General features: G+C 44.2%; 1 protein-coding gene across 3 annotated transcripts; it reads left to right on the top strand.

The window, feature by feature from the left end:
• Nucleotides 1-14,465: 14,465 nt before the first annotated feature.
• LOC140453707 (probable G-protein coupled receptor 139) lies at nt 14,466-54,459 on the top strand. Of its 3 annotated transcripts, XM_072548663.1 has the most exons (4): nt 39,082-39,229; nt 45,623-45,694; nt 46,049-46,088; nt 53,374-54,459. In XM_072548663.1, the coding sequence occupies exons 1-4, from the start codon at nt 39,209-39,211 to the stop codon at nt 54,276-54,278; spliced, it is 1,038 nt and encodes a 345-aa protein (XP_072404764.1). In that variant the 5' UTR covers nt 39,082-39,208; the 3' UTR covers nt 54,279-54,459. The 3 variants fall into 3 exon arrangements, 1 of the variants encoding a protein (XP_072404764.1); XR_011952457.1 differs by lacking the exons at nt 39,082-39,229; nt 45,623-45,694; nt 46,049-46,088 and adding exons at nt 14,466-14,959; nt 36,786-36,947; XR_011952458.1 differs by lacking the exons at nt 39,082-39,229; nt 45,623-45,694; nt 46,049-46,088; nt 53,374-54,459 and adding exons at nt 14,466-14,959; nt 16,090-17,076.
• The last annotated feature ends 17,630 nt before the right edge of the window (nt 54,460-72,089 follow it).

Here is a 72,089-nt window from a genome sequence, read left to right as displayed (position 1 = left end):
TGAACACTATGGGCAATTTAGCATGGCCAATGCACCGAACTTGCACATCTTTGGATTGTGGGAGGAAACTGGAGCACCCAGAGGAATCCCACACAGACATAGGGAGATTGTGCAAACTCCATACAGACAGTCATCCAAGGCTGGAATTGAACCCAGCAGCAGTGCTAACCACTGAGCCACCTTGCCTCCACACCACCTCTACCCCAGTCTCATACTATCTAAGAACTTCTGCACTGCCTCTCTGTGATGTGGACCATTTTCAAAACATAAATATTTATTTTGCTGAATTCTGCAACCTCCATTCTCCAACTCATCCATGAGGACCTGGTTTCCCAAACTGAACGAATCTCATTTGCTTCCAATTGGTCCCAATCCCTCTAAACATTTTCAATTCGTTAGCACTGCTGCCTCACAGCGCCAGAGACCCGGGTTCAATTCCTGCCTCAGGCGACTGACTGTGTGGAGTTTGCACATTCTCCCCGTGTCTGCGTGGGTTTCCTCCGGGTGCTCCGGTTTCCTCCCACTATCCAAAAGATGTGCAGGTCAGGTGAATTGGCCATGCTAAATTCTCTGTAGTGTAGCTAAGGGGTAGGGGTAGGGGTACGGGTGGGTTGCGCTTCGGCGAGGCAGTGTGGACTTGTTGGGCCGAAGGGCCTGTTTCCACACTGTAAGTAATCTAATTCATATGCCTATCTGAATGTGTTTTAAATATTGTAACTGTAACTGTACTTGCATCTACCACTTCCTCTGGCAGTTCATTCCACATACAAACCAACTTCTGTCTGAAAAGGTTGCCCCAGTTCCCCGTTAAATCTTGGTCCTTTCACCTCTAATTTTGAACTCCATTATCTAAGAGAAAATACCTTTGCTGTTAACTTTACCTATACCCCTTATGATTTTATAGACCTTCATAAAGTTTATATAGATAGAATTACATAGAAAAGTACAGCACAGAACAGGCCCTTTGGCCCACGATGTTGTGCCGAGGTTTAATCCTAATGTAAAATATAATAACTTAACCTACGCACCCTTCAACTCACTGCTGTCTATGTGTATGTCCAGCAGTCGCTTAAATATCCCCAATGACTCTGCTTCCACCACCACCGCTGGCAACGCATTCCATGTATTCACAACTCTCTGCATAAAGAACCTACCTCTGACGTCTCTGCTATACCTTTCTCCGAATATTTTATATCTATGACCCCTTGTACCCATCAATCCTACCCTGAGGAAAGGTCTCTGGCTATTGACTCTAACTCTTCCACTCATTATCTTGTATACCTCGATCAGGTCTCCTCTTTTCCTCCTTCTCTCCAGAGAGAAAAGTCCAAGCATTTTCAACCTTTCTTCATAAGGCAAGCCCTCCAGTCCAGACAGCATCCTGGTAAACCTTCCTTGCACCCTCTCTAAAGCCTCTGTATCTTTCCTAAAGTAGGGCGAACAGAACTGGACACAATATTCCAAGTGTGGTCTCACCAGGGACTTGTAGAGCTGCAGCAAAACCTCGCAGCTCTGAAACTCGATCTCCCTGTTAATGAAAGCTAAAACACCATATACTTTCTGAACAACCCTATCCACTTGTGTGGCAACTTTGAGGGATCTATGTACTTGCACATCCAGATCCCAATGTTCCTCCACACTGCCAAGAATCCTGTATTTAATCTTATATTCAGCATTCGAGTTCGCCTTCCAAAATGCATCATTTTGCATTTATTCAGGTTGAACTCCATCTGCCATTTCTCAGCCCAGCTCTGCATCCTGTTTATGTCGCGCTGCAGCCTGCTGTAGCCCTCTATACTATCAACGACACCTCCAACCTTTGTGTCATCTGCAAATTTACTAACCCACCCCTCAACCTCCTCATCTAAGTCATTAATAAAAAAATACAAAGAGCAGATGCCCAAGAACAGAGCTATGTGGGACCCCACTCAACACTGACCTCCAGGTAGAATACTTTTCATCTACAAGCACTCTCTGCCTTCTGTCAGCCAACCAATTCTGAATCCAGACAGTCAAATCTCCCTGTATCCTATACCTCCTGACTTTATGAATGAGCCTACCATGGGGAACCTTATCAAATGCCTTGCTGAAATCCATATATACCACATCCATTGCTCGACCTTCGTCGACCTGTCTTGACGCCTCCTCAAAGAACTCAATAAAATTTGTGAGGCATGACCTGCCCCTCACAAAGCCATGCTGACTGCCTTTAATCACACTATGCTTTGCCAAATAGACATAAATCCTATCCCTCAGAATTCTTTCCAAAACTTTGCTGACCACAGACATAAGACTGATTGGTCTGTAATTGCCAGGGATTTCCCTATTACCCTCCTTGAAAAGAGGAACAACACTCATCTCCTTGCAATCCTCTGGTACAACACCCGTGGAGAGTGAGGAAGCAAATATTTTCACCAACGGCTTCGCAATCGCCTTTCTCTCTTCACGGAGCAGCCTAGGATAAATCTGGTATGGCCCTGGGGACTTAATCATAATGTTTTCCAAACTTTCTGGCACATCAACTTCATCAATCTTGATCTAGTCAAGACCGTAAGCCAAGACTGGCTCCTCAAAGTTTTCATTCACAACAAAGGCCCTTTCCTTGGGGAAAACCGAAGTAAAAAATTCATTTAGAGCTCGCCCTATTGGCCTTGATTTTTGTGTCCTCTTTGTCTACAGGAGTAGTGCCAGAGGACTGGAGGCTAGCAAACGTGGTTCCCTTGTTCAAGAAGGGGAGTAGGGATAATCCTAGTAACTATAGGCCAGTGAGTCTCACTTCTGTTGTGGGCAAAGTCTTAGAGAGAATTGTAAGGGATAGGATTTATGCACATCTGGATAAGAATAATGTGATCAAGGATAGTCAGCATGGTTTTGTGAAGGGCAGGTCGTGCCTCACAAACCTTATTGAATTCTTTGAGAAGGTGACTAAGGAGGTAGATGAGGGGAAAGCGGTAGATGTGGTATATATGGATTTTAGTAAGGCGTTTGATAAGGTCCCCCATGGTAGGCTACTGCAGAAAATACAGAGATATGGCATTGAGGGTGAGTTGGAGGTTTGGATTAGGAATTGGCTGGCTGGAAGAAGACAGAGGGTAGTAGTTGATGGCAAAGGTTCATCTTGGAGTGCCGTCACTAGCGGTGTTCCGCAAGGATCTGTTTTGGGGCCATTGCTGTTTGTCATTTTTATAAATGACCTGGAGGAAGGGTTAGAAGGTTGGGTGAGCAAGTTTGCAGATGATACGAAAGTCGGAGGAGTTGTAGACAGTGAGGAAGGATGTGGCAGGTTACAGCGGGATATAGAGAAGCTGCAGAGCTGGGCAGAAAGGTGGCAAATGGAGTTCAATGTAGCTAAGTGTGAGGTGATTCACTTTGGTAAGAGTAATAAAAAGATGGGGTACTGGGCTAATGGTCGGATACTTGGTAGTGTGGAAGAGCAGAGGGATCTTGGTGTCCATGTACACAGATCTCTGAAAGTTGCCACCCAGGTAAATAGTGTAGTGAAGAAGGCATATGGCGTACTGGCTTTTATTGGTAGAGGAATTGAGTTCCGGAGTCCTGAGGTCATGCTGCAGTTGTATAAGACTCTGGTGCGGCCGCATCTGGAATATTGTGTGCAGATTTGGTCGCCATACTATAGGAAGGATGTGGAGGCACTGGAACGGGTGCAGAGGAAGTTTACCAGGATGTTGCCTGGTATGGTAGAAAGATCCTATGAGGAAAGGCTGAGGCACTTGGGGTTGTTTTCATTGGAGAAAAGAAGGTTTAGGGGTGACTTGATAGAGGTGTACAAGATGATTAGGGGGTTAGATAGGGTTGACAGTGAGAACCTTTTTCCACGTATGGAGTCAGCTATTACAAGGGGGCATAACTTTAAATTAAGGGGGGGTAGATATAGGACTGATGTTAGGGGTAGGTTCTTCACTCAGCGAGTCGTAAGTTCATGGAATGCCCTGCCAGTAGCAGTGGTGGACTCTCCCTCTTTATGGGTATTTAAGCGGGCATTGGATAGGTATATGGAGGATAGTGGGTTAGTGTAGGTTAGGTGGGCTTTGATCGGCGCTACATCGAGGGCCGAAGGGCCTGTACTGCGCTGTATTCTTCTATGTTCTATATTCTATGTTCTATGTTCTATCTGCTCAGACTCCACGCACAAGTTCCCTCCACTAGCCCTTCTCTCTGATCATTCTCATATTCCTCATATATGAATAAAATACCTTTGGGTTCTCCCTAATCCTTCTTGCCAAGCCTTTTTCGTGCCCCCTCCTGGCTTTCCTCAGTCCATTTCTGAGCTCCTTTCTAACAAGCCTGTAATCCTCTAAAACTGTGCTAGATCCTTGCTTCCTCCACCTCACGGAAGTTGCCTTCTTCCTTTTGACGAGAAGCTCCTCTGTTTCTGTCATCCAAGGTTCCTTAATCCTATCCCTACTTATCTGTCTCAGAGGAACAAATTCGTGCATCACTCGCAACAGCTGCTCATTAAACGGTCTCCACATGTCTGCTGTGCCCTTTCTGTGGAACAATTGCTCCCAGTCTGTACTTCCCAATTCCTGTCTGATAGCGTCATAATTTCCTTTTCCCCAATTAAATATCTTCCCCCGGTAACTGCTCTTTTCCCTCTCAAAGGCTAGGGTAAATGTTAGGCAGTTGTGATCACTGTCACCAAAGTGTTCTCCCACCGCGAGATCTGACACCTGCCCGGCTCAATACTGAGCACCAAATCCAAAATAACATCTCCACTCATTGGTCTGTCTACATACGAAGTAAGGAAACCCTCCTGAACACACCTGACAAAAACAGCTCCATCCAAACCATCTGCACTTTGGAGGTTCCAGTCGATGTTGGGAAAGTTGAAATCACCCATAACAACAACCCTGCTACATCTGCATTTTTCCAGAATCTGTCCGCCTATGAGATTAGGTGGTCTGTAGAAAACCCCAAATGGAGGTGGCTATTCCCTTGCTGTTCCTAACTTCTATCCATACTGAAAAACCTTCCTAAATAACCTTTACTTCTGTAGCTGTGATGCACTCTCTGATTAGCAATGCTGCACCCCCCTCCTCTTTTTCCACCCTCCCTGTTCTTTTTAAACATACTAAACCCTGGAACATCAAGCAACCATTCCTGCACCTGTGAAACCCACGTCTCCGTTATGGCCACAACATCGTAGTCCCAAGTACTGATCCAAGCTCTAAGTGCATCATTCTTATTTCTGACACTCCTCAACCTCCTATACGCCAGCAAAAAAAGGTCCTAACCTATCCAGCTTCTCCATATATCTCAAATTGTCCTGTCCTGGTAACATAAAGACTCGAAGTGTAGAGCGAAACCACACAGAATAGAAAGTCAATCCATCCACGAGAAATTTCGTTGGCCCTTGGTCAATAGTTTGGTAACAGGAATGTCCAGCTTCATAAATGAACAGTGAACATTTGGGTAGCTTTCTCCACAGTAAAAACTGACATGACTATTAATGGGTGGCAGGGTGGCACAGTGGTCACAGATCTGAGTTCAATTCCCGCCTCAGGCAACTGTCTTTGTGGCATTTGCACATCCTCCCCATGTCTGCGTGGGTTTTCTCCGGGTGCTCCGGTTTCCTCCCACAGTCCAAAAATGTGCAGGTTAGGTGAATTGGCCATGCTAAATTGCCCGTAGTGTTAGGGGTATGGGTGGGTTGCTCTTCGGAGGGTCAGTGTAGACTTGTTGGACTGAAGGGCCTGTTTCCACACTGTAAAGTAATCTAATCTCTCTTTTTTCCTGAGTTTCAACAAAAAGATGACCTCCTTGCTCTTCAAGGTGCCGAACTCTTTCTCTAGTTGCTCTTTTGCTCTATATGTACTTGTAGAATCAATTTACATTATCCTTAGCATTGGCAGATAAGGTCATCTCATTCCCTCGTTGACTTCCTGATTGCCCTCTTAAGCAAGCCACTACACCCTTTATACCGTTCAAGAAATTCATTTGAACCCAATTGTTTGTTTCTAATATATAATTCTTTTTCATTCCTGACTTGAGCCTCTGTATGTACCCATTGTTCTATAATCATACCACCCTTACCTTTCACACTAACAGGAACATCATAGAACCTAATGACTCTGAACTCTTGTTATTACACTCTTGAAAGCCTCCCATTTATCAGACGTCTGTTCACCTGTGAACAGTCTACTCCAACCAACTTTTGAAAGTTCTTGTCTCTTATAATTAATATTTGTCTTACTTCAGTTAAAAAGTTTATTTTTTATGGAAAGCTTATCCTTTTTCTTAACTATTTTTAAACTGTTATAATGATGATCACGAGACCCAAAGTGTTACCCTGCTATCATTTCAGTCACTTACCCTGCCTTCTTATCGAACAGAAGCTCTGGTTTTGCGCCTTCTATAGTATGAACATTTACAAAGTGTCATAGAGATGTATAGTATGGAAACAGACCCATCGGTCTAACTTGTCCATACTGACCAGATATTGCAACCCAATGTACTCCCACCTGCTAGGACCCAACCCATATCCCTCCAAATCCTTCCTATTCACATACCCATCCAGATGCCTTGTAAATGTTGCAATTGTACCAGCCTCCACCACTTCCTCTAGCAGCTCATTCCACACATGCACCACCCTCTGCGTGAACAAGTTGCCCTTTAGGTCTCTTTTATATCTTTCCCCTCTCACCTTAAACCTGTATACTCTAGTTGTGGATTTCCCCACCCCAAGGAAAAGGCTTTGTCTATTTATCCTATCTATGCACCTCATGATTTTATAAACTTCTATGAGGTCACCCCTCAGCCTCCAACGCTCCAGCAAAAACAGCCCTAGCCTATTCAACATCTCCCGATAGCTCAAATCATCCAACCCTGGCAATATCCTTGTAAATCTTTTCTGAACCCTTTCAAGTTTCATAGCATCCTTCTGATAGGATGATTCAGGAGAAGAGTGAAAGTAGCAGGGTGGTTGTTATGGGGGATTTTAACTTCCCAGATATTGACTGGGAAAGCTATAGCTCGAGTTCGTTAGATGGGTCGGTGTTTGTCCAATGTGTGCAGGAGGGTTTCCTGACACAATATGTAGACAGGCCAGAACCAGGCCAGGTGTTAGACTTGGAGGTAGGTGAGCACTTCGGGGACAGTGACCACAACTCGGTGACTTTTACTCTAGTGATGGAGAGGGATAAGTGTGCACTGCAGGGCAGGAGTTATAGCTGGGGGCAGGGAAATTATGATGCGGTGAGGCATGACTTAGGATGTGTGGATTGGAAAAATAGGCTTCAAGGGAAGAACACAAATGATATGCGGAGATTGTTCAAGGAACAGCTAATGGGTGTCCTTGATAAGTATGTACCAGTCAGGCAGGGAGTAAAGGGTCTTGTGAGGGAGCCGTGGTTTAATAAGGAATTGGAATCCCTTGTAAAAGGGAAGAGGGCGGCCTATGTAAAGATGAGGCGTGAAGGTTCAGTTGGGGCGATTGAGAGTTATAAGGTAGCCAGGAAGGATCTAAAGAGAGAGCTAAGAGCAGCGAGAAGGGGACATGAAAAGTCCTTAGTTGGTAGGATTAGGGAAAACCCAAAGGCTTTCTATAGGTATGTCAGGAATAAAAGGATGACTAGGATAGGTATCAGTCCAGTCAAGGATAGTAGTGGGAAGTTGTGTGTGGAGGTGGAGGAGATTGGTGAGACACTAAATCAATACATTTCGTCAGTATTCACTCAGGAACAGGACACTGTTGCTGATGTGAATATTGAGTCACAAGTGATTAGAATGGATGGCCTTGAGGTACGTAAGGAAGAGGTCTGGGGAATACTGGAAAGGATGAAAATAGATAAGTACCCTGGGCCTGATGGCATTTATCCTAGGATCCTCTGGGAAGCTAGGGAGGAGATAGCGGAGCCATTGGCCTTGATTTTTATGTCGTCGTTGTCTACGGGAATAGTGCCAGAAGACTGGAGGATAGCGAATGTGGTCCCCTTGTTCAAGAAGGGGAGCAGGGATAGCCCGAGTAACTGTAGGCCAGTGAGTCTCACTTCTGTTGTGGGCAAAGTCTTAGAGAGAATTGTAAGGGATAGGATTTATTAACATCTGGATAGGAATAATGTGATCAAGGATAGTCAGCATGGTTTTGTGAAGGGCAGGTCGTGCCTCACAAACCTTATTGAATTCTTTGAGAAGGTGACCAAGGAAGTGGACGAGGGTAAAGCAGTAGATGTTGTGTATATGGATTTTAGCAAGGCGTTCGATAAGGTACCCCTTGGTAGGCTACTGCAAAACGTACGGAGGTATGGCATTGAGGGTGCATTAGAGGTTTGGATTAGGAATTGGCTGGCTGGAAGGAGACAGAGGTTAGTAGTTGATGGTATAGGTTCATCTTGGAGCGCAGTTACTAGTGGTGTTCCACAAGGATCTGTTTTGGGACCATTGCTGTTTGTCATTTTTATAAATGACCTGGAGGAGGGACTTGAAGTCTGGGTGAGCAAGTTTGCGGATGACACAAAAGTCGGTGGAGTTGTGGACAGCGAAGAAGGATGTGGCAGGTTACAGCGTGATATAGATAAGTTGCAGAGCTGGGCCGTAAGGTGGCAAATGGAATTCAATATAGCTAAGTGTGAAGTCATTCACTTTGGTAGGAGTAACAAGAAGATGGATTACTGGGCTAATGATAGACTACTTGGTAGTGTGGATGAGCAGAGGGATCTTGGTGTCCATGTACACAGATCTTTGAAAGTTGCCACCCAGGTAAATAGTGCTGTGAAGAAGGCATATGGTGTACTGGGCTTTATTGGTAGAGGAATTGAGTTCTGGAGTCCTGAGGTCATGTTGCAGTTGTATAAGACTCTGGTGCGGCCTTATCTGGAGTATTGTGTACAGTTTTGGTCGCCATGCTTTCGGAAGGATGTGGAGACACTGGAACGGGTGCAGAGGAGGTTTACCAGGATGTTGCCTGGCATGGTAGGAAGATCGTATGAGGAAAGGCTGAGGCACTTGGGGCTGTTCTCATTGGAGAAAAGAAGGTTTAGGGGAGATTTGATAGAGGTGTACAAGATGATTAGGGGTTTAGATAGGGTTGACAGTGAGAACCTTTTTCCACATATGGAGTCAACTGTTACTAGGGGACACAGCTTTAAATTAAGAGGTGGTAGGAATAGGACAGATGTTAGGGGTAGATTTTTTACTCAGCGGGTTGTGAGTTCATGGAATTCCCTGCCAGTAGCAGTGGTGGACTCTCCCTCTTTATGGTCATTTAAACGGGCATTGGACAAGCATATGGAGGTTATTGGGCTAGTGTAGGTTAGGTAGGCTTCGGTCGGCGCAACATCGAGGGCCGAAGGGCCTGTACTGCGTTGTATTTTTCTCTGTTCTATGTTCTATGTAGCCCAGACGCAATATTCCAAAAGTGGCCTAACCAATATCCTGTACAGCTGCAACATGACGTCCCAGCTCCTGTACTCAATACTCTAACTAATAAAGGAAAGCATACCAAACACCTTCTTCCTATCCTGCAACAGTACTTTCAAGGAGCTATGAACTTGCACTCCAATGTCTCTTTGTTCAGCAACACTCCTTAGGACCTTACCATTAAGTGTATAAATCCTGCTAAGATTTACTTTCCCAAGATGCTAAGATTAGTTTTGGGGCGGCATAGTGGTTAGCACTGCTGCCTCATAGCACCAGAGACCCAGGTTCAATTCCAGCCTTGGGCAACTGTCTGTGTGGAGTTTGCACATTCTCCCTGTGTCTGAGTGGGTTTCCTCTGGGTGCTCTAGTTTGTTCCCACAGTCCAAAGATGTGCAGGTCAGGTGAATTGGCCATGCTACATTTCCCAGCACTGATCTTTGTAGCACTCCAACCTGCAAACTGTGGGTAGAAAATAAAGTCAAAGAGTAAGTTTGCGGGGATTTACATATGAAAAGCTCCAAAGTGATTTCATCCACAGCTCCAAAGCCGTCACGCAGTCCAACAAGAGCTGCAGCTAGACACACTTCATGCACTTGAAGGAGTCAGGGATATCAGCCTGAGCTCCCACATTGAGGAAGAGGAACATAACATGGGTATTGGTTCTCCTGCCATTTTTGCTGTTAAGCTTCACTTATATCTATAATATCAAATAATAGATAAATGAAAAGACAGAAAAAGAACAAAAGAAACGTTTTTACAAATCACATGATAAAAATATTTAGACAAACCTTATCTTATGAATACAGCAAAAGTCTATTTTTGTTAGAGGAGGAAGGCGGGTGAGAGACACTAGACATGGAGTGTATCAGATTCAGCTGCTTTTCCAATGCACAATTTGATTGCTCCCACTGTGCTACAGAAATGAAAACAAATTTACCTTCCTGCTCCAGCTGCTGCTGAAAATAGAGGGCACTGACTCTTGAAGTAAGTCTTTTTAGAGGGAAACTTATCTTCTGGCAGCTGCCTTGGTCCTTGTTCTCACCACTCCCACTGCTGCTGCTGAAAATGGAGGAAATGTCCTTTCAACAAGACTTATCACTTTAAAAAGTTATGTTCATTTATAACAATTTTGACAGACCTCAAATAGTAATTTAAATTATTTTCCCGGTAGTATTCTTTACAAATACTCAATTTCAGTGAAGTATCAATGTGATTCTGTTGTAAATTTATTCCTGAGTGTGGGTGTGGGTGTGGCTGACCCAGTCAACATTTATTGCCCATCTTGATTGTCCAGGAGAAGTGTCGTCTGGAAGGTGCTGTCAAAGGAATCTTTGTGTGTTGCTAAAATGCTTCGTGTAGCTACTACACGACTCTGACTGTGTCACTGATGAGGGTGTCGATGTTAAGGCATCGATCCAGCAGGATTTACCACATTTTATACCATTTGATTTTTCGTATCTAAGCAACTTTTACAGTCTAAGTTAATGTGTTCTTTGAGCTTCTGGGATTTATCGCTTGTTTATATAACCAGTTTTTTTTGGTGATCCCAGTACTTTGACTTATCACTTTTTCTTGCAAACATATAAACAACATCCTTTGGTCTTATGCAAGATTTATTGTTTTGTCAGCTACAGTTAATTGACATTTTCTGCTTTGTATTTCTGTCTTATGGGAATACATATTTTATTTAGATGATTAAATATTTTCTATTACCTGTCTACCTTTACATCATTTTACATATTTTGCCAATCTACCATAAACAATTTGCCATTCCCACCCTTATAGTTTCCAATATTCAGATTTCAGACCATAATTCCAGAATAGACCACTTTACTTCCAAACTTGATGAAAAGTTTTACAATATTATGATCATTATTTCCCAAAGATTCCTGATCAACAAAATTATTGATTAGGAAAAAGTGAGGACTGCAGATGCTGGAGATCAGAGTCAAGATTAGAGTAGTGCTGGAAAAGCACATCCAAGGGGCAGGAAAATCGAAGTTTCAGGCCAAAGCCCTTCATCAGAAATGAGGCAGGAGGCCAGGACACTGAAAAATTATTCATTACCCATTCTATTTACATAATACTAAATATGAAACAACATGATTCATAATTGGTCCTTTGAAGTTTTGCTTAATAATTTAATCTCATACTCGCAACAGAAATTTATCTTCCACAAAATTCATGCTGATTAGGTTCATCCAGTCTCTGTGGGAATTGAAGCCACCCATTATTACTGTGTTACTCACATTACATGCACATCCAGTTTTCTGATTTATATTCAAAAAGAAGTGTGATGGATACTGAATAGATTTAGCTGACAGTGTGTTTAACAGTAAGACCACATATTTATCTTAACACATTTTATTAGCACATTAAGCTGAGCTAGGATTTTTCATCATCAGTTGTTGAACACACCACTGATCATCCTTGTGATCTGGATATGATTAGCAGGTAAACACAGCTCCTGAAATCACTTGTGAACTAGTTGCTGTTTCTGCAGGTATGCCATGATGTGGAATTTCTGAGTGAAGTCTTGCCCACATTGAGTGCAGATGAATGGCCTCTCTCCAGTGTGAACTCGCTGACATACTGTGAGCTTGAGTTGATCACCTGAATCCAGCCCCACAGTGGGTACACACCTGAATGATCTCTCATGGGTGTGAATATTTTGATGGTATGTCAATTCCCCACAGCCTTTAAGGCACTGAGCGTTTCAAAGACCTGTCATCAGAGTGAACACATTGATGGTGTATCAGGTCCCCGAACATATAAAGTACTTCCCACCATCTGTATATTGAGAAGGTCTCTCCCTGGTGTGAACTCTCTGGTATGTCATCAGGTGGATCTTTGGAGTAAATCCCTTCCCACGCTTGGGTGCAGCCAAACGAGTCTCTCTCTGGTGTGAGTGAGCTGGCATACATTGAGACGAGATGAAAATTGGAATCTAGACCCACAGTGAGAACAACTGAATGATTTATCATCAGTGGGAACATGTTGGTGTAACGTAAGCTCCCCAGAGCTTTTATAATATTTCCCACAGTTTGGATATTTCGAAGATCTCTCCTCAGTGTGAGTTCACTAGTGTGCCTTGAATCGGAAAACTCAATGAATGAGGTAAAAAAACAATGACTACAGATGCTAGAAACCAGAGTCTAGATTAGAGTGGTGCTGGAAAAGCATAGCAGGTCAGGCAGCATCCGAGGAGCAGGAAAATTGATGTTTCGGGCAAAAGCCCTTCATCAGGAATACAGGCAAAGTGCCTGCAGGGTGGAGAGATAAATGAGAGGAGGGTGGGGGTGGGGAGGGTAGCAAAGAGTACAATGGATGAATGGGGGTGGGTATGAAGATGATAGGTCAGAGAAGAGGGTGGAGTGGATAGGTGGAAAGATAGTCTGGTACGATAGGCCATGGGGACGGTGCTGAGCTGGAAGTTTGGAACTGGGGTGAGGTGGGGGAAGTGGGAATGAGGAAACTGGTGAAGTCCACATTGATGCCCTGGGGTTGAGGTGTTCCGAGACGGAAGATGAGGTATTCTTCCTCCAGACGTCAGGTGGTGAGGGAGCGGCGGTGAAGGAGGCCCAGGACCTCCATTTCCTCGGCTGAGTGGGAGGGGGAGTTGAAATGTTGGGCCACAGGGCAGTGTGGTTGATTGGTGTGGGTTTCCCAGAGATGTTCCCTAAAGTGCTCTGCTAGGAGGCATCCAGTCTCCCCATTGTAGAGAAGACCGCATGGGGAGCAACAGTGGATGTGCAGATAAAACTTTAATGGATGTGGAAGGCTCCTTTGGAGTCTTGGATGGAAGTGAGAGAGGAGGTGTGGGCTCAGGTTTTGCAATTCCTGCGGTGGAAGGGGAAAGTGCGTGGATGGGAAGGTGGGTTGCTGGGGAGCGTGGACCTGACCAGGTAGTCACGGAAGGAATGCTCTCAATGAATCCTTTCCCACACTTAGTGCGTTCGAATGGCCACATCCCAGTGTGAACTTGCTGGTGTAACATAGGATGGAGAACTGAATTAATCCCAACCCACATTCCAAGCACATAAGTGGTCTCTCCCCAGTGTGAACATGCTGGTGTATGGTGAATTGTGATGATCTCCTGAACAGTCTCTCCTCAGTGTTATTGCATTGATGGGACTGCAGAAGGCTGGAACTTTTATAGCATTTCCTGAACCTTTGGCATTTAGATGGTCTCTCCTCAGTATGAACCTGCTGGTGTGATTTGGGGTGAGAGGTTTGAGGAATCCAATTCCATATTTAGAGCAGGTGAATGGCCTCTCCCCAGTGTGAATGCACTGGTGTACAGTGAGAGGACATGACCACTTGAAGACAGTCCCGCAGTCAGGGAACCTGATCCCTCTCTCCTCTGTGTGAACGCAGCAATGGGACATCAATTCACTGGATATTTTAAAGCATTTCCCATGATCTGGATACTTAAAAGGTCTCTTCTCAAGTCAGAACTCACAGGTGTGTGTTCACAGTGAATAACTAAGTGAATCCCTTATCTTAACAGGGAGCAGGTGAATGGCCGTTATCTGGTGTGAACAAGTTGGTGAAAGTTTAGCACAGTGTTGTTTAAATCCTTTCTCACAGTCCCCACGTTTCCACTGTTTCTCCCCAGTTTGACTACAGTTATGCTTCTTGAGGCCAGATGGTTGGCTGATGCCTTTTCTACAACAGGACATGAGTATCCATTCTCCATACAGTGAACAGTGCTGCCTCCTTTCATGGTTAAAAGCTCTCTGTATTCTAGTTGCGGTAAATTGGGTGACTCAATCTGATTATTATGCGATATTTGGTTTCAGTTTCATGCCTGCAACTCCTCCTTTTCTCATACCCTGCAAAACAGACATCAAACAGAAAAGAGAATGAGAGAGAAGCCGCAAGCACGTAAAGACAAGTTGTGAAACTATGTTGGCTGAACCTGGTGATTTGTGGGGCAGGTATTTGGGGGCAGTGACCGTGACAGCAGCTGAATTGTCCTCCAGCCGCTCCTCCTCTTCTTGCTATTGGCCCACAGCAGCTGCTAACCCCCGTAGGTTCAGCACGCACAGTACCGATGCCGAATCGGTTGTGTCACGTGTGAAAGGGATATCGTCCAAGGGTGGGTTCAGAGGCTTCAGAAACATTCCCCGTGTCTACCGCAAGCCCCGGTGGTTGAATCAGTGGAAAGGGCTCGAGTTTTCTGCAGATCTGTTTACAGGATGTGAGGAGGGAAGGATTTACAGAAACACAGCTCTAACCAAACTTAATGGGATTTACACTTTAGGACTTGGATAGCACGGGGATGAAAGGAAAAATCTTTCTCTGCTCTGAATGTGGGAAATTATTTCATCTGTAAAAACACCAAGACACACACAAAAGTGTGACAGTGCTCTGGTTATGGAAAAGCTTTAATCCTTTCTAATACCTGAAAGACATCACACCAGGGAAAAACTGTACATGTGGAGCCTGTGTGGAACACTTTCCCTGAGCAGGAGCAGTACTCCGGAAGCTTGTTATTTCAAATAATCCTGTGGACAATAGCTTGGTGTCATGTGACTTCTGACCATGTATGGAGCAGCCTTCAGCTAATAACATACTGGTGAGTAGCCATATTATGGGGAAAATTTGAGGTCTGTGGGAGAGTGTGAAACGCCCATCTTAATTGGAAACACATTGCTGCAGTCGCAGTGGGGAGAAGCCATTCACTTGTTCAGAGTGTGGAAAGGGATTCATTCAGTCACCACACCTGCTGATACACCACTGAGTTCATAAAGAAACCTGTTAAATGTCTAAACTGCAGGAAGGTCTACAAAAGCTCTGGTGAACTGTTGATACAACAACATGTTCATTCTGATGATAGACCATTCTCATGTTCTCACTGTGGGACTGGGTTTAAGTGATCTTCTGACCTCACTGTAAACAAGCGAGTTCACACTAGGGAGAGGCCATTCTCTAGCTCTGAGTGTGGCAAGAGATTCACAACCTTATCCAACCTGCTGAAACACCAGTGACTTCACTCTATGAACAGACCCCCATTCACCTGCCCTGAGTGTCGTCAAGGATTCGCTGTTTTTGCTGTTTTGTCCATCCTGCCGACACCTTAGCTGGATCACAATGAGGAGAGACCATTTACCTGTTCCAAACTTGATTATCCCACTTGCTGAGTAACTAGCGAGTTCACAAACAACTACAGTGATTGTTGTTTTCTGTTAATCACAGCCAAGACTGATCCATGTTCATCAGGATCTGCTGCAGATGTTACTAACTTTAGCCCAATTATTCTGCATATCTGGCTGCATCTGGGGAAAGAAACCAAAAAAGTGAGAGCCAGCTGAATCCTTCTGTAATCAATGGGAACTGACTTCAACAAATAGTTAATACCCTCTGGGTTTCAGTGTTACAACAAGAACATGATTTAACAGAGATTTAAGTTAAAAGAAATCCATAATCAAATCCTAGAAAACTGAAAAGAACAAACATGGAAATTAGTTATACATTATTAGAAAGTGGTAAATTAATGGTGACAGTTTCAGATGAGCTTCCAGCAGAATGAACACTGTCCAGCACAGCACCAAACCATAATTTATTCCTCCTTGACCAATCGATGTATGGTTAATTTAACATGAATTTTAATATTTGGTCACCCTCCCCCATGGTCACACTCGTGGTGAAGTATAATTTCTAGCTCAGTTTGAATTGCTAAACACTGTTTTATCTTTACTAATGCAGGGGAAACTTAAACCAGCAGGTTCACTTCAAGCCAAGAACAGATCACAGTTTTTCACCTAATCTCTGATTGGAAGCACATTTCCAGCATTCACCATTGTTCTCCCTCTGACTGTAATCCAGTTGTAAATGAGATTCTGTTCTGTGTCCAGAAGCTTTGACCATAGAAGACAGTGGTTGGGATACATTTCTTACACACACACCGGGGTTTCGCTGTCAGGGAAGAGAGACAAGAAACATCAAACTGACATTTGTTCCCTCAGTGTCACCCTGAAGTATGTGTCCAGATTGGAGTTCTGTTGCTGCCATATGATTCTCCCCTGAGATTGTCCTTTCTGAACTCCAGCTGATGTGAAACACTCAGCAGAAATACAACAATCTATAGAGACTTTTTTGAAGGAGAGCTCATTTATTTTACATTTCTGTACAATGTTAAACTCCAGTCCTATTTAAGAGGTTATAAACATAATCAAAAACAAACTCCAAAGGTCAGAATAAAGATATCTGAAAGTTAGAGCACACAGAGAGACTACTTGATGCATCATGTTTCTGTTGCTGAAGTAGAACCATCCACACTGATCCCATTTTGCTGATGTTAGCACATAGGCCTGTACCTTCTGCATTTCAAGTGTATCCATGTCCTTTTATTTACTGTGATGAAGGTTTATGCCTCTACCACCCAACAGACAGTGAGTACCAGCTCCCCTCCATCTCTGGGTTAAATGATTTCTCCCTTTTCCTGTTCCCTGTAAATTACTTTCAATCTAAAACCTCCAGTTAGTGTCTTATCTGTTAATAAATAGCTCCTTTCGATCAACTCTATGTGAATTCCTAATTTTCTTCTCAATTCAATTAAGTCACATCTCATTCTGCTCTGTTCCACAGAAAACATCCTCAGCCTATCCAATCTTTCCCCAAAGCTAAAATTCTCCAAACATGGAAACATTTGCATCAATTTCCTAGGTGACCTCCAACTGGTAATTCATGTGCTACCCATAACACTTCATGTCTGTATGTTACCAGCACTTCTATCCATTTCTCCTCTGCACTAACCTGCCGTGTGTCCATTTTCATCTTAGAATTGTATCTTTAAGATGATAACTCTCAGGAATATTCTCTGACTCCTTTCTGAGTATGTATCAACATATATATCTTCTATTGTCTCTTCTTTCTGTTGCAAGTCCATTAGCCCTTCAGGACTAAACGGATCTTCTGCCTATTCAGATTTTTCCTGCACCATTACATCAAACAGGGTGTCAGTTAACTGAACCTCAACTCCTTCATCTTTCTCTTTAGCTTTTGCTTTGTGCTGTGACTTATGATGGTGGGATTTGTTACTACACAGTCTGGGAAAATTCCCGGGTATTTCTCTTTTAACTCCTCAGTTCCCTGATCTTACTGTAGCTTTTCCACAACAAAGATCCTGCTAAATTGCTGCCAAGAACAAACGGTATTCCTGGAACTAACACTCTGTCAATCATTCCCATTGTTACTTCTCCAGTCTTGAACTGGCACCCCAACCTGATTTTACATAGGGGTCTGCTATATTCCTGTCCATCTATCCCACAAATCTCTCTTGGGCAACAGGTCAGAAAGAGTGGAGCAAAATTGATCTCTTACCATAAGAGACTGGTTAAACCCTGTATCTCTCAAAATTATAAATTCTTTCCCATCTCCCCCCGTTCTCTCTGAGTAAACTTTACCCAAAGAGATGAGTTCTTAATAGCGATCAGGCACTAACTCCATATTCAGCCCCTACCTAGGCTGTGTACTGTCCTGCAGCTCCTCGACTTTTCTTGGGGTTTCCTTTAAACTTTCAGTAATTCCACTGGCTTAGCTTCTTTTACCACATCTTTTCCCACAGTGCCTTTCTTTAATGACCAGCACGTGACTTTACATGTCCCACTTTACCACAGTGGAAACACCTAAGACCTTTCACTACCTTTCAACGGTCTTGGGACTCTTGGGGCAGTACATTGGTTCAGTGGTTCGCACTGCTGCCTCACAGTTCCAGAAACCCAGGTTCGATTCCAGTCTGTGTGGAGTTTGCATGTTCTCCCTGTGTTTCCTCCAGGTGTTCCGGTTTCCTCCCACAATTCAAAGACGTGCAGGTTAAGTGAATTGGCTATGCTAAATTGCCCATATAGTTCAGAGGTGTGTAGGTTAGTTGCAATAGTCAGGGGTAAATGTAGAGTAATAAGATAGGGGAATGGTTTTGGATGGGATAATCATTGGAGGGTCGGTGTGGACATTTTGGGCCAAAGGGCCTGTTTCCACACTGTAGGGATTCATGAACTTTTTAGCCTGTGGTAAACAATTACCAGTGTGGTCTACTCTTTGTTTTGTAGTGCAGGATCTCCCCTTCTCCCAATTTCTATCCCTCTCAGGATAAAATTCTTACTGGAAGCTAAGTTTTGCCTTATGCACCAATGTATAATCATCTGCCATTCTCTGCTGCTCTTCTCACTTCTTGAGCTTTCTGTTCATCCATGTGAATTCTTATCATCACTGGAAGTGAATTTTTAATCTCCTCCAGCAGAATAATCTCTCTTAGAGCCTTATAGGTCTTACCTATTTTTAAGGCCCTCACCCATCTATCAAAATTACTCTGCTTAAATCTCTCAAACTCAACATAAGTCTGACTTGGTTCCTTCTTTATGTTTCTGAAATTCTGTCCATATGCTTCTGGTACAAATTCATAAACACTTAAAATAGCCTGTTTAACCTCTTCATAATCTCTTGACCCCTCATCTGACAGCGCTGTAAACACTTCACGAGCTCTGCCTACCAGCTTAGTCTGAATTAGGATTACCCTCAAGTCCTCCTACTACTCCATCTGCCTAACAAATTTTTCAAATGAAATAAAGAAAGCTTCTTTCTCATCAAAATGTGGCAGCGTTTTAATATATTTGTATATATCACTACATTCTATCTTCATCTCCATCCTGTTAACTTGACTTTCCTAACTAAGTCACAACTTCTGAAGTTCAAATTCTCTCTCCTTCGCTCTTGTTTCTCTCCTCTTCTCTCTCTCTTTCTCTTTCTTCGCTGTATCTTTGCTCAGCTAAGAACCTTCTCTCTTTTTCCTCTCTCTCTTTCTCCTCTCTTTCTTGTCTCTTTCTTTCTCTTTCTCTCTCCCTTTCTTTTTCCTTTCTCTCTTTTTTTATTCTTCTACCTCCATTTTTCTCAAATGTCATTTAGGTTTTTCTAACTCTACTGCACTTGTCTGCTCCTCTGACACATCTAAGTGCTTGACAAACTCTCTTACAATTTCAGCTTTACTTTTGTCCTTGGTTAAACGCAAATCTACCTCTTTGCTAATTTGAATAGTATGGCCTTTTTTTCTGTCCTTCTAAACTTCCTCGGCAAATTTGGGAATCACGTTCAAACCCCTGAACCTCTTTAGCAATCTTAAGAGCCATTTCTCGCACTTTTAGTTTAACCCACCACAAATAACCGAAATTAAACAAATTGTCTTACCTACGTTTTGTTTAAAGGTTTAGGACACTAATCAGCAAGTGTTTAAATCTGCTGGGATCTTTCATAACCCAGATCTGTTCAAACCTTTCCAAACCTCAGACTGGATCTGTCTAAACCTTTCCAAATCATGGACCTGAGCCCCCAAACAGTTACAACACGGTGGTGTACTCTTCTGCTAATTAAACCAGACACCCAGAAAAGCTCACCTAATTTGTTAAAGAATGAGTGACAGAGAACTCCCAAATTCCACAATTTAAAGAAAAAAAGATCAATTTATTCTCTATCTCTAAAAGTCAACATTAAACAACAACAATTTACAACTCTTTCTCCTAACTGCTGGTTAGACACCTCCAACTCTATAACACTAACTGTTCCAATAAATGTCCTTATTAAAATTACATCAACTTAATTTTCAAAACCCTACAGTGGCTGTCATCTCCAGTGTCTTCCCTCCTCTGACTGTAGATCTCCCTGGGTCATCTTTAGTCTTTTGCTGCAAAGATGTTTCATGTGAAAAGGTACCTTTGATAGAGAGTGCTTTGCTAGCAGTTATTCTGACAATGGAAGTTGGTCGCTCTCTCTGACTAACTCTCAAAATGTCTGCTTCTTTATACCCCAAACATCAGATCGTTTCATTGGTTCAATGTTGTCAAAAATGATAAATTCAAACTTGATTGGGTTTTAGTATCCTGGGGCATAACTTAAACTGATTGGTTAAATATGAATGGTGGTCAATACCTAGCTGAGGTATCTAGTTTACAACCAAAATGTATTTTCAATTTTCCAGTACATTCTGAGACTGCTAGTCAGTCACATGCAAGCTCTCAGTGCAAAACAACCTTCATTCTCTCTTTAAGATACAGCACACACCTTCAACTTCACAACACTACCCAGGCTTCAGAGCAAAATTGACCACACAACCCTGCCATGTGAACCTCTGCAAGAGCATTGACATAGACACATGTGGGAATACCACCCACCGTGTACACAGCAGATACTCATGTAACTCAGCAAATGTTGTCTTCCTCATATGCTGCAGTCAAGGATTCTGTGAGGCATGGTGTATTGATGAGACAATGCAGACTTTATGACAACAGATGAATGGACACCATTCAACTTTCACCAAACAGAAATGTTCCCTACCAGTCAGGGAACATTAGAACAGTCAAGGATATTCAGCTTCTGAGCTCTTGGTAAGCGTTCACCAAGGCATCCTTCAAGAAACACAACAATGCAGAATCACCGAGCAGAAATTGATAGACAAGTTCTGTACCCATGAAGACGGCTTCAATCATGATCTTGCATTCATGTTGTGCTACATCTGACCCCACCACACTATCTGTCTTTGTAAAATCTTCCTGGTGATCCTGTTTTGACACTATCAGTTGATAACTTTTTAAGATCTCCCTACTACAACTGATTTGTACAGTTCTGGATTGCAAGTTAGTTTGGTTAGATCCTGGGCATGTGATTCTTATACCTATTATGTTATTCCAGAAATTTGCTTTTTCACTAGTACGACCTTATTTTCAACTTTTCATAATTATCTCTCTGCCTTAATTAATCGGTTCATACGCCACCCCTTCACCAGCTCTTCAGCTGTTGACATTTTACTCACACTGACTGACATTTTGGATCACCTTGAGAGAGTTATTATCCAGACTGTCCACAATCAACTCACACCATTTGTATGATGGTTTGATCTCTTTGCCAATAAGTTTTGTTCCTATGTATTTCTCCTCATTTCACCTAATGAAGAAGCAATGCTCCAAAAGCTTGGGATTTGGAATAAGCTTGGTGTGATGTGACTTCTCAGGTTGTGAAATCCAGCCTCCCACGCAGCAGCTTTTATACAATGAGTTTCAGCTGGCTCGGGGATGGGCACCAGTTTATGGTAATGACTCACTCTGGGGGTTGCACGTTGTCGACAGGTGAGACGTCATAGGTTCAACTCCCAGACGAGTGCCGCTTTTTTATTTGTCATCAGTTTTGTCAAATCGTCCAATTAGCTTTCTGAAAAAAACACTACGTTCAATGAGGTCGGACTTCTTGAACTAGGGATTGAGTATGGGGACCAGAGGTGTCATTTTAGTGAGCATGGCACAGCAACACACATGTTGAAAGTGAAAACAAGTGTTTCAGGATGTTTGTCCACACAATCCAGCGTGAAATGAATTCTCTATTTGGATTATTGCACAGCTTTGAGCGTCACAGTGAAGCGATTGGAGACACCCCGAAAGAGGTTCATGTGAATAATGCCACTTACGAGAAATGGCAGCAAGTAAGATAGATTGGAAAGTTGGGATAAGTCTCCTTGGAGAACAGCAGGCTGAAAGCATGTCTGATTGAAGTTTCCAAAGTTGTGAGCAGTCTAGACGAGGAAGTAAGGAGAAAAATGCTCCCACTCCTGAAAGGATCAAGAACAATTAGGCAGAGATTTAAAGTCACTAAGAAAATCAACAAAAGTGAAGTTCAATAGAACGTTTCCATACCGGAGTGATGTGTGTGTAAGTCATAGAGTAATATCACATCACGTAAATTTGTCAGTTTATTTTACTTTTCAAACTATCTCTCACTCGTGATTGCCAAACTGATAGAATGTCATGTTTTAGTCAGTTCATAAACTCTGTGATGGCAGGGCACCGTGGCCAGATGGGAAGGCATTGGGCTTATAAAACCACATGTTGGATTCCTGTCCGTGGATAGCAGCGCGTTTGTTATCAATTCCTGAGTTGCAGTGTGCCCTGTTGGATTCTGGCCCTTCCACCACTGCCATATTTAAAACAGTGTTTTGGCTTTAAGTTGGGTGATTGGCAAATGTTATTTTGAATAAGATGTTGTTGCTGTGTATTAAAAGTCTAATTTCCAGAGGAAAGCAGGATAGCTGTTAATGTGAATTGATATTGGAGTAATTAATTACCTCCAGAGTGAAGAAGCTGCGTGGTAGCAGTGATCACAGTGTGGCTGAGTTTCACATTTACTTTGAGAGAGGGCAGGTTGGATCTAAAGCGAGTGGTTAAAACCTAAATAAGGGAAATGGTATCAGTGCAAAGTTGGGCTGAAATGAAATGGGAAATTAGGTTAAGAAATAAGTCAGTGTAAGTACAATGACAGAGATTTAAGAAGATATTTCAGTATACTCAGAAAAAAAGCACTGTTTTCCATTGCTTTTGAAGATGAGGACATGTTTTTGAGCCTGACTCTGGCTTCACATTTGCACTGTGTCACACTACCCAGAAGGTAAGGATCAGGCAAATGAAGACCGTGCAGTGAAGGCAGATTTCGTATGGAAGGGAAAAATGTGACATCGCAGACTTGGAGGGTAGAAGGGCCTGTCCTGTGCTGTTGTTCTTTGTTGTTCAACATGACACACAACACCCTGAGATGGAGTGTGATTATTGATGTTAAAAAGGTCCGTTATAAAATCTCCATTATATAAAGACTCCCCTCACATTGGGGAAATGAATTCCCTGCAGTGTAACTAAGATATGCAGCTAAACATTTACCTCACTATCTCACAATGCTGAGAAATACTGACATACTATCTTCTGTAGCAGCGTGGCCTAGTGAAAGCATGCAAGGCTGATCAACCTGAATTCAATACATCAAAGCTCTCCTCTGCGCTGCACAATGTATTTCCTGTTCCTACCCCTGCAATCAGCTCTCAATAGCGTTACCTTATAACTGTTCAGCTTCCTGCTTCTCCAAACTTTTCAAATCCGAGCAAATCTATCAAGTGCTTCCAATTTAATGCTTCTTCTGCAAAACCCCCTGAACTTACACAGATACAATTGACTGAATGGCCTTCCCAGGCTCGCTCACTCTGGCATGATCTGCATGATAAAAGTGCACTGTATCGGATCCACAGGACACTGTGCCATATGTCCCCACGTGGATCCAGACATGCCTTCCTCCCTGTGACACGTATATGTTGTGAGATATTCCATTGCACAGATGTGTCATGGCTGTGTAAATATAACCTTTGTCTAACTTCCCACGTGCTGTTGGTCGAACTGTGATTTGACTCAGAATCACAAAATGTGCAGACGGAAGCCAGGCAGCCCACCTTAGCTGTGCTGGCTCTGCACAATCAATAACTAAGTGTTTCGTGTGATATGATTCTCTTGCCTTCTCCTTGTAATTCGATTGAAACTGCCTTTTTGTCACATCAGATAGTGACTTGTTTAGATCAATGCAAAGTGCTACATTTTGGAAAAACCAATCAGAGCAGGGTCTTATACACTTAATGATAAGGTTCCAGGGTGTTAGATTAGATTACTTACAGTGTGGAAACAGGCCCTTCGGCCCAACAAGTCCACACCGCCCTGCCGAAGCGTAACCCACCCATACCCCTACATCTACATTTACCCCTTACCTAACACTACGGGCAATTTAGCATGGCCAATTCACCTGGCCTGCACATCTTTGGACTGTGGGAGGAAACCGGAGCACCCGAAGGAAACCCACACAGACACGGGGAGAACGTGCAAACTCCACACAGTCAGTCGCCTGAGGCGGGAAATGAACCCGGGTCTCAGGCGCTGTGAGGCAGCAGTGCTAACCACTGTGCCACCGTGCCGCCCTACAAAGTGTCCAGGTTCATAGCTCCTTGAAAGTAGAGTTTCAGGTAGATAGGATAGTGAAGAAGGCGTTTGGTATGCTTTCCTTTATTTGTCAGAGCATTGAGTATAGGAGTTAGGAGATCATGCTGCGGCAGTAGTGACATTGGTTAGGCCACTTTTGGAATATTGTGTGCAACTCTGGTCTCCTTCCTATTGGAAGGATGTTGTGAAACCTGAAAGAGTTCCGAAAAGATGGACAAGGATTTTGCCAGGGTTAGAGGATTTGAGCTGCAGAGAGAAGCTGAATAGGCTGGAGCTGTTTTCCCCGGAGCATTGGAGGCTGAGGGGTCACCTTAAAAAATCATGAAGGGCTTGGATAGGATGAATAGACAAAGTCTTTTCCCTGTAGTTGGGGAGTGCAGAACAAGAGGCCATAGGTTTTGGATGGGAATGGCAAGATATAAAAGGGACGTAAGGGACAACTATTTCATGCAGACAGTGGTGCGTGTATGGAATGAGCTGCTTGAGGAAGTGGTGGGGGCTACTACAATTACAACATTTAAAAGGCATCTGGATGGGTATATGAACAGGAAAGGTTTAGAGGGATATGGGCCAAGTGCTGGCAAATTTGTGGGTGGCAGGGTGGCACAGTGGTTAGCACTGCTGCCTCACAGCACCAGAGACCCAGGTTCAATTCCCGGCTCAGGCGACTGACTGTGGAGTTTGCACGTTCTCCCCGTGTCTGTGTGGGTTTCCTCCGGGTACTCCGGTTTCTTCCCACAGTGCAGGTCAGGGGAATTGGCCATGCTAAATTGCCCGTCGTGTTAGGTCAGGGGTAAATTTAGGGGTATGGGTGGGTTGCGCTTCGGCAGGTCGGTGTGGACTTGTTGGGCCGAAGGGCCTGTTTCCACACTGTAATGTAATCTAATCTAAAAATTGGACTGGATTAGGTTAGGATAACTGGTGGCATTGATGAGGTGGACCGAAGGGTCTGTGTCCATGCTGTACATTTCTATGACTCTATATACCCTTTTTCAGATATTATGAGCAAAGATGACCTGTCAGCCTTTGAAGAAAGTTTTGTAAGAGGAAAATCAATTTTAAACAATTTATTGTTGTCCTTTGTGAAAATTCTTGTTAAGGGGGCACCAGTGGATGGTGTAGCAGCAATAACAGGAGTTTTTGGGGATAATTCAGGAGGTACAACAAGCAAGAAGTAATGTGTAAGAAGAGGATGAGGCAATGAATGTTGACAAGGGAAGTCAGGGGCACATAAGAGCAAAAGGAAAAGCCTACAATGTTGGAAGTCAAAGCATTGGCAAGCCTTTTAAAAACCCAGCAGAGGATAACGAAAAAAGTAGGCAGAAAATGAAATATTAGAGTCCACTAGCTAGTAAAATAAAATAAGGTTTTGGGAACAGTAATCACACTCCTTACATTTTACGGTACTGCAAGGGCAGTACGGCAGCTCAGTGGGCAGCAGCGCCAGGGACTCAGGTTCGATTCCATCCTCGGGCAACTGCCGTGTGGCATTTGCACATTCTTTCCGTGTCTGCTTGGATTTCCTTCAGATGCTGTTTTCCTGCCATTGCCCCAAGATGTGCAGATTAGGTGGATTGGGCATACTACTTTGGGGAGACTGGACATCTCCTAGCAGAGTGCTTTAGGGAACATCTCCAGGACACCCGCACCAATCAACCACACCACCCCGTGGCCCAATATTTCAACTCCCCCTCCCACTCAGCTGAGGACATGGAGGTCCTGGGCCTCCTTCACCGCCGCTCCCGCACCACCCGACGCCAGGAGGAAGAACGCCTCCTCTTCTGCCTCGGAGCACTTGTGGGCGGCACGGTGGCACAGTGGTTAGCACTGCTGCCTCGCAGCGCCGGAGATCCGGGTTCAATTCCCGCCTCAGGCGACTGACTGTGTGGAGTTTGCACGTTCTCCCCGTGTCTGCGTGGGTTTCCTCCGGGTGCTCCGGTTTCCTCCCACAGTCCAAAGATGTGCAGGTCAGGTGAATTGGCCATGCTAAATTGCCCGTAGTGTTAGGTTAGATGTAGATGTAGGGGTATGGGTGGGTTACGCTTCGGCGGGCGCGGTGTGGACTTGTTGGCCCGAAGGGCCTGTTTCCACACTGTAAGTAATCTAAAACCCCAGGGCATCAATGTGGACTTCACCAGTTTCCTCATTTCCCCTTCCCCCACCTCACACCAGTTCCATCCTTCCAGCTCAGCACCATCCCCGTGACCTGTCCTACCTGCCTATCTTCTATTCCACCTATCCACTCCACCCTCTTCTCTGACCCATCACCTTCATCCCCACGCCCATTCACCCATTGTACTCTTTGTACCTTCCCCCACCCTCCTCCCTGACCTATCACCTCCATCCCCACCCCATTCACCAATTATACTCTGTGCTACTTTCTCCCCACCCCCACCCTCCTCTTATTTATCTCTCCACCCTGCAGACACTCTGCCTCTATTCCTGATGAAGGGCTTTTGCATGAAATGTTGATTTTCCTGCTCCTCGGATGCTGCCTGAACTCCTGTGCTTTTCCAGCACCACTCTAATCCATACTGAATTGCCCATTGTGTCCAGAGATGCATTAGTGGATTAGTCATAGGAAGCGCATGGTTACAGGGATAGAATAACGGGGGAGTCTGGGTCGTGTTATGAAGTACCTTTAGGAGAGAGTGAATGCTGTTCAGAACCACTTACAAGCACCTGTGTGATATGACTAATTGTCATTTCATCGAACCCGTCGTGTGTGGAAACAGGATCTTTGGCCCAACAAGTCTACACCGACACTCCGAACAGTTACTCACCCAAACCCACTCCCCTACCCTATTATTCTGTATTTACACCTAATCTACACAGCCCTGAAAGCTATGGGCAATTTAGCATGGCCAGTTCCCTAACCTGCACATCTTTGGATTATGGGAGGAAACCTATGCAGACAAGGGGATAACATGCAAACTCCACACAGACAATCGCTCAAGGCTGGAATCAAACCCAGATCCCTGGTACTGTGAGCCAGCAGTGCTAACCACTGAGCCACTGTGCCACCCCGTGCAGTCTCAGAGTGTTTTGAAAAATTGAAAATATGTCACATTTGACTGTGGAATCGATACTTGACTTGGTTGCTGTTTTGACAACAATGGAAATTTAGCCAATCAGTTTAAAGTATGCGCCAGGACACTAAAACCCAATTGAATTTGAATTTAATGTTTTGCCAACATTGAATCAATGAGACGATTCGATGATGCAAGCATTTTGAAAATTGCAGACAAAGCAACTGCCATCAACACAGATCCAAGAAATTAGGAAATACTTTCTATCAAAGAAACCTTTCATATGAAACATATTTGCAGTAAAAAAGAAAGACATGACCCAAGAAGATCTTCAGCTGAAGAACACAGACAGTGAAGGCTACAGCCACTGTGTAGTTTTGAAATTAAGTTGCTGTAATTTTAATAAGTATATTATTATAGAACAGTATCTTGTTATAGAGCTGGAGGCAGGTAATAAGCAGTTAAGAGAAAGGGGGATGAGAATTGTGATTAGTTGTTTAATATTCACTTGTAGAGTTAAAGAATAAATTGATGTTATTTTCTTAAAATATTGGAATTTAGGAGTTCTCTATCACTCATATTTTAACAGATTATGAGCTTTTCTGGGTGTTTGGGTTAATTAACGGAAGAGATCACCACTGTGTCATAACAGTAGGATGTTCCTCACAAAGTCGGTGTGGACTTGTGCTGAATGAGATTCTATGAATAAGAATAAGTCACAACTTTTCAGGAAGGTATCTTGCCCTCTCTCAGGGCACCTATGTGAGTAACTGGAAATGGTGGTTGTTAATTCCCTCAACAATAGTAGACTCGCCAACTTTAGGGGCATTTAAATGGAATACTGTAGGATAGATGGGCATCAGATTGGTTCCATAGGTTGGCATAACATCAAGGACCAAGGGCCTGTATCGTGCTATAATGTTTAATGCTCTATGGGAGAAGCTGTTATCAAGCAAGTCCAGATTTAACATATGGGAATTGTTGCAAGACCTGCTGGGCAGTGTTCAGGACTGGCATATTCCAAGAAAGACAAGATGGCAAGTTAAGGGACCCTTGGAATAATGAGAGAGATTGTGAATTTAGTCAAAAGGAAAAAAAAACATATTGAAGGTTTAGGAAGGTAAAATTGGACAGGGCTAGAGGAATATAAAGTGGGGAAGATAAAGAAAAAAATAAAAGTGCTGTAGTGAAAGGGGTTAACTGGAGCTGTTTGTTCAGTGACTGTCTTTGATGTTGGTTTCCATGGACCCTAATTATGTCACTGGAGGGTTTCCCTCTCCTATTAGTAAGGAGCTTCTTTTAGTGTATTATCCCGTTGTCGCAGCAGATGCATCACCTCCAACACTAGCAGCAATCAGCAACTGGAGGGACAAGGAGAGGAGCAATCAGAATCTGAGAACAATAGACTGGAATGTACCAACAATGGATCAGAATCTGAGAACAATAGACTGGAATGTACCAACAATGGATCAGAATCTGAGAACAATAGAGAGGAATGATACAACAATGGACAGGAATTTGTCCGAAGGTCTTTTCTGGCTTTCCTGGTATTTGTCAACATTACCACATCGGATATACGGTGCACTGCTGATTATTGAGGCAGGTTACTATCCTATCCTTGCTACTGTTGGTGTTCCTGGTAAGCCTCTCTATCTGTCCATTTATTAATTCTATAAATTATGTTGAGCTTCATTGCTATTTCTATTATCCATATTTGGCAAAGACGGAAACTACTGTCTTCAGTTTCAAATACAAATTCCACTCATTATCTATGAATTTCAGACCCTTCCCTCTCAAATATCTAAGAATAAGACGGTTCACAACCTCAAGACTTTTTCGCCCTGAACTAATTTATGTCTCAGTGCGCTCTCTGTCAACAAACCTGTCCACGACTGGCTCCATAATACCCCCAGTCTCCACCCCTGCGTCAGTGCCATTACTGAATGAGCCATTATCTACACCCTGGTAAAATTTAGCTTTTCACAGTTTAGCTGTCTTCTGGCCACCTTCCAGTCACAAATCTTCCAATTGCAAGTTTGTTCTTCTCTCTAAAGTTACATCATGATGGAGACACCATGTCAGAGTAGTAATGTTGCTGGATGGGTAACTCAGAGGTACAGGTTCTTACACTGAACACATTGTTTCAAATCCTATCACAGTGAATGGTAGAACTTAAATTCAAATGACAGGCATTGAAATAAAAATGTCTCAAATATCAAATTCATATGTAAGGAGCAAAAGGGCAACAAGAGAAAGGGTGAGATTCTTCATGAGTACTTTGGGTCCGTGTTCACTGAGGAGAAGGACATGACAGAAGTTGAGATTAGGGATAGATGTTTAATTACTTGAGGTCAAGTCGGCATAAGGAGGGAGAAAGTGTTGGGCATTCTGAAAGGCATTAGGGTGGACAAGTCGTAAGTCCAGATGAGATCTATCCGAGATCACTGAGTGAAGTGAGAGAGGAAATAGCTGAGGCATTAACAGATATCTTTGTAGCATTCTTGAACACGGGTGAGATCCAGGAGGACTGGAGAATTGCTACTATTGTCCCCTTGTTTAAGAAGGGTAGCAGAGGTAATCCAGGTAATTATAGACTGGTGAGCCTGACATCAGTGGTAGTGAAGCTGCTGGAGAAGTTACGAAGGAATAGGATCTATTCCCATTTGGAAGAAAATGGGCTTATCAGCGATAGGCAGCATGGTTTTGTGCAGGGAAGGTCATGTCTTACAAACCTAATAGAATTTTTTGAGGAAGTGACAAAGTTGATTGATGAGGGAAGGGCTGTAGATGGATTTTAGTAAGGCACTTGATTAGGTTGCCCATGGTTCTCGATTTCAGTTGCCAGCAACAGGAAGAGTGGGAGCTTGGACCATGGGCCAGTCGGGAAAGGTGAGTCACTGATTTAAAAACTTTTAACACTTACCTCAAGTGTTGGCGGCTGCAGCACCTCGGAGAGCAGAGTTTTCTGGGAAAGGAGGGACCTTTCTTCCCCTCAGCTAGAGAGTGAATGTTTTCTAAACCCGAGACCCTACACTTACAGGGCCTACCACCCATCCACCTCCTCTAACCTTATCCACAAGGACATATCAGGTATGTTTCTCTTTTTCTTTTACTTTCAGATAAGGGGACGAGCAGGGATGACAATGCAGGGAGAGGAATGTTCCTCTTGCATAATGTTTGAAGTGCAGGAAGCCATTAGTGTCCCATCCAAGTACATCTGCAGGAAGTGCACCCAACTCTCTCTCCTCCAAGACTGTGTTAGGGAAGCCGGAACTGGATGAACTTTGGATCATTCGGGAGGCAGAGTCTGGGATAGAGAAGAGTTACAGTGAAATAGTTACTCTTAGGCACAAAGAAAGTTGGGTAATTGTTAGAAGGGGGAGAAATAGTGCAGGAATCCCCTGGGTTTGTTTCCCTGAGAAACAAATATCCTGTTTTGGATACTGTTGGGGGGGGCAACAACTTACCGGGGGCAACGACTTAGCAAGTGCATGCGCTGGGGTGCAGGTCTCTGGCACTGAATCTGTCCCTGTTGCACAAAAGGGAAGTGGGGGAATGAGGAGAGTGTTGGCCATTGGGGACTTAATAGTGAGAGAGTCAGATAGATAGTTGGAAATGAACGAGCCTCACAGTTGGTTGCTTCTTCCCAGGTGCCAGAGTCCGTGATTTCTCTGATTGTGTCTTTGGGGTCCTGAAGGGTGAGGGTGACCAGCCCCAAGTCGTGGTCCATGTAGGTTCCAATGATATAGATAGAAAGAGGGAGAGGGATGTAAGGCATGATTTCTGGGAGCTAGGGTGAAAGCTGAGAGTGAGAACAAGCAGAGTTGTTATCTCTGGTTGTTACCTGTGCCACGTAATAGTGAGGTGAAGAACAGGGAGAGATATCTGCTGAACACGTAGCTGCAAGGATGGTGCAGGAGGGAGGGTTTCATGTTTATGGATAATTGGGGCTCACTCTGGGGAAGGTGGGACCTCTACAAACAGGACGGTCTTCACTTGAACCATTGGGGTACTAATATGCTGAGTGGGACATTTGCTAGTGCTATTCGGATGGTTTAACCTAGCTCAACAGGGGGATGGGAATTGAGGTGTAGTTTCAGTGCACAGGAAGACTAGCATACGGAGGACATGGACAGGATTTCACGGTCACAGGAGTGTGCTGGCAGACAGCAAGCTGGTTTGAAGTGTATCTACTTCAACACCAGGAGTATGCGGAATAAGGTAAGTGAGCTGGCAGCATGGATGCGTATCTGGGACATTAATGTTGTGGTCATTTATGAGACATGGTTAGAGCAAGGTCAGCAATGGATGTTGTGCTGTATTGTTCTAGTTCCATAGTAGGCTGATGAGGAAGGTGAAGTTACATGACATCCAGAGTGTACTAGCTAGATGGATAAAGAACTGGCTGGAGACAGAGAGTAGTTTCTCAAAAGGAGTTGCTCAAAATGGAGAACTATGACCAGTGGTGTTCCGTAGGGATCTGTGCTGGCACCACTTTTGTTTGTGATACACATAAATGACTTGGAGGAAGGTATAGGTGGCCTGATTAGCAAGTTTGCAAATGACACTAGAGGCGTGGCAGATAGTGAAGGGGATTGTCAGAGAATACAGCAGAATATAGATAGATAGAGGGTTGGGCAGACAAGTGGCACATGGAGTTCAATCCAGGTAAATGCATTTGGTGATGCATTTTGGAAGATCCAATTCAAGAGTGAACTATACGGTAAATGGGAAAGTCCTGGGGAAAATTGATGTACAGCGAGATCTGGGTATTCAGGTCCATTGTTCCCTGAAGGTGGCAACGCAGGTCAGGAGAGTGGTCAAGATACTTCCCTTCATCAGACGGGGTATTGAGTATAAGAGTTGGCAGGTCATGTTCCAGTTGTATAGGGCTTTAGTTTGACCACATTTGGAATACTGCGTACAATTTTGGTCGCCACATTACCAAAAGGATGTGAATGCTTTGGAGATGGTGCAGAAGAGATTCAGCAGTGAGTTGCCTAATATGGAGCTTGCTAGCTATGAGAAGAGGTTGAGTAGATTAAGATTATTTTCATTGGAAAGACGGGGTTGAGGGAAGACCTGATTGAGGTCAACAAAAATTATGAGAGGTATTGACAGGGTGGATAGCAAGAAGCTTTTTCCAAAATTGGGGTCTCGGTTACTGGGGGTCACGAGTTCAGAGTGAAAGGGGATATGTGTTCTGCACACAAAGGGTAGTGAGTGCCTGGAACGCGTTGCCAACGGAAGTGGTAGGGTTAAGCTCAATAGCATCATTTAAGATGTATCTAGACAGATACATGAATGAGCATGGAGCCAAGGGATGCAGGCCCTTAGAAATTAGGCAACAAGTTTAGACAGGGTATCTGGATAGGCACAGGCTTGGAGAGCCGGAAGGCCTGATCTAGTGCTCTGATTCTCTTTGTTCTTTGTTCTTATCAGGGATTTAACCAGCAGTACTTTGGCTTAAAACCAGTCTGTTTCATTGATGTCCTTTGGTTAACAAATCTAGCATTACTTGATCTTAATTAAGTTTGGCTTTAGACACACAACAGTGTGCTTGGCTCTATACTGCTTTGTGGAATGGTCACAGTCAAGGACAATCAGTGACGGTCAATAAATGTCACTCTTGCCAGTGATACGACATCCCATGATGTTTAAATTTGACAAAGAAAGCTGCTGAATAAAAGCAGAATTTGCTGGAAAAGCTGAACAGATCTGGTAGCACCTGTGAAGAAAAATCAGAATTAATGTTTCGGGTCCAGTCACCCTTCCTCACAAACGTTCTGAAGAAAGGTAACCGGACCCAAAACATTAACTCTGATTTTTCTTCAGATGCTGCCAGGCCTGCTGGGATTTTCCAGCAACTTCTGTTTTTGTGCTGAATAATAGCATCCATAGTTCTTTCAGTTTTTAAATAAAGATGTGGTGTGGCAGAATGACCTATTTCTGTTTCTAATGTTCTCTCATTCTGTTACTATAAAGTTACTGTTTGTTGTTTTCATGGAATTCCTGTTATGGAACGTTGCAGCCAAGGAGACGAGAGGATTTTGTGGGTCATCTCTGTGTGCTGTATGGAGCTGTGTTCACAGTGAATCTGTGTCTGCAACATGACCAATAAATGGAGTCAGGGGACGTCTGTGAAGAGAGAGGAGGGGGCTGTTTCAAAGTGATACTTATTTTTCTTTCTCAAGAACATTTTACAATCCACACCAAATAGTGTGTCAAAGTCTTGAGCAGCTGAAATCTCCCCTCTGTTTCTCAGAACCAGATACAAGGAGCAAATAGTTTCCAACCGCCCTTGTGTAGCAGATTTGAGGGGCTGAATAGAATGCTCACCAAAACAAACTGCCATTTGCCAGAGAAAAGAGTCCTCAGCTTGAGAGAGCTATGTATTAGAAAAAAAAGCAGCATCTAAATTCCTGATAGAGGAATCAGAGGAAAAGATGTTCCTAATAGAACAACAAAAGTTGGCATCGAGCATTCCAGAAGACGTAATTTCTAGAGACTACATTCTAAATTCTTATTATGAATAGTTTTGCATTTATTGGAACAGCATACCATTTGAATCTTGGTTTGTTAGGTTGATTTGCTCACTGTTAGAGTTGGATAAATAAATTGTTACTTATTGATTTTTAAAGTCGATGTCAGGGATTAAGTTTATTTAACCCTCAGAAGTTGCTGAAAAGCAGGTTACATTCCTTTTCACAATCCTTTTGCAGATTATAGAGTGAGATGCTCCTCTTTCGGTGTTTCGGTTTTATTTCTTGGGTTGGGGAGGGGTCAACTTCTGCTTTAAAACACATTGAAAATCTGTACATCACCATTTATCTTTCAATCAATACTGAGACACACAAAGAGACACATACAGAGACGCACTCATATACACACATGCCGAAAATAAACAGAAAAAAGGAGATCTGCAGAATATCAGTTTGAAAGAGCTTTGTCCAAATAATGGTTGGACTTTTTATAAAAATAAAACAGAGATTCTACCAAATGTCATTCTGCCTCTAAAGTTATTCTGCTCTTGCAAGCTGCCAGCAATGTGATTTCTTCTGGAACACTTGGATTTGATAGAATTCCCTTTGTTTTAGGCAGTGGGAAGATTCCAGTCACTCAACAGGAATCCTCCATGAGGGGTAAATATGACTGATAGACTTTCTGCTCTCATACTTTGCTCTGAGGAGGAAGAACGAAAGAGAGCGTCAATAGGTCATCGCTGTTTAGGCAGGTTGCTTATTCTCGTTCTCTGAGCTGAAATGTACAATAATATTATCCGACAACCAAACTGGACCGTGTGAGGTCTCTACTTTCAAACCCTGTTCCCTGCTGCATGTTGGAGCAGTTTATAATTTGAAGGTATTTTCATGTGTCCATTTAATTTTTGCATGATAAGTCTATGTCTTTATAATATGTGAAAATGAATATATTGTTATCTTGAAATTTAAATCCTTAGTTTTTGTTTCCCAAAGAAGCAGTAATATCCATCAGCTACATACCTGATACACTCTCCTCAATAACGTTTATGGTTCAGTATGAACATCTCTTATTCTCAGGCCTGAAGTGCTCAGGTCTTGTTGAGTTAATAAAATCATGAGGGGTATCCATATCGTGAATAGCCAAGGTCATTTTTCTAGGGGTGGTGGAGTTCAAGACTAGAGGGTAAATGTTTAAGGTGAGAGGGGAAAAATTAAAAAGAGACAAGAGGGCTAACGTTTTCATACAGAGAGTGGTGCTTGGAATGAGCTGTCAAAGGAAGTGATGAAGTTAATACAATAACAACATTTAAAGGCATCTGGATGGGCACATGAAAAGGAAAGGTTTAGATGGAAATAGCAAATGGGACTACAGGTACATCAGACTGGGATTTCTGGTCAGCACGGACGAGTTGGACTGAAGACTCTGTTTCTGTGCTGTATGACTCTGTAAGGCCTTCATTCCAGGAATGAGTAAAGTGAAACATCTTTGAAAAGCTATGAAAGCATTTGCACTTTATTTCAGTTTATACATTCATGATTACACATAATACATCAGATGTGGTGCCAGTGATGCCCTCTACAGATGCAGTAAAACATACAAATGATGATATCCAATAGTTTTTACATAAAACAGCATCATTCCATATACCTTCCTAATCACTTGCTGCATCTGCAGCCTAACTTTCTGATTCATATCAGAACCTCCTCACAATATTTTAAGAAGGTAGCCTAGATCCTAACTTTTCCTTATTTTAAAGGCAGATGTGAAGTGGATATTCCAGGTGTGATGCAGCTGGTCAAACCACTCCGCTTTAAGCAAAACAATTTATTTAACCACTACAGTTGAAACACGAACTAAAGAAAACAGAATTTAGAATAACAACTATTGGAAAAATTAGTTGAAAGTGAGGACTGCAGATGCTGGAGATTAGAGTCAAGAGTTTGGTAATGGAAAAGCACAGTCGGTCAGGCAACATCCCAAGGAGGAGAGTCGATGTTTGGGGCAAAAGCCCTTCATCAGTCCTGGAAAAATTAACGGACCCGAAACAGCAAACTAACTAAGGAGCCGAGCCAATCCAATCCAGTAACATTCCATAAACACACACGATGGCAAAAAGGTACATTGAAACACAGACTCTTACAGGCAGCAGGGAAAATCATCCAAAGAGATTTCAGAGAAAAAGTCACTCAGGAATCATCTGCTGAAGCTTTGACCCTTTCCTGAACTCCAGCATCTTCTGACTGCAACAGCTAAACCAAACTAGAAAAACCTAAACTGGGAGAACTGGTCACTCCAATGCCATTGTTAAACTGGGCTCTTTCCAGACTCATTGGTACCTCTGCCTTTATGACCTCTTCTTTTTAAAAAATCCAAGGACAAAATAACGTTCTTAATATGGCAGTTTCATCATAGTGTACCAGAGGACTCAAATCCTCTATACCATTGTATTCTGTACCCTCTCTCCATTTAAGTAGTTTACTGTTGTTTTATCCTGCCGTCACAGCACAAACCTCCCTTAATCCAAGTTATACTGTTTCTGCAGAAGGATTACTCATTAACCTCACCCATTTTTGACTTTCTACCATCAGACATTTTAAAGAATGGAATATCCTTTATTGTCACGTGTACTCCAGTACAGCAGTACTTGACATCTTATAGAATGACTATTTTGGTGGATGAGCTAATGGGTATTCCAATCCTAAACTGTCCTACCTAGAACATAGAACATAGAAGATTGCAACACAGGACAGGCCCTTTGGCCCTCGATGTTGCACTGCCCTGTGAAACTAATCCAAACCCCATCTCACCTACACCATTCCATTCTTATCCATATGTCTATACAATGACCACTTAAATGCCCATAAAGTTGGTGAGTCTACAACTGTGGTAAGCAGTGCGTTCCACGCCCCTACTACCCACTGAGTAAAGAAACTACCTCTGACATCTGTCCTATATCTATCATCCCTCAATTTGAAGCTATGCCCCCTTGCGCTAGCCATCACCATCCCAGAAAAAAGGCTCTTTCTATCCATCCGATCTAACCCTCTGATTGTCTTAAGTGTCTCAATAAAGTCACCTCTCAACCTTCTTCTCTCTAACAAAGGAGAAAGAAAGGACTGCAGATGCTGAAGATCAGAGATGAAAAATGTGCTGCTGGAAAAGCGCAAAGGGTCAGACGGCATCCAAGGAGCAGGAGAATCGACGTTTCGGGCATAAGCACTTCTTCAGGAATGAGGAGGGTGTGCCAAGCAGGCTAAGATAAAAGGTAGGGAGGAGGGACTTGGGGGAGGCGCGTTGGGAATGTGATAGGTGGAAGGAGGTGAGGTGAGGGTGATAGGTTGGAAGAAGATTGCAGGTCAAGAAGGCGGTGCTGAGTCTGAGGGTTGGGACTGAGATAAGGTGGGGGGAGGGGAAATGAGAAAGCTGGAGAAATCTGCATTCATCCCATGTGTTTAGAGAGTTCCTAGGCGGAAGATGAGGTGCTCTTCCTCTAGGTGTTGTGTTGCCATGGTTGCCATGGTCTGGCGATGGAGGAGGCCAAGGACCTGCATGTCCTTGGCGGAGTGGGAGGGGGAGTTAGTGTTCAGCTACGGGGCGGTTGGGTTGGTTTGTGCGGGTGTCCCAGAGGTGTTCTCTGAAACGTTCTGCAAGTAGGCGATAGGATCAAGGATAACCCCAAGGCATTCTATGCATATGTGAGAAACCTGAGAATGACGAGAACGAGGGTAGGTCCGATCAAGGACAGTGGTGGGAGACTGTGTATTGAGTCGGAAGAGATAGGAGAGGTCTTGAACAAGTACTTCTCTTCAGTATTTACGAACGAGAGGGACCGTATTGTTGAAGAGGAGAGTGTGAAACGGACTGATAAGCTAGAAGAGATACCTGTTAGGAAGGAAGATGTGTTGGACATTTTGAACAACTTGAGGATAGACAAGTCCCCCGGGCCTGACGGGATATATCCTAGGATTATGTGGGAAGCAAGAGAGGAAATTGCAGTACCGTTGGCAATGATCTTCTCGTCTTCACTGGCAACTGGGGTGGTACCAGGGGACTGGAGAGTAGCGAATGTTGTGCCCCTGTTCAAAAAAGGGAATAGGGATAACCCCGGGAATTACAGGCCAGTTAGTCTTACTTCTGTGGCAGGCAAAGTAATGGAAAGGGTACTGAGGGATAGGATTTACGAGTATCTGGAAAGACACTGCTTGATTAGGGACAGCCAGCACGGATTTGTGAAGGGTAGGTCTTGCCTTACAAGTCTTATTGAATTCTTCGAGGAGGTGACCAAGCATGTGGATGAGGGTAGAGCAGTGGATGTAGTGTACATGGATTTTAGTAAGGCATTTGATAAGGTTCCCCATGGTAGGCTTATGCGGAAAGTCAGGAGGCATGGGATAGAGGGAAATTTGGCCAATTGGATAGAAAACTGGCTAACCGGTAGAAGTCAGAGAGTGGTGGTAGATGGTAAATATTCAGCATGGAGTCCAGTTACAAGTGGAGTTCCGCAGGGATCAGTTCTGGGTCCTCTGCTGTTTGTAATTTTTATTAATGACTTAGAGGAGGGAGTCGAAGGGTGGGTCAGTAAATTTGCAGATGATACAAAGATAGGTGGAGTTGTGGACAGTGAGGAGGGCTGTTGTCGGCTGCAGAGGGACTTAGATAGGATGCAGAGCTGGGCTGAGGAGTGGCAGATGGAGTTCAACCCTTTCAAGTGTGAGGTTGTCCATTTTGGAAGAACAAATAAGAATGCGGAATACAGGGTTAATGGTAGGGTTCTTGGTCAGGTGGAGGAACAGAGGGATCTTGGGGTCTATGTACATAGATCTTTGAAGGTTGCCACTCAGGTGGATAGAGTTTGTAAGAAGGCCTATGGAGTATTATCGTTCATTAGCAGAGGGATTGAATTCAAGAGTCGTGAGGTGATGTTGCAGCTGTACAGGACTTTGGTTAGGCCACATTTGGAGTACTGTGTGCAGTTCTGGTCGCCTCACTTTAGGAAAGATGTGGAAGCTTTGGAGAGGGTGCAGAGAAGATTTACCAGGATGTTGCCTGGAATGGAGAGTAGGTCGTACGAGGATAGGTTGAGAGTTCTCGGCCTTTTCTCGTTGGAACGGCGAAGGATGAGGGGTTACTTGATAGAGGTTTATAAGATGATCAGCGGAATAGATAGAGTAGACAGTCAGAAACTTTTTCCCCGGGTACAACAGAGTGTTACAAGGGGACATAAATTTAAGGTGAAGGGTGGAAGGTATAGGGGAGATGTCAGGGGTGGGTTCTTTACCCAGAGAGTGGTGGGGGCATGGAATGCGCTGCCCGAGGGAGTGGTAGAGTCAGATTCATTGGCGACCTTTAAGCGGCATTTGGATAGGTACATGGATGGGTGCTTAATCTAGGATAGAAGTTCGGCACAACATCGTGGGCCGAAGGGCCTGTTCTGTGCTGTATTGTTCTATGTTCTATGTTCTATGTTCTAGGCGGCATGTCTCCCCAATGTAAAGGAGGCCACATCGGGTGCAGCGGATGCAGTAAATGATGTGTATGGAGGTGCAGGTGAATTTGTGATAAATATGGAAGGATCCCTTGGGGCCTTGGAGGGAAGTGAGGGGGGAGGTGTGGGCGCAAGTTTTGTATTTCTTGCGGTTGCAGGGGAAGGTGCCGGGAGTGGAGGTTGGGTTGGTGGGGGGGGTATAGACCTGACGAGGGAGTCGTGGAGGGAGTGGTCTTTCTGGAATGCTGATAGGGGAGGGGAGGGAAATATATCCTTGGTGGTGGGGCCTGTTTGGAGGTGGTGGAAATGACGGAGGAGGATGTGATGTATCTGGAGGTTGGTGGGGTGGTAGGTGAGGACCAGTGGGGTTCTGTCCTGGTGGCAATTGGAGGGGCGGGGTTCAAGGGCGGAGGAGCAGGAAGTGGAGGAGATGTGAAGGAGAGCATCGTCAACCACATCGGAGGGGAAATTGCGGTCTTTGAAGAAGGAGGCCATCTGTTCGGTATTGGAATTGGTCCTCCTGGGAGCAGATGCGGTGGAGGCGAAGGAATGGGGAATATGGGATGGCGTTTTTACAGGGGGCAGGGTGGGAGGTGGTGTAATCTAGGTAGCTGTGGGAGTCAGTCAGTTATAGTAAACGTCCGTATTGAGTCGGTCGTCCAAGATAGAAATAGAGAGGTCTAGGAAGGGGAGGGAGGAGTCTGAGACAGTCCAGGTAAATTTGAGGCCGGGGTGGAAGGAACACTGGCACCTCCCCCCACCTTTTCCTCCACTACATCGATGACTGTATCGGCACTACCTCGTGCTCCCATGAGGAGGTTGAACAGTTCATCCATTTTACTAACACCTTCCACCCCGACCTCAAATTTACCTGGACCGTCTCAGACTCCTCCCTCCCCTTCCTAGACCTCTCCATTTCTATCTCGGACGACTTTCTCAACATGGACTTTTACTATAAACCGACCGACTCCCATAGCTACACCAGAGTTTGTATGGCTGTAGCATGACTGCATGGCTCCAAAACTTAAACCCTCTACTAATAAAAGCTAGCACACTGTATGCTTTCTTAAAAACCCTATCAACCTGAGTGGCAACTTTCAGGGATCTATGTGCATGCACATGAAGATGTCTTGGCTCATCTACATCCAAGAATCTTACCAATCACCCAGTACTCTGTATTCATGTTACTCCTTCCAAAGTGCATCACCTCACACTTATCCACGTTAAATTCCATTTGCCACCTCTCAGCTCAGCTCTGCAGCTTATCTATGTCTCTCTGTAACCTACAACATCCTTCAGCAATGTCCCTAACAATATTGACCTTAGTGTTGTCTGCAAATTTACTAATCCATCATTCTATGCCCTCATCCAGATCATTGATAAAAATGACCAACAGCAGTGGGCCCAAAACAGATCCTTGCAGTACACCATTAGTAACTGAACTCCAGGTATGGACATTTCCCATCAACCACCACCCTCTGTCTTCTTTCAGCTAGCCAATTTCTGATCGAAACCACTAAACCACCCTTAATCCCATGCCTCTGTATTTTGCGCAGTAGCCTACTTGGGGAACCTTATCAGTGCTCAGTGGTTGGCACGACTGCCTCGCAGTGCCAGGGACCCGGGTTCAATTCCAGCCTTGGGCGACTGCCTGTGTGGAGTTTGCACATTCTCCCTGTGTCTGCGAGGGCTTCCTCCGGGTGCTCCGGTTTCCTCCCACTGTCCAAAGATGTGCGGGTCAGGTGAATTGACCATGCTAAATTGCCCATAGTGATAAGTGCATTCGTAGGGAGTAGGTGAATGGGCCTGGGTGGGTTATTCTTTGGAGGGTCGGTGCTGAAGGGCCTGTTTCTGCACTATAGAGAATCTAATCTAATCTAATCTAATCTAATGCCTTGCTGAAGTCCATATACGCTTCACCCTCATCCACCTGTTTGGTCACCATCTCAAATAACTCAATAAGGTTTGTGAGGCATGACCTAACCTTCACATGCTGACTATCCCTAATCAACGTATTCCTGTTGAGATGATGATAAATCCTATCTCTCATGACCTTTTCCAACATTTCACCTACACTGAGGTAGGGCTCATTGGTCTGTAATTACTAGGGTTGTCTCTACTTGAACATGAGAGCAACATTGCTACTGCATCACTAAGTCTTGTCATCTCTCTCCATTTCGGTCATACACAGCCTCTTGTTCTTCCTGAAAAGTTCACAGGTTCACAGTTACCCACATTGTATTCTATCTACCAAATTGTGGTCCATTGCTTATCCATTTACAGACTCTATACCTTCTCTTGATAACCATGTTTCCTGCCTATGTTAGTGCAATTGACACATTTAGTTAGAATATATTGGATCCAATTATCTAACCTGTTGATATAGTATGCAAAATGTTAAGAATTTAGCACTGGTCACTGCAGTCATTCACTTTTGTTAAAGTGTTAAAGAGTAATTTATCCATACTGTATTCTGGCTCAGTAACCAGTCCTCCCTACATTGCTATGTAGCAGCTTTGAAAGCAACATTTCCTGTGTAACAAGTATGACAGATTAAAAGATCCGTTCCAATTACTGAGAAGTAGCCTCGAATGGTTGAATGGTCTCATTCTGTTCCTGTTTAAAACTCTTGATGGATTGAATAGGCTACTTCAGTATAGGTGGAGTTGTGAATGGTGCTGACCATATTGGAACCATGAGAGAGTGCGGACTGCAGATGCTGGAGGTCAGAGTTGAGAAGGTGCTGCTTGAGAAAGCACAGCCGGTCAGGCAGCATCTGAGGAGCAGTAGAATCGACATTTCGGGTATAAGCCCTTCATTGTGGGCCGAGGCTGAGACATCAGTGGGGTGGTGTTGGGGGGAAGGAAGCTAAGAAAGTGATAGCTGGATGAAGGTGAGCAAGCAGCTGATAGGTCGGGGGGGGGGTGGTGGAGAGGTGATGAACGGATCCGGAGGGCAGTGCCAAGTTGGAGGCTAGGGGCTAGGATAATGTGGGGGGAGGGGAAATGAAGAAGCTATTGAAATCCACATTAATCCCATTTGTTTGCAGGGTCCTAAGACAGAATATGAGACAGTCTTCCTCCAGGAATTGGGTGGTAATAATTTGGCAGTGGAGGAGGCCCAGGACCTGCATGTCCTTGATGGTGTGGGAGGGGGAGTTGAAGTGTTCAGCCATGAGGCGGTGGGGTCAGTGGGTGCATGTGTCCCAGAGATCTTATCTAGAATGATCTGCAAGATGGTGTCCTGTATCCCCGGGTTAGAGAAAACCATACCGGGTGCAATGGATGCAGTAGCTGACATTGGTATAGATACAGGTAAATTTCTGACAGATGTGGAAGGATCCCTTTGGGGCCTTGGGCGGAGGTGAGGGGAGTGGTGTGGGCACAGGTTTTGCATTTCCTGTGGTGGCAGCGAAAGATGCCAGGAGTGGGGTGAGGGATAGTGGGAGAGCGTGGACCTGACAAGGGAGTCATGGAGGGAATGGTCTCTCCGGAATGCTGATCGGGGTAGGGAAGGATATATATCTGTTTGGAGGTGGCAGAAGTGGTGGAGGATAGTGAGATGTATACGGAGGGTGGTGGAGTGGAATGTGAGGACCAGGGGGTTCTGTCCTTGTTGCATTGGGAGGGGTGATATCCAAGGGCGGTGGTGCGCGAAGTGGAGCAGATGTGCTGGAGGATATTGTCAACCATGTGGGAAAGGAAGTTGTGACCATGGAAGAAGTAGACATCTGAGACTTACTGAGGTGGAATTGGTCATCCTGGGAACAGATGTGATGGAGGCAGAGGAATTGGGTATAAGGGATGGCATTTTACAGGAGGCAGGGCAGGAGAAGGTGTAGTTTAGGTAGCTGTGGGGGGTCAGTGGGCTAGTAGTAGATGTCTATGGTTATTTTGGAAGAATGACTGAACAGCCCACTTCTGACTCTATGATGGAGGGAAGGCCATTGATGCTGCAGTTGCTGATGGCCCACAGTGCTTCATGGATGCCCAGTTTCCATTTGCTCAATCTTTTAGAAGTATGACCCAATTCGCAGCAGGTAGTGCCACATAACACAGTAGGCAGTATCTTCAGTATGAGGCTGGGAGCTCCTACAGATACAATGAGGGACAGATTCATCTGTGAGAAGTAGTTTAGTGAAAATGTTGCCCTCTTGTCTGTTCACCCATCACTTCCCTCAGTCTGGCTGTTGTGTATTTGAGGCCTTGCCCTGCTCAGTCAGTGGTGGGCGTGTGGAGACATTTTTGGTGATGGACATTGAGAGGAACTGATTTATCATGGAGGGCTGGTGTGGAGGGCAATGATGTACATCATCTGGCGATTTCCTTGATCATTGTTTTAGAAACAAAATTCAATAAAATTTAGATGAGACCACCAAAACTGGAAACAAGACAATTTATTACAAACTTGCAAGTAAGGGCTTCATTTGCATAAGCAAATGAGCAAATTAGAACTCAGGTTAGTGTACAGTTATACCCTTTGAGCTGAGTGAGGTCATCTCTCCAGACTCCTTATTACCCAATCTCTCTTACTGTACCAGATCACTGCCCAGCTGTGCTCCACCCTTATTACTTCCCCCTTCCCCAGGTTGGCAACCTTCCTTTCTGTAAGTGCTGACACATACATTTATTTTGTCGACAGTACATCTAGATCTGGTTTAACATTTTGTATCAATTCTGCTGGCACATTCCATCCTCGGACATTTCATTAACTTGTATCATTTTGTGTAGCTCAAGCATTTTGGTTATCTCAGCTTTTTGCTTAAAAGCATAATTTTACAAAAATAACTTTTTGTGATTGTAATTACACACCAAAGTTAGTATTTAATTAACCACAATTATACACTGAAAAGTCCCTAAATCCCTACAGGGTTAATAGTTCTCTTGCTGTACCCCTTTTCTGTATGATTTTTCTATATCTGCAAAAACAACACTTTACCCTATTTCTAACAATTCCCCCATTTCTTTTCTTAACCATTTGTTGTTTTTGCAATCTTATTTTCTGCCCTCTTTTCACCCTATGGTGTCGAGGTTCACAATCTAGTCATTTCTGTCCTTCTAAGTTTGTCTTTTTTCAAACTCTAGGAGTAATCTGTTACTCTCTCTTTCTTGCGCTTGTGCTATTGTCATGACCATTATTGGTTGTTGTCCTCCCAAAGACATTAACAGCTTAACACACAATTTTAACACATTAAACCCTATCAGTAAACCTACAATTATTAGTAGCACATAAATGCCTAAATTCACTAACCATTTTCCCCACCCGGTCAATCTCCAGTTACCCCATTCCCATCCCCATCCTTCATCTTTTCGGAGCTCATCTCCAATTTGTCTTATATTGTTTATCTTTTTCTTTATTATTTCCACCTTATCTTCCACTATGGAAGAGGTGGCTGGGATGAAGGTCTAGCATTCTTAACCAATCAGAGCACAAGTTCCCCCTTTTTCAGCCAAAAGATAGTCTAAAGCCATTCGATTTTGTAAAGCTGTTAGTCTCGTGGCAATCATTTCAGTGGTTATGGCTGATATTTGGGATTGAGTTTCCCCCATTGCGTCGGTGGTACCATGAATTAAATTTTCAAGGGCCGCCGCCAGTTTCTGTATTTCCACCCCTGCCCTTGTAGTGCCGTAGGTTGGGAGCAGTGTCCACAGTAGACGGTCATCAGAGACCTCTCGGGTCTTACGTCTTATCCCCCCTCCTTTCCCAGGTTGGGCTCATGCTTTTCTATTCAGAGATAAGGGACTATATAAGCAAGGTAACAGCAGCAACTCCAACCTTTCTGGTTTTGAGGAAGTGTTTATCACACGAACATAATTTTCCCCAGAAGTATATGGATAGGTCTTCAGACCACATACCCAATATGTTCCGTTAAATATTCTGGGAGTGGTTGTGGCAGTGGCTTGACTGGTGTGGACACAAGATGGTTTTCCTAGTTGGAAAGGTGCAGCATCATTCTGATTACAGAAACACGTGGTATTCACTGCTCCTTTCGGTGAAGAAATTCTAATAGCGCCCTGATTTTTCGGAGCTGGCCTTGGGAACCATCCCGCAAAGTTTTATTTGCTTCTTTCAAATCTCCACTTTGTATTATTTGAACCCACATCAAATTGTTGTACATCGTATACTTCTTTTTTAGTGAACGGTATTACCGAGGTGGAGATTCCAGATTCACCATGGTGTGGGATCTCTGCACAGACTCCACCGTCCCTTTTGTTCAGCATAATTTTGGCATAGTGAAGTAAAGTGATTTTTCCCATCTCCTTGAATAGTTAGTACTACTAACGTTACAATACTATACTAATACCCGCCCATCTCTAACCCCTGTCTAACGTCCTGCCTATCTGTCTTAATCTTTTAGGCGCCAGGGAGAGGTGAGTCCACACAGCCCTTACAATCAAGAACAATCAGCAAACGTTAAAAGAGTCTTTTGTCTCAGTTCATTCTTTCTTTCTCAGCTTAACTTTCAGAGGGTTGTCTGTAGGATGATCGTGCCACTCCGCAAATGGGGCGTTCACAGGACCTTTAACGTGAGTGTGATGATTCCACCCTTTCTCAGCAGTCCAAATAGCTATTTCACTAGTTAGGAGGGTTAGGAATGGTCCCTCCCAGCTCGGGTGCAGTTTGGTATCTTTCCAGGTCTTGATCAGGACCCATCACCCGGTTGTATTCGATGTGCTGCAAACTCGAGTGGTGGTGTCTGTACCAACAGGCCTTTATTCCTAAAAATAGACAAAGAAGAGCCGAGTGCCACAATATAGTTCTTTAAAAACTTATCATTGATCTCTGACCAGCCATTAGGCAGTCTTTCAGCCTCGATAATGCTTCCCTCTATCCCATTTACTACAGTATATTCATTGTGCTTTTTACCCTCAATCATCCAGGAGGACCCGTCGATAAACAACCGACCTCTCGCATGCAACGGTATGTCTCTTAAGTTCATTTGCACTTTAGTCTGATATTCAGTAATATCAAGGCAGTCATGTTCTGGATTGCCAGGGGCCATCTCCCTCTCTCCACCACAGAAATGCAGCCGGTTTCAAGCAACTGTCTGTGACTAACACAAGGTCATCCTGTTCTATTAAGATTGTCTCATATTTCAAGATCCTAGAGTCTGTGAGCCATTGCCCTGCATTCTGATTTAAGAATTCTTTGCCTTTTACTCCAGAAACCTTGAGACCTCTGTTAGTTAATTTAACACTGCTAGGTCTAAAGCTTGGATGATCGTGCTGCTCCCGTATCCACTAAAAACACTGTTTCCTCTCCTTCAGGTCCCACCTTTAAATTTATCAAAGGTTCCCGGTGGGTCTCAGGAGGAGGGAACCCCTGACTCCCCTAATCTTCATCAAAAATCATCTATAATACCGCTCATTTTTGTCGTTCTAACCTTGGACATTGTCTTTTAAAATGTCCTGTTTTTCCGCAGTAATAACATCCTGCCAGTTGCTTCCTTCCCCTACCACCTGCTGTCTGTCTCTCTTGTCCTCCTCTGTTCTCTGATTCTAACTTTCTTGTCATAATGTCTTCAACTGCTGCAACCATTATTTTAGCTTTTGTTTTTGTTTCTCCACTTTCCTTTTCACACACACTTTCTGTGCCTCATATAACAGATCTTCTATCTGTTTTTCACTCCAGCCTTCTAATTTCTGTAATTTCTTTTGTATGTCCGGCCATGATTTAGCCATATATTGGACCTTTAAAAGTCCCTGTGCTACCGGATCTTCGGGATTCATTCCCGAATATTTTCTAGTGGCTTCTTTTAATCTCTGTAAAAAGGCTGACAGGGCTTCCTCCTTTTCCTATCTTACTTCAAAGACTTTAAAAATTCTGAGATATAGGTGCTGCTTCTTTAATACCCAAAATGACTATTTCTCGAAAGTCCCTCATTTTTCCTCTACCGTGTTCATCCATACCCTTCCAACGTGGGTCCACATTGGGGAATTTGTTTTTGGCTGGTATCACTCCCTCACCCACCGGATGTCTCTTTTCCACTCCCTCAGAGTAGCTCTTCCCATCAAGCCCCTTTCTTCTCCTGACCGTACCTGATGGGGGCTGCTGACTACTAAGGCTCCCCTAAAAGTAAGTTTCCGACTCTCTTCTACCAATCAGGCTGTTGCTACCACTGCCTGCACACACTCTGGCCAGTAATGTAGCTTTCTATTCTTTAATTAACAATGAATTAATGCAGTCATGTTTTAAATTAACCATGAATCAATATGACAGGTCACTGAGAATGTATGAAGGAATCCTGCCAATTAATATTGATTCAGGCTAACATAATTATAAATATTAATTATTAATTATATATATTCAGGATGGAAACACAACTAGTAATTAAAACATTTTAAAAACTAATCGCGCATTTCTGTTTGTTTACCAGTCACTTGTGACTTCTCATTCTGTTTCTGTAATTGTTTTGCTCGAGCACATTCATTTTTTAAGAACCTCAACAGATTCCATAGCACCTTTTGCAGTTAATTAAATCCCCAATTTGGTGGCAATATCTCGTCATGAATGCAAAACTGATTCTTCATGCCTCATCACAAATCTGTTGCCATAATCCAATTAACATTTTTTTCATTCCCACTCCCTTGGGCTTAAAATTTAATGATGACCTTGGTGCCCCCGTATTGACGAGGAAAACTACGTCCTCTTTGTAAGGTCCCACCTTTAAATTTATCAAGGGTTCCTGGTGGGTCCCCGGGGGCAGGAACTCCTGACACCCCTATTTTTCTTCAAGGTTCATAAACGGCACTGCCTTTACTTCCTTTTTCAGATCTGGACACTCTCTCTTAAAGTGACCTGTCTTTTCACAGTAATAACATCCCGCCTGTGGGGATTTCCACTTTGATCCTTGTTCCTGTCTACCAGACCCCTTAACATCTCCTTCCCGATCTCTTCTCCCTATATTTTCAACATGCTGCCCACCACCATTCTGGTTTCCTTATCCTTTTAGTTTTGTCCTTTTCTTTATTAGGGGAGAAAGTGAGGACTGCAGATGCTGGCGATCAGAGCTGAAAATGTGTTGCTGGAAAGGCACAGCAGGTCAGGCAGCATCCAAGGAGCAGGAGCCCTTCTTCAGGAATGAGGAAGGGCTCATGCCCGAAACGTCGATTCTCCTGCTCCTTGGATGTTACCTGACCTGCTGCGCTTTTTCAGCAACACATTTTCAGCCCTTCTCTTTATTACCTCATTAACCGTGGCTTATCATTATTTTTGCCTTCTGTTTCTGCTTCTCATGTTACGTTGCCAGATCAATTGCTGAGCCAATTTAACCAACTGAACAGCTTTAGGGCAAACTCATGGCCATTCCTCATCACCCAATGTTTTACTTGGACCTTGATTCTTTTAAAGAAATATTGCAATATTTCTTGCTCCTGTAATCTCAAATACAATTTATCAATTTATGCTTGCTTTTCTTTATAGCCTGTTCCTAACTATACATTTTGGAATCTTACTTGTAAACATATGTTTATATATTATAAATTCATTTATTCAGTGTTTGATATTCAAAATGCAAAATGCGCACAGTTCCCAACTCTGAAATCCACCACAGTCACCCAGTTCCAGTCCCCTGATTCAAATCCAAAACTAGTCCTCCCAAGTAGTCCTGACCAGTCATTGCTCAATTTCAATGCTATAGGTCATGAAATAACCAGAGCTGCCTTAAAAGGATTTGTCTATTCAAGTTAAAACTTCAACTGTCCTCCATAAATCGCTTTTATATAAGGATAAAAGAGATTAGTTAGAAACTGATAGTAAGGCAGTCGTGACCTGTAAAAAAAAAACATTTTATTTCATAATCTTGCAAAATCCTTAACCTTAAAAGAAATCATGTTAAAATTTCCATAATAGAAATCAGATTCAAAACCGTCCCGGATCTCAAGCTCCAGGGAACATTCAATCACCAACAAGCAAATGTGCATTCACACTGAATCACAAAGGTTAAACTTTCTACTCACTGTACAGCTCTTTTCTCTCTTTCTCTCTCTCTCTCTCTCTCTCTCTCTCTCTCTCTCTCTCACACACACACACACACACGCACACACGCACAGACACCATGTCTCACAGACACTTTGAGTTTCCCGCAACGATTCCTCTAGCTTTTGAATTAGTTGCGAAATGCACCCTCAGTAGCCCTTCAGCTACTAGCCCTTTTTACACGAAGCATAATCTGATTCCTCCTGACTGTAAGGCTGTTTTTCATTGACATTTTATCCGTTGTTTTTTATCCTTTCCTTGCGTCCGAGGATTGTACTTCCAATCTCTTAACATTTTTCCTAAAGGACTGTCCGTTTGGATGTGGTCCTTGGACATCCCTCTCATGTCTCTTTCTACATCTAAATTGCTATTCTTATTTCCCATTTTAATACTTGGCCTTTTTTTTATATAATTTTAATTAACCTCTCTGAGGTTTGGTGTCACCTTCTTCCACACCCACTTCAGGGTCCTAATCTCTGCGTGGGGGTTTCCCCTCTTAATAACCGGTCTAAGGCTGGGTGATTGAATCAGTTAGACACCTTACTTGTTAGATTAATCTAGCCAATTAAAGACCTTTATTCTCTTTTTTTTAAGTTGCCAATTCCCCCGTACTTCTCGTACGGAACCAACCACCAAGGTAATACTTAAAGGTCAATTTTGGTCTGTGCACAAAAGTTACCTGGTCGAATGCGCGCCTCGTCCCACGGCAATACCAGACAGCAAAAGCCATTGTCAATCTAGGTCACCCGAAATTTACCTTTACCTGGGTCTTATGTACACAAGAGTAACCCGACCGAGCCACCACGTCTTAGTGCCCTTCGCACCACGGCGAAACAGCAAGTAATGCTGCAAATCCCAGTCGTTCGCGAATGCCGACCAACCCACCACTTCTCAGCGCACCCAGAACCACGGCGAAACAGCAAGTACTGCTGCAATCCCAGCCTCCCGCGAATGCGGGTCTTAAGTCCATAAGAGTTGCCCAACCAACCCGCCGTGTCTTAGTGTGCCTTGCTCGTGGCAAAGACTGACAACAAAACAAAACCCACTGTCTACCCCGGTCGCCCGGATAATACTTATTTAAGACCTTTATCTTACCCGGGTCTTATGCACAAGAGTTATCCGACCGAACACGCCGCATCGCGTCTGCCCGTCTTGTTTCCAGGGTGTCTCAGTCCGGATCTCACTCGCCCGAGCCGCCGCGGCAACAAGAGGAAACTAGAGATCGCCGAAATCAGCGAGGTGCACCTTCTCCGTTTCTCCAAGAATGCCGAGCGACCGGAGCTTGGGATCCCAGAACGAGTCCCCAAATCTGTTAGAAACAAAATTCAATAAAATTTAGACGAGACCACCAAAACTGGAAACAAGGTAATTTATTACAAACTTGCAAGTAAGGGCTTCAATTGCATAAGCAAATGAGCAAATTAGAACTTAGGTTAGTGTACAGTTATACCCTTTGAGCTGAGTGAGGTCATCTCTCCAGACTCCTTATTACCCAATCTCTCTTACTGTACCAGATCACTGCCCAGCTGTGCTCCACCCTTATTACTTCCCCCTTCCCCAAGTTGGCAACCTTCCTTTCTGTAAGTGCTGACACATACATTTATTTTGTCGACATTACATCTAGATCTGGTTTAACATTTTGTATCAATTCTGCTGGTACATTCCATCCTCGGACATTTCATTAACTTGTATCATTTTGTGTAGCTCAAGCATTTCGGTTATCTCAGCTTTTTGCTGAAAGCATAATTTTACAAAAATAACTTTTTGTGATTGTAATTGCACACCAAAGTTAGTATTTAATTAGCCACAATTGTACACTGAAAAGTCCCTAAATACCTACAGGGTTAATAGTTCTCTTGCTGTACTCTTTTTCTGTATCTGCAAAAACAACACTTTTCCCCATTTCTAACAATTGTTTACCTGCTACCATGAGATTTCCCAGATTCTGGAATCCTTGTTGAGGAATTCCAGGGTCAGTCCTTACCTGACTTCAGATTAGATGCCCTACAGTGTGGAAACAGGCCCTTAGTCCCAACCAGTCCACACCAACCCTATGAAGAGTAACCCACCCAGACCCATTTCCCTCTGACTAATGCACCTAACACAATGGGCAATTTAACATGGCCAATCCACCTGACCTGCACATCTTTGGACTGTGGGAGGAAACTGGAGCACCCGGAGGAGACCCACGCAGACACGGGAAGAATGTGCAAACTCCACACAGACGGTCACCCAAGGCTGGAATTGAATCTGGGACCCTGGTGCTGTGAGGCAGCAGTGCTAGCCACCACCACCACCACCACCACCACCACGTCTGTCCTGCCGGTGGGACAGGATATACCCAGGGATGGTGATGGGACCTCATGAAGTATTCCCCATGAGGTCTGAGCCCGAGAGTATGACAATGTGAGACTGTTTCCTGATTGGTCAAGATGAGGAATAAAGGCAACAATGGAGCAGGGCAGAATCACTTAACAAGCTGAATGAGAGGCACTATATCTGAATATATGTTGTATTCTCAAAAAAGGATTGATGAACTAAGTGTATCTCCTGAGGGAAATGGATGTGATTTAATGGCATTAGAGAAACATGGCTACAGGGTGGCAGATATTGGAAACTGAATATCCAGAACATTTTACAGCTAGGGGTGTTATATAAAACTGAAAAGAAGGTGGGGTACATCACTGAATAAGGGGCAGCATCTGCATGATCGTAAAAGGGGAGCTTACATTAAATGATCGAGATATTGTCTTCATCTTCTTGGCTTTTTGTGCCAATTGAGGTGAGTTTGGGGAGAGATTCCCACCATGTGGCTGAGTGGATCTCACCAAACTTAGTGTTCAGAAGAGCCTTTGTGATTTGGATCTTTAGGACTCCATCACATTTTGTAACCGACATTCCCCAAAGCGTTCTGTAACTGAGATTCCCCTGAATGTTCTATAATTGACATTCTCTAGAAAGTTCTGCAACTGACATTCCACAAAACATTCTTTGACCAACATTTCCTGTAACATTCTATAATTAACATTCTCCAGAATATTCTGTAACCCACATTGTCCCGCTCATTCCATAACCCATAGTCTCCGGAATGTTGTGTAAGTAACATTCTCTGGAACACTCTATAGCCAACATTCCCCAGAACATTCTACACCTGACATTATTTGTGAAAGGCCGGATATCAGTAAATTGAAAAAAAAGATAAGAGCCCGAGGGGAGAATATGTTTTCCTTGTGTTCACATTTCTTTTCGAATCATTCTTGTGGGATATAGGCAAAGTAGTGTTACTTCTGCAAGCATCATTGCTTATTCAAACCTACACCAGTGTATAATGGTTTCAGCAAAGAGCTGAGTTAGCTAAAATGTGCATACAAGAATGGAACGTGCCTGCAAACAATGGAAGATGTTACCGACAAATAGATAAGTTGAAAAAGAACATCAGGATATTCCAAACTCAGCAAATTTCCCTCATGTCAGAACTGAGGCGAACCAAGTTACTTATAGAGGGGAGGGTCACCCGGCTTCGAGTAGGGGCAGAAGTAAACAAGGGCGAGGCACAACTGGGCAGGGGCAGAACACAATAAGGAATATTGATAAGTTTGAAGGCCAATGAGGTAAACTGGGAAGTACCGAGAATTAAAGTGTATAAATTATGGAGTAATTTCTAGATCGAGGTGGCTAATTGCTAGTCACCCCTTCTTGCAAGAATGTTTCAATAAAATTCGCTGTTTCACAATTTGATTCAGACTGAAATTTATTATATTGTGAGCTCTGTTTCTCACAATTCCAAAGCCGACATTTCCCAGAACATTCTATAACCATCGTTCTCCTCTTCAGAGAATTAACCACAATTCAAACTAAAAGACAGAAATTTCCAAACTCCATTTGGCCTCAATGAACTGGGAGAGAATCCTTCAAGATGGCAATGTTTTCACCCTCCATATTAGGAGCTGTAAAGAAGTGACCTGTGTCAGCTCTCAAGTGATCGAGAGTGTGGTAATGTTCTAGAAACCATCTGTTCTTATGAATGTGTGTTTGGGGAGGGAGTCTTTGTGTTTTAAGTCACATTTTTGTAACTAATTTGGAAGCTCCCATTTGTTATTTCAGCTTCAATTATTTCATTAAATCTCTGAATACAGTGACACATTTGAAAATCTCACTATGTCCTCAATCAAACTGGTAATTTTACCTCCAGGCTGATGTATAATTTCTTTGTTTTCTAACCTCACAGTTAACATCGTGACGATCTACGTCCTGCTTTATAAAGATTGTGGATTGTCTCCGTGTGTCAGACGTTACCTGGGGGCCATGGCAGTGGCGGATCTACTGGTCATTATCTTCGACCTGATATTGAGACACGTTCCCATTGTTTATAAGGAAGAGTTTTATTTCCTGAAGTCCATCCCTGTGTGTAATATCCACGCTGTCCTGCTTTATGCAGCCACTGACTGTTCTGTCTGGTTCACTGTCACTTTCACTTTTGATCGATTTGTGGTCATTTGTTGCCGGAAGCTGAAAAGTAAATATTGCAGTGAGAAAATGGCAGCTGTAGTTCTGGGAACAGTGACTGCGCTGAGCTGTTTAAAGAACATTTTCTGGTACTTTATGCTCACAGCTCGTTATTGGCTGGGGAACATCCCCTGGCTTTGTGAGGTAACAGACGATGTTAAATTGTCTCGTGTCTGGGTCACAATCGAGTTCCTCCACCATATTCTAACCCCGTGTGTCCCATTTCTCCTGATTGTGCTGCTCAATGTTCTCACCGTCAAACACATTTTAGTGACCAGCAGAGCCCGCAGCAGACTCCGCGCTCACACCAATGGGGACGTTCGATGTGACACAGAAATGCAAAATCGAAAAAAATCCATCATTTTACTCTTTGTGATCTCAGCTAATTTCATCCTGTTATGGTCAACGCTAATGGTATTTTCTATATGGTACCGGATGTATAATATTGGGTATCGGTCTGTATACTTAGATTGGTTTGTGCAGGAGTTGGGCTTCATGCTGCAGCTCCTCAGTTGCTGCACTAACACCGCGATTTATGCCGTGACCCAGACTAAGTTCAGACAGCAGCTGATGAATGTGCTAAAATATCCCTTCACCCAAATTCAATCAATCAAATTCACTCATTAATCAATCCATCCAGGAGTTTCTTCTTTCAGTTCAGTGTTTCAGCATCGGAGCAGCCTCTCGCTGTGTGAACAAACTGAGGGTACTGTTGGTTTGTCCAAGGTTATCCCATAGGGGGTTACAGGGACACATTTCAATGTTTCTCTCAACTCAGGGGCCAATGAGAAAAGGCACCACTGACTGTATCAATAACTTTAATTTATAAATAATAAAAATATTCATTAAAATTGCCAAGCTGTAAACTATATTGTTGTTTGTCTTTGTGCTGAAGAAGCTGAGCTGGAGAGAGACAGACTCAGCCCAAAGTCCTGGACCTCAGGGAGGGGGTTACAGGGGGTTACAGGATCAGGCCTGAGCTCGGGAGTTGAGTTTAAGTCACTCTGTCCTTGCTTTTACATCTGATGTTATCCAGCTTGCTCCATTCTCCTTTACTCTCTCTTTCTCTTGCACTCTCTTTCTACTTCTAAATCACCATCTCACTGACTTACATCACACTTGTGTTTCTTACGTGGTGATGTTCTTACAGGCCGTATCTATGGGAATAGAGCGGGGATGGGTTTGCAGGCCATATCAAATAGAATAGAGCGTGGATAGGTTCGCAGGCCGTATCTATGGGAATAGAGCGGGGATGGGTTCGCAGGCCGTATCTATGGGAATAGAGTGGGGATGGGTTCGCAGGCTGTATCTATGGGAATAGTGTGGGGATGGGTTCGCATGCTGTATCTATGGGAATAGAGCGGGGATGGGTACACAGGAGAACAGAATAGGGATGGGTACACAGGCTATTGCTCGGGGAACAGAGTGAGGAAGAGTTCACAAGTCATTGGTAGGAGAACAGAGTAGGGATGGGTTCTCAGGCTGTTGCCAGAGAAACAAAGTGGGATTAAGTTCACAATTCATTGCCCGGGATGGGCTCACAGGCTCACAGGCCATTGCTAGGACATCTGGCTGGTGACATTTTCACAGGTAGTTTGTGTGGATGCTAGTGGTGATCTGTATGCAGGCTGTTGCAAGGCAAACAGATTATGATGGGCTCACAGGCCATTGCTGGGAGAACAGAGTGGCAGTGGGTTCACAGCCCATTACAAGGGGAACAGAGTGAGGATCAGTTCACACACCACTCCTAATGATAGTGTTGGGGATGAGATCACAGGCTTTTGCTAGGGGAACAGAGAGGGGATGGGTTAATAGACCGCTACCAAAGAAACAGAATTGTGAATGGGTTACAGTCTATTGCTGATAGGACAGCATTGGGATGTGTTCACAGGCTGTTCCTAGGGGAACAGACTGGGGATGGTGTCACAGGCCATTACTGGGAGAACATAGTGTGGATTGTTTCACAGGACATTGTTAGGAGGACAGAGTTGGCTGGGTTCACAGGCCATTGCAAGGAGAACACAGTGGGGATGGTATCATAGATCATTGCTAAGAGATAGGTTTGGGAATAGATTAACAGGTTGTTGTTAGGGAAACTTTTGGAGATTGTGTCACAGACAGTTCCCAGGGAAACTGAATTAGGAATGGTTTCACATGCAGTTGCTAGGACAACAGAGTGGGGACGGGTTCATATACAGTTCTTAGGACAACAGAGTGGTGATGGGTTCACAGCTCATTGCTAGGTGAAGAGTGCAAATGTGTTGACAGGCTGGTACTAGGCGAACAGAGTGGCGATTTGGTCACAGGTTGTTGCTAGGTGTAGAGTGGGGATAGGTTCCCAAACATTTGCCGGGAGAACAGACTGGCGATGGGGTCACAGGCTGTTCCAAGAACAACAGAGTGTGGGTGGGGCCACAGGCTATTGCCACGTGAACAGACTGGGAATGGGATCAGAGACCGTTGCTTGTGAAACAGAATGTGAATGGGTTCACAAGCTGGCACAAGGAGAACAGAGTGAGGGGCATCACGGTGTCTCAGTGGTTAGCACTGCTGCCTCACAGCACCAGGGTCAATTCCAGTGTTGGGCGACTGTCTGTGTGGAGGTTGTACATTCTCCCTGTGTCTGCATTGGTTTCCTCCAGGTGCTCCGGTTCCCTCCTACATTCCAAAGATGTGCAGGTCAGGTGAAACCATGCTAAATTGCCCATAGTGTTAGGTGCATTAGTCAGAGGGAAATGGGTCTGGGTGGGTTACTCTTCGGAGGGTCGGTGTGGACTTGTTGGGCTGAAGGGCCTGTTTCCACACTGTAGGAAATCTAATCTAATCTAATCAGTTCACACACCGTTGCTTGGGAAACAGACTGGGAATTGGTTCAGAGGCTATTGCTAGGGGAACAGAGAGGGGATGGGGTCACAGTCTATTGCTAGGAAACTAGAATGGGGATGGGGATCACAGGCCATTGCTAAGAGGACAGATTGGGGATGGGGTCACAGGCCGCTGTTAGGGGAACAACATTGGAATAGGTTCACAGTTCATTGATCAAGAACAAAGAACCAAGCGGGCTGAGATAAAAGGTAGGGTGGAGGGAATTTGGGGGAGGACCTCTGGGAATACAACAGGTGGAAGGAGGTGAGGGTGAGGATGATAGACCGGAGAGGGGGTGGGGGCGGAAAGGTTGGGAAGAAGATTGCAGGTCAAGAGGGCGGTGCTGAATCCGAGGGTTGGGACTGAGATAAGGTGGGGGGAGGGGAAATGAGGAAGCTGGAGAAATCTACATTCATCCCGTGTGGTTGGAGGGTTCCTAGGCGGAAGATGAGGCGCTCTTCCTCCAGACATCATGTGGCCAGGGTCTGGCGATGGAGGAGGCCAAGGACCTGCATGTCATTGGCGGAGTGGGAGGGGGAGCTAAAGTGTTCAGCCACGGGCAGTTGGGTTGGTTGGTGTGGGTGTCCCAGAGGTGTTCCCTGATACGTTCCGCAAGTAGGCGGCCCGTCTCCCCAATGTAGAGGAGACCACATCGGGTGCAGCGGATACAGTAAATGATGTGTGTGGAGGTACAGGTGAATTTGCGACGGATATAGAAGGATCCATTGGGGCCTTGGAGGTGAGGGGGGAGGTGTGGGTGCAAGTTTTGCACTTCTTGAGGATGTAGGGGAAGGTGCCGGGAGTGGAGGTTGGGTTGGTGGGGTGTGGACCTGACGAGGGAGTTGTGGAGGGAGTGGTCTCTCCTGAATGCTGATAGGGCTGGAGAGGGAAATATATCCCTGGTGGTGGGGTCTGTCTGGAGGTAGTGGAAATGATGGAGGATGATACGATGTATCCGGAGGTTGGTGGGTTGGTAGGTGAGGACCAGTGGGGTTCTATCCTGGTGGCGATTGGAGGGGCGGGGTTCAAGGGCGGAGGTGCGGAAAGTGGAGGAGATGCAGTGGAGAGTATTGTTGATCAGGTCGGAAGGGAAATTGAAGGAGGAGCCCATTTGAGATGTTCAGTAGTGGAAGTGGTCCTCCTGGGAGCAGATGTGGCAGAGGCGGAGGGATTGGGAATATATTCTGGATTAGTGGTGCTGGAAGAGCACAGCAGTTCAGGCAGCATCCAAGTAGCTTCGAAATCGATGTTTCGGGCAAAAGCCCTTCATCAGGAATAAAGGCAGTGAGCCTGAAGCATGGAGAGATAAGCTAGAGGTGGGGAGAAAGTAGCATAGAGTTACTGAGCTGGAGTAACTGTCCCCATGACTTGTCTGGACTTGTCCTACCTGCCTATCTCCTTTTCCATCTATCCGCTCCACCCTCTCCTCCTTGACCTATCACCTTCATCCCCTCCCCCACTCACCCATTGTACTCGATGCTACTTTTGCCCCACCCCCACCCTCCTCTAGCTTATCTCTCCATGCTTCAGGCTCACTGCCTTTATTCCTGATGAAGGGCTTTTGCCCGAAACGGCGATTTCGAAGCTACTTGGATGCTGCCTGAACTGCTGTGCTCTTCTAGCACCACTAATCCAGAATCTGGTTTCCAGCATCTGCAGTCATTGTTTTTACCGGATTGGGAATATAGGATGGCATTTTTACAGGGGGCAGGGTGGGAGGAGGTGTAATCTAGGTAGCTGTGGGAGTCGGTCAGTTTGTACTAAATGTCTGTGTTGAGTCAGTTGCCCGAGATAGAAATGGAGAGGTCGAGGAAGGGGAAGGAGGAGTCTGAGATGGTCCAGGTAAATTTGAGGTCGGGGTGGAAGGTGTTAGTAAAGTGGATGAACTGTTCATGCTTCTCGTGGGAGCAAAAGGTAGCACCAATACAATCATCGATGTAGTGGAGGAAAAGGTGGGTGATGGTGCCAGTGTAGCTGCGGAAGATGGACTGTTCCACATATCCGACGAAGAGGTAGGCATAGCTGGGGCCCATGTGGGTGCCCACGGCTACTCCTTTGGTTTGGAGGAAGTGGGAGGATTGGAAGGAGAAGTTGTTAAGAGTGAGGACCAGTTCAGTCAGTCGAAGGAGGGTGTCAGTGGAAGGGTACTGGTTGGGTCGGCGGGAGAGGAAGAAGCGGAGGGCTTGGAGGCCTTCATGATGGGGGATGGAGGTGTATAGGGACTGGATGTCCATCGTGAAGATAAAGCATTGGGGACCGGGGAAGCAAAAAATCATGGAGGAGGTGGAGGATGTGGGTGGTGTCCCAAACGTGTCGACGTATGCAGAGATGAGTTTAGTGGGGCAGGAGCAGGCTAAGACAATGGGTCGGCCGGGGCAGTCGGGTTTGTGGATTTTGGGTGGGAGGTAGTAACAGGCAGTGCGGGGTTGTGGGACTATGAGGTTGTAGGCAGTGGATGGTAGATCTCCTGAGGTGATGAGATTATGGATGGTCTGGGAGATGATGGTTTGTTGGTGTGAGGTGGGGTCATGGTCAACAGGGCAGTCGGGGGAGGTGTCCGCAAGTTGGTGTCTAGCTTCAGCGGTGTAAAGATTGGTTTGCCAAACTACCACCGCGCCTCCCTTTATCCCTCCAAGCCTGCACTGAAACAGATCCTTTATCTAAACCTACCACCTATTTTCTAAAGGTATGTATCCCCCTGCTCCCTGCCCAATTATGTATCTGTCTAGATACATCTTAAATGACAGTATCATGTCAGCCTCTACCGCTTCTGCTGGCAACGCATTCCAGGCACCCACCACCCTCGGTGTAAAGGACTTTCCACACAAAACTCCCTTAAATGTTTCACTGCTTATTTTGAACTCATGACCACTAGCAATCTCCCATTCTGGGAAAAAGCTTTTTGCTACCCACCCTGTCTATACTTCTCATGATTTTGTAGACCTCAATCAGGTCCCTCCTCAACCTCCATGTTTCTCATGAAAGTAATCCTTATCGACTCAACCTCTCTCTCAATCTTCTTGACCAGTCTATTGAAATGGGTTGGCACTTCAGGGTGCAATGGACCTTAACATCCAGATCTCTCTGTACATCAACTTTCCCCAGGGCATTTCCGTTTACCATATAGTTCGCTCTTGAATTGGATCTTCCAAATGCATCACCTTCCATTTGCTTGGATTAAAATCCATTTGCCATTTCTCTGCCCAATCTACCTATATTCTGTGGAGTTCTCTAACAGTCCCCTTCACTATGACTCCACCAATCTTATTGTCATCTGAAAAATTGCTAATCGGACCACGTATACCTTCTTCTAGAACATTTATCTATATCACAAACAACAGTGGTCCAGCACGGATCCCTGTAAGTCTCTTCTACCAATTCTCTAGCATCCAGCGAGTACACCCTGGATCCCAGGCAACTTCACTTTCTCCATCAGCCTACTATAGGGAATGCCTTACTGAAGTACGTGTCATGTACATACTGACATGTACAACTCTTCCCTCATCAATCAACTTTTTCACTTCCTCAAAGACTTCTATTAAGTTGTTAAGACATGACTGTTATGAAAATGTGGTTGTACTTTAACAGAGTTAAAGGCAGTAAAACTATCGGCCACAGCACCAAGTGTTCTCAATAAGGTAACAATGTAACACTTGGTCAAACAACTCAACTAGATTGTTGCCTGGAAACAAAAACAAATTCAAATTCAGCCAATCAGTTTACATTATACCCCGAAAAATATCAAACTCGAATCCAATTTGAATTGAGCATATTGACCATCTTAAAAGCCAATGATACAATCCAATACTCTGGGGTATAAGACCAGGGAAAATTGAACAGTTGAAAGGAGAACTGCCAACCCCAGCATGTAAACAGATTGCTTGAAAAATAGCTCTCTTAAAAGTACCTTTTTTGGATCAGTAACCTGTGAAGCAGAAATTCCTAAGAAGAAAAGAAGACACAGGAAGATCCAAATAGAAGAATTAAAAGCTACGTGGTTTTGAGAGAAGAAGTATTGTTTTGTAATTCTTAACTGGGTGTTTTATCAGACTAGTATAATAGAAGGGAAGGTAAAAGATAGGTTGGGGAAGAACTTGTGAATAGTTGTTAGTTAATTGTTCTCTGTTATACTTTAAGACATAAAGTTGCTAATTTTTACTAGAAATTGTTCTGGGCCACTTGAATTTTTACAGATTACTGCACGGGATGAATATTTTCTGCGTTGCTGGTTTTAAATTAAGCAGGAGAGTATACCTGTGTCGTTACATGACCTTCCCTGCACAAACCATGTTGCCAATCGCTGATGAGCCCATTTTCTTCCAAATGTAAATAGATCCTATCCCTCAGTTTCTTTTCCAGCAGCAGCACTGACGCCAGTCTCACTGGTCTATAATTAGAACATAGAAAATAGAACATAGAAAAAAATACAGTGGAGTACAGGCCCTTTGGCCCTCGATGTTGCGCTGATCCAAGCCCACCTAACCTACACTAGCCCACTATCCTCCATATGCCTATCCAATGCCTGTTTAAATGCCCATAAAGAGGGAGAGTCCACCACTGCTACTGGCAGGGCATTCTATGAACTCACGACTCGCTGAGTAAAGAATCTACCTCTAACATCTGTCCTATAGCTACCACCCCTTAACTTAAAGCTATGCCCCCTCGTAATAGCTGACTCCATACGTGGAAAAAGGTTCCCATGTCAACTCTATCTAAACCCCTAATCGTCTTGTACACCTCTATCAAGTCACCCCTAAACCTTCTTTTCTCCAATGAAAACAGCCCCAAGTGCCTCAGCCTTTTCTCATATGATCTTCCTACCATACCAGGCAACATCCTGGTAAACATCTTCTGCACCCGTTCCAGTGCCTCCACATCCTTCCTACAGTATGGCGACCAAAACTGCACACAATACTCCAGATGAAGCCGCACCAGAGTCTTATGCAACTGCAATATGATCTCAGGACTCCAAAACTCAATTTCTCTACCAATAAAAGCCAGTACGCCATATGCCTTCTTCACTGCACTATTTACCTGGGTGGCAACTATCAGAGACCTGTGTACATGGACACCAAGATCCCTCTGCTCATCCACACTACCAAGTATCCGACCATTAGCCCAGTACCCCATCTTTTTGTTACTCATACCAAACTGAATCACCTCACACTTACCCACATTGAACTCCATTTGCTACGTTTCTGCCCAGCTCTGCAGCTTATCTATATCCCGCTGTAACCTGACACATCCTTCCTCACTGTCAACAACTCCACCGACTTTCATATCATGTGCAAACTTGCTCACCCAACCTTCTAGCCCCTCCTCCAGGTCATTTATAAAAATGACAAACAGCAATGGTCCCAAAACAGATCCTTGTGGAACACCGCTAGTAACTGCACTCCAAGATGAACCTTTACCATCAACTACTACCCTCTGTCTTCTTCCAGCCAGCCAATTCCTAATCCAAACCTCCAACTCACCCTCAATGCCATACCTTCGTATTTTTTGCAGTAGCCTACCATGGGGAACCTAATCAAACACCTTACTAAAATCCATATACACCACATCTACCGCTATACCCTCATCTACCTCCTTAGTCACCTTCTCAAAGAATTCAATAAGGTTTGTGAGGCACGATTTGCTCTTCACAAAACCATGCTGACTATCCTTGATCACATTAATCCTATCCAGATGTTCATAAATCCTATCCCTTACAATTCTCTCTAAGACTTTGCCCACAACAGAAGTGATGCTCACCAGCCTATAGTTACTAGGGTTATCCTTACTCCCCTTCTTGAACAAGGGAACCACATTTGCTATCCTCCAGTCTTCTGGCACTATTCCTGTAGACAACAAGGACATAAAAATCAAGGCCAATGGCTCTGCAATCTCCTCCCTTGCTTCCCAGAGAACCCTAGGATAAATGCCATCAGGCCCAGGGGACTTATCTATTTTCACCCTTTCCAGAATTTCCAACACCTCTTCCCTACATACCTCAAAGCCGTCCATTCTAATTAATTGTGACTCAGTATTCACATCGGCAACAATATCCTGTTCCTGAGTGAATACTGACGAAAAGTATTCATTCAGTGTCTCCCCAATCTCTTCAGCCTCCACATGCAACATCCCACTACTATCCTTGACTGGACTTATTCCGACCCTAGTCATTCTTTTATTCCTGACATACCTATAGAAAGCCTTTGGGTTTTCCCTAATCCTACCAACTAAGGACTTTTCATGTCCCCTCCTTGCTGCTCTTAGCTCTCTTTTCAGATCCTTCCTGGCTCCCTTATAACTCTCAATCGCCCCAATTGAACCTTCACGCCTCATTTTTACATAGGCCGCTCTCTTCCCTTTAACAAGGGATTCCAATTCCTTATTAAACCACGGCTCCCTCACACGACCCTTTCCTTCCTGCCTGACAGGTATATACTTATCAAGGACACTCAATAGTTGCTCCTTGAACAAGCTCCACATATCAATTGCGCCCTTGCCTTGAAGCCTACTTTCCCAAGGCACACATCCTAAGTCGTGCCTCACCGCATCATAATTTCCCTGCCCCCAGCTATAACTCTTGCCCTGCAATGCACACTTATCCCTCTCCATCACTAGAGTAAAAGTCACCGAATTGTGGTCACTGTCCCCAAAGTGCACACCTACCTCCAATTCTAACACCTGGCCTGGTTCGTTACCCAGAACCAAATCCAGTATGGCCTCACCTCTTGTTGGTTGTCTACATATTGTGTCAGGAAACCCTCCTGCATACATTGGACAAACACCGACCCATCTAACAAACTCGAGCTATAGCTTTCCCAGTCAATATCAGGAAAGTTAAAGCCCCCATAACAACCACTCTTCTCCTGAATCATCTTCGCAATACTTTCCTCTACATCTCTAGGACTATTAGGAGGCCTGTAGAAAACTCCTAACAGGGTGACCTCACCTTTCCTATTCCTAACCTCAGCCCAAACTACCTCAGATGGCGAGTCTTCATCCATCGTCCTTTCCACCACTGCAATACTATCTTTGACAAGCAATGCCACACCTCCCCCTCTTTTATCCCCACCTCTGACCATACTAAAACATTTAAACCCTGGAACCTGCAACAGCCAATCCTGTCCCTGTTCTACCCATGTCTCCGTAATAGCCACAACATCGAAATCCCAGCTACCAACCCATGCTGCAAGTTCACCTACCTTATTTTGTATACTTCTTGCATTGAAGTATACACATTTCAAGCCACTTTCCTGTTTACAGGCACCCTCCTTTGAGATTGATGCCACGTTCCAAACCTCCCTACACTCCAGGTCCTGCACCCTAAAGCTACAGTCTAGGTTCCCATGCCCCTGCAGAGTTAGTTTAAACCTCCCCCCAAGAGCACTAGCAAACCTCCCCCCAAGGTGCCCCTCAGGTTCAGATTACTTGGATTATCCCTGCTACCCATCTTAAACAAGGGGAAAACATTAGTAATTCTCCAGCCCTGAGGGAACCCACCCATGTTAAAGGATGCTTTAGGATATCCTTTAGTGCACAGCAAGGAGAACAGAGTGGGGATGAGTTCACAGGCAGTTGCTAGGAGAACAGAGTGGAGATGGGATCACAAACCATTGCTAGGGCAACAGAGTGCCCATGGTATCTCAGACCATTGCCAGGGAATGGGAATTGGGAATGGGTCACATGCAGTTATTCAGGGAACAGAGATGGGATGGGTTTAACAGACCGTTGCTAGGAGAACAGAGCAGCAATTTATTCACAGGTTGTTGCTCGGTATACAGAGTGAGGATGGATTCCCAGGCAGGTGCTAGAAAAACAGAGCGGGGATGCAGTCACTGGCAGTTGCCTGGAGAGCAGATTGGGGATGTGTTCAAATCCCATTGCTCAGAGAATAGAATGGGAATAGGTTCACAGGTCGGTGCAAGGTGAACAGAGTGGGGATGGAATCACAGGCCGCTGTTATGGGAACAACGTTGAGATAGGTTCACAGTGTGTTGAACAAGAAAAAAAAACCAAAGAAAATTACAGCTCAAGAAGAAACTCTTTGTCCCTCCAAGACTACACTGAAACAGATCCTCCATCGCCTATCCTGTCGCCTATTTTCTAAGGATCCGTGTCCATGAGCTCCTTGCCCATTCATGTACCTGTCTAGATACATCTTAAATGACAGTGTCATGCCTGCCTCTACCACCTTGGCCAGCAGCGCATTCCAAGCATCCACCACCCTCTGTGTAAAGAATTTCCCACATATGTCTCCCTAGAGGGGAGAGGCAATTTTGGATTTGGTGCTCATCAATGAGCCAGGACAGGTGGCAGATCTCATGGTGGGAGAGCACTTTGGTGAAAGTGATCACAACTGCCTCATATTTAGCATAGCCTTGGAGAGTGAAAGCAGCAGTTATCAAGGGAAGATAGCTAATTGGTGAAAAGCAAATTGTGACGCTATCAGACAGGAGTTGGGAAGTACCGACTAGGAGCAATTGTTCCACAGAAAGGGTGCAACAGACATGTGGAGACTATTTAAGGAGCAGTTGTTGTGAGTGATGCACGAAGTTATTCCTCTGAGACAGGTAAGAAAGGGATAAGACTAAGGAACCTTGGATGACAAGAACAGAGGAACTTCTCGTGAAAATGAAGAAGGCAGCTTACGTAAGATGAAGGAAGCAAGGATCTAAACAGCTTTAGAGGATTACAGGCTTGCTAGAAAGGAGCTCAGAAATGGACGAGGAGAGCCAGGAGGGAGCACGAAAAAGGCTTGAAAAGAAGGATTAGGGAGAACCCAAAGGCATTTTAGTCATTCACGAGAAATAAGAGAATGATCAGAAACAAGGTAGGGCCAATCAGAGATAGCGGAGGGAACTTGTGCATGGAGTCTGAACAGATAGGGCAAACCCTAAATGGGTTTTTTGCTTTGGTTTTCACCAAGAAAAGGGAACTTGTTGGAAATGAAAACTTTGAGGAGCTGGGATACAGTCTTGACCAGATCAAGATTGATGAAGTTGATGTGCTGGAAATTTTGGAAAACATTAAGATTGGTAAGTCCCCAGAGCCAGACCAGATTTATCCTAGGCTGCTCCGAGAAGCGAGAAAGGAGGTTGCTAAGCCGCTGGAGAAGATATTTGCCTCCTCCCTCTCCACAGGAGTCGTATCAGAGGATTGGAAGGAGGCAAATGTTGTTCCTCTTTTCAAGAAGGGTAATAGGGAAATCCCTGGCAATTACAGACCAGTCAGCATTACACCTGTGATCAGCAAAGTTTTGGAAAGAATTCTGAGGGATAGGATTTATGACTATTTGGCAAAGCATAGTGTGATTTAAGGGTAGTAGGGATATTCCGGGTAACTAAAGGCCAGTGAGCCTGACATCGGTGGTGGGAAAGTTCCTGGAGAAGGTACTGAGGGATAGGATCTATTTATATTTAGAAAAGAATGGGCTTATTAGTGATAGGCAACATGGTTTTGTGCGGGAAAGATCATGCCTTACCAACGTAACAGAGTTCTTCAAGGAAGTGACCAAGTTGATAGAAGAAGGAAGGGCTGTTGATGTCATATACAATGGACTTTAGTAAGGTGTTTGATAAGGTTCCCCATAGTAGACTAATGGAGAAAGTGAAGTCATATGGTGTGCAGAGTGTTCTAGCTAGGTGGATAAAGAACTGGTTGAGCAACAGGAGACAGAGAGTAGTAGTTGAAGGGAGATTCTTGATACGGAGAAAGGTGACCAGTGGTGTTCCACAGGGGTCAGTCCTGGGGTCACTGTTGTTTGTAATATACATAAATGATCTGGAAGAGGGCACTGTTGGTATGATAAGCAAGTTTGCAGATGACACGAAGATTGTATGAGTAGCAGAAAGCATAAGGGACTGTCAGAGAATACAGGAGGATATAGATAGACTGGACATTTGGGCTGAAAAGTGGCAGATGGTTTTCAATCCAGACAAATGTGAGGTGATGCATTTAGGCAAGACTAATTCTAGAATGAATTATACAATGAATGGAAGAGCCTTGGGCAAAGTTGTTGGGCAGAGAGATCTGGGAGTGCAGGTCCATTGTACCCTGAAGGTTGCTGCCCAGGTGGATAGAGTGGTCAAAAAGGCATATAAGTATGCTTGCCTTCAGTGGGTAGGATATTGAGTATAAGAGCTGGCAAGTCATGTTAAAATTGTACAAGACATTGGTTCGGTCACATTTAGAATACTGTGTACAGTTCTGGCTGCCACATTACCAAAAGGATGTGGACGCTTTGGACAGGGTGCAGAGAAGGTTTACGAGGATGTTGCCTGGTATGGAAGGTGCTAGCTATGAAGAAAGGTTGAGTAGGTTAGGTTTATTTTCATTAGAAAAAAGGAGATTGAGGGGGGTCCTGATTGAGGTTTATAAAATCATGAAGAGTATAGACAGAGTGGATAGAGACAAGCTTTTTCCCAGGGTGAAGGATTCAATAACGAGAGGTCACGCTTTCAATTTGAGAGGTGGAGAGTTTAAGGGGGATACACATGGCAACTACCTCACACAGAGGGCAATGGGCATTTGGAAGGTGTTGCCAGCCAAGGTGGTAGAGGCAGGCACGGTAGATTCATTTCAGATACGTCTGGACAGATGCATGGATAGGTGGGGAGTAGAGAGATACAGATGCTTTGGAATTGACCGACAGGTTTAGACAGTACATTTGGTCTGGCTCAGGCTTGGAGGGCCAAAGGGCTGTAAATTTTCTTTGTTCTTTGTTCTTCTTTGTTCACCCCTCAGCCTCCATCACTCCAGGGAAAACAGCCCCAACCTGTTCAGCCTCTCCCTATAGCTCAAATCTTTCAACCTTGGCAACATCCTTGCATTCGTTTCTGAACCCTTTCAGGTTTCACAACATCTTTCCAATAGGAAGGAGACCAGAATTGCACGCAGTATTCCAACAGTGGCCTAACCAATGTCCTGTACAGCCGCAATGTGACTGCCCAGCTCCTGTACTCAATACTCTGACCAATAAAGGAAAGCATACTAAATGCCTTCTTCACTATCCTATCTACCTGTGACTCCACTTTCAAGGAACTATGAACCTGCACTCCCAGGTCTCTTTGTTCAGCAACACTCCCTGGGACCTTACTATTAAGTGTATACTATTAAGTCCTGCTAAGATTTTGGTGGTCTGGAGCCACAATACAGGTCATACCAGTTGAAGATGGCCTTTTTTGCCCCTTGAAGTACATTAGTGAGCCAGGTAGATTTTCTTGACACTCAACGATGGTTTCATTGTTTGATTAGATTCTTAACTCCAGTTAATTTGTTGAATTCTGCATAAGTGATTTAAGGGGCTGAATTGCCTCCACCTGCTCCTGAGTTCGTGACTCGAGAGGTCGAATCGCCTCCTCCTCGTCCCAGAGTAGACGTTCAAGAACCTGACTGGGCAACCCCTGGTTCCTGTCTAACAGCTCAATGTGCTGACTGCACTCCTTCTCTTCCTGTGTAATAGGCAGGAGGGACTGAATGAGCTATCCCTCTTCTTATCCAATAGTTTTGATGGGTGTCATGTGAAACCAGCTTGAAGTACTGCATGAACTCGTCTTCTGTTTTGCTGTGGAAACGAGCAGCCTCTCTTGGTACTGTTCATATAGGTTACCTAGACTTTAAAGGCTAAATGTTGTCCAAATCTTGCAGCGCATGAACTGTTTCAAGAGCTGAGTGGGGGCAAATTGTTTAGAACATTGTGTGATTTTTCAGTGAGTATCCCCACTTCTGATCTTATGGGGGAAAGACATTGATGAAGCAACTGAAGATGTTTGTGCTGAGGAAGTACCCTGAGGATCTCCTCCAGAGATGTCCCAGGACTGAGAGGAATATGCCCACAAACCATAAATATCTTCCTTTGTGTTACAAATGACTCCAAACAGTTGGGGGTGTTTACAGCTCTCTTCCGTTAAATTCAATTTTGTTCAGTTCCTTCATACCATTCTCACTTAAATACTGCCTTGATATCGGGGCCAGTCACTCCTATCTTGTGTCCATATATTTTGTTCACTTCAATAGGTTATGGTGTATGTGTGGGCAAGTGTTTCTTTCTCACAAAGAGAAGTAACTGTTGGGACTTCTCTGCTTAAGGGAGTTAAGGGAAATAGGTCTCTGAGATGTTTGGAAGGGAGGATGTCTCAATGGATGCTTGACAAGTTAGAGAGTTCAGGGCTACAAGGGATTGGGCATGAAAGTGGAGTTGAGGCTTAAAGCAGATCAGCCGTGATCTTATTGAAGGGAAAGGCAGGCTTGGGTGGAGCGGGGGGGAGGGTGGGAGGGTTTGGGTGGGGGGGAAACGTAGAGGGAGGGTGGGTGCAGAATGACCTGTTTCTGTTTCTAATGTTCTCTCATTCTGTTATGAGAAAGTTACTGTTTGTTATTTTCACGGAATTCCTGTTATGGAATGTTGCAGCCAGGGAGACAAGATGATTTTGTGGGTCATCTCTGTGTGCTGTATGGAGCTGTATTCACAGTGAATCTGTGTCTGCAACATGACCAATAAATGGAGACAGGGGACGTCTGTGAAGAGAGAGGAGGGGGCTGTTTCAAAGTGATACCTTTTTTCTTTCTCAAAAACATTTTACAATCCACACCAAATAGTGTGTCACAGTCTTGAAATCTCCCCTCTGTTTCTCAGAACCAGATACAAGGAGCAAATAGTTTCCAACCGCCCTTGTGTAGCAGATTTGAGGGGCTGAATAGAATGCTCACCAAAACAAACTGCCATTTGCTAGAGAAAAGAGTCCTCAGCTTGAGAGAGCTATGTATTAGAAAAAAAAGCAGCATCTAAATTCCTGATAGAGGAATCAGAGGAAAAGATGTTCCTGATGGAACAACAAAAGTTGGAATAGAACATTCTGGAAGATGTAATTTTGAGAGATTACATTCTAATTTCTTACTATGAATGGGACTTATTGGAACAGCATTATAAGGTGGGCGGCACGGTGGCACAGTGGTTAGCACTGCTGCCTCACAGCGCAAGAGACCCGGGTTCAATTCCTGTGTGGAGTTTGCACATTCTCCCCGTGTCTGCGTGGGTACCCTCCGGGTGCTCCGGTTTCCTCCCACAGTCCAAAGATGTGCAGGTCAGGTGAATTGGCCATGCTAAATTGCCCGTAGTGTTAGGTAAGGGGTAGATGTAGGGGTATGGGTGGGTTGTTCTTCGGCGGGGCGGTGTGGACTTGTTGGGCCGAAGGGCCTGTTTCCACACTGTAAGTAATGTAATCTAATCATACCATTAGAATCTTGTTTTATTCCAGAATAGTTAGTAGTGAAAAGGGATTTATTCAGTTCGTCAATAGTTTAGTTGATTTGCTCACTGTTAGAGTTGGATAAATACATTGTTATTTATTGATTTTAAAGTGAATGTCAGGGATTGAGTATATTTAAACCCTAGAAAATGCTGAATAGCAGGTTACATTACTTTTCAAATCCTTTTACAGATTATAAGGTGGGGTGCTCCTCTTTCAGTGTTACAGTTTTATTTCTCGGGTGGGAAGGCAAACTCTGCTTTACAACACATTGAAAATCACCATTTATCTTTCCATCAATTCCGAGACACACAAAGAGACACACAGAGACACACATATACACACATGCTGAAAATAAACAGAAAAAAGGAAATCTGAAGACATCAGTTTGAAAGAGCTTTGTCCAAATAATGGTTGGACTTATTATAAAAATTAAACTGAGATTCTACCAAATGTCATTCTGCCTCTAAAGTTATTCTACTTTTGCAAGCTGTCAGCAATGTGATTTCTTCTGGAACACTTGGATTTGGTTGAATTCCCTTTGCTTCAGGCAGTGGGGAGTATCCATCATTCAACAGGAAACTTCCATGAGGGGTAAAGATGATTGATAGATTTTCTGCTCTCATACATTGCTCTGAGGAGGAGGAAAGAAAGAGAGGGAAGGGGGATTCTGGATAATCCAAGATGGAGGACGGGAAATTTTCTGGCTGTAACTGCTGCTCCTTTTTTTGAGGTATTTTAGGTGCTGGAGATGATTTCCTCGAATTCCAGGAGCAACAATTCCTGTTTTATATGCTGTTGCATTGTTTTGGAACTTTGGGAAAAAAAAGTCAAAACAACAGCAGATTTAAAAGGAAGAGAAACAGACAAAGGAAGCACATGGTGAGGACAGTGCAGGAGAGAGAGAGAGAACCTGCACAGTTACTGCCTTTGCTGTTTTTGAATTCATATGTCGCTAGACATCAGAGTGTGTCTGGGAAAATTAACAAAGTGAATTTCACAACTAATCTTGGAGGAATCAGTTTGGATGAAGTTCACAACACAGAATCAGATAAGTTAATCATTGTTTTAAGTCTGTCCAATAGAAAGGCTGCAGTAGTGAGTACAGTGGGTTCTTTCTTGATTATATGTTTTTTGGAGATAAGTCTCTTGATTAAACTCAAAATATAAGCCATAACTATTAATTTAACCTGGTGCATTGTTTTGTAGAGGAATAAGACGGTGTTATTTTCTGGGTCTGTAGATTGTGAAGGAGCAAAGATGGCCTTTGCAGTGATATGTACTTCTTCTCAGATGTGGGAGTTTAAAGGTTACTGTGGATTGTATCGCCCAAAAATGCTGTTGGATGCGAATCTTATCAGATCGAATAGATCGGTTGGAGAGACAGTTAGAAGCGATGAGGAATTTGCAACAGCAACAGTTTGTGCTGGATGGCAGTTATAGGAAGGGGGAAAGTCTCAGATACAGTCACATAGATGGGTTAACTCCAGGAAGGGTAAGAGAGGTAGGTGCCTAGGGCAGGAGTCTATTGTGAATATACCCATTTCAAACAGGTATGCTGTTTTGGAAAATGTAGGGAGTGATGGATTCTCAGGGGAACGTAGTACGAACAACCAAGTTTCTGGTATTGAGACAGGCTTTAAAGCAACGAGGAGTATGTTGGCTTCCAAGAGATCAATTGTATTAGGGGATTCTGTAGTCCGAGGTACAGACAGACATTTCTGTGGCCAGCTGAGAAAAAGCAGAACAGCAGAATGGTGTGTTATTTCCCTGGTGCCAGGATCAAGGATGTCTCAGAGAGCGTGTAGAATGATCTCACGGGGGAGAGGGGCCAGCAGGAGGTCATTGTACACATTGGAACCAACGATACAAGAAGGGAAAAGGTTGAGATTCTGAAGGGGGATTACAGAGAGTTAGGCAGAAATTTAAAAAGGAGGTCCTCAAGGGTAGTAATATTTGGATTACTCCCGGTGCTACGAGCTAGTGAGGGCAGGAATAGGAGGAAAGAGCAAATGAATGCATGGCTAAGGAGCTGGTGTATGGGAGAAGGATTCGCATTTTTGGATCATTGAAATCTCTTGTGGGGTAGAAGTGACCTGTACAAGAAGGACGGATTGCACCTAAATTGGAAAGGGACTAATATACTGGCAAGGTAATTTGCTAGAACTGCTCGGGAAGATTTAAACTAGTAAGGTGGGGAGGTGGGGGTGGGGGGGGAGGTGGGGGGTGGGTGACCCAGGGAGATAGTGAGGAAGGAGATCAATCTGAGACTGGTACAGCTGACAACAGAAGTGAGTCAGGGCAGGCAGGGACAAGGTAGGATTAATAAGTTAAA

The sequence above is a fragment of the Chiloscyllium punctatum genome, chromosome 27, assembly GCF_047496795.1.
Source record: "Chiloscyllium punctatum isolate Juve2018m chromosome 27, sChiPun1.3, whole genome shotgun sequence".
Taxonomy (NCBI): Eukaryota; Metazoa; Chordata; class Chondrichthyes; order Orectolobiformes; family Hemiscylliidae; genus Chiloscyllium; species Chiloscyllium punctatum.
This window is presented reverse-complemented; position numbering and strand designations above follow the sequence as displayed.

What these genes read in the sequence shown, in the direction of transcription:
- LOC140453707 (XM_072548663.1), top strand. Translation starts at nt 39,209, where the DNA reads ATGATGTGTATGGAGGTGCAG. An exon ending in TGATGTGTATGGAGGTGCAG is followed by an intron (nt 39,230 to 45,622) that starts GTGAATTTGTGA and finishes TTTCTTTCTCAG; the next exon opens with CTTAACTTTCAGAGGGTTGT. An exon ending in CCGACCTCTCGCATGCAACG is followed by an intron (nt 46,089 to 53,373) that starts GTATGTCTCTTA and finishes CTAACCTCACAG; the next exon opens with TTAACATCGTGACGATCTAC.